Consider the following 72,089-nt stretch of genomic DNA (forward strand, 5'->3'; position numbering starts at 1 on the left):
ACTCTTTCTGTGGTTCTTTAATTTATTTGAATCTTAAAGCCTGCTTTTCACCGTCAATTAGTATTTTTATTCATTAAGACTGTTTATTTATTTCACTGCTGTTATACCTTGGGCGCAGTTATTGTTTCATGTAATTTCGAGGTGTTATAAATTTGAGGCCATCTGCTGCACACTAGGACACTTTACAAGGTTGCTCACGTAATTTCAGGTTGCTAAACTCACTGTTTTCTTGGATGGTGAAGTACAAAGAACTTTTAACTTTGTTTAAGTCCGAAACAGTTATTGGCAATCCTTTTAAATTCTAAGTGTGAAATAAATATATTGTCACATTTTAATTTACACGAGGTCCAGTCCTTCCACTCAACAGCATTTGATGGCGCCGTAGTGTTAACTTACATTTGGATTGATTGATACTATTCCGTGTCCTCTAGTGGTTTGTTATTCGAACTATTTTCTATGTACTAGTGATTGTGCCAGAGAGAGATTAGATAACATGCAAGAAAGGTTACGTAGACTGCACGCAAATCAGGCGGGACGCAATAAAGCGTTTAGAATACTTTTGAGTATGATAGTAAATTACTTAACAGCTAATACTCATATAGTTCCTTGAAGTACATAGCGAAGAAAATTAGCTGTATTCGATAGAGGAGAACTATTCAAACAATCTGCTGAAGATATTAACGGAAATGGAACACGAACAATGTTCAAGTGAAAAAATGTGGATACCATTAAAGGTTTCCCAATGCGAATGCGGTGTCGTAATGACGTTTTAGTTCTTAATCTTAAGAGAACTAGAAGGATACATCTGTTTAATTAGTCGTTCATGGAACTTATAATTTCTTACGAAATACTTCCTATTTCAATTGTACATAGCTCTAGTTCTTGAACTAAGATGTGAGGAAAAGTTCACGAATATGCCATGATGAACACCGTTGTTGACGAATTATATTACAAATGAATTAATGATTATGAATAAATTTCGAAAATTCATCGTCTTAAGAACCTACACAAAGCGTCATGCTCCAATAAAGGCACAAGTGGCAATTATTTATACAGTAATGAATGTGATCGGACCGAGTGAATAAATGAAATATTAGGGTACAGAAGTTATGAAATAAAACAACTTCATGGATGGTGTGTTATACTGAGTAGTTACTGGCTTCAGTTTTCATGTAGCTCTCAGTAATGTCAAATGTAATATAAAAGATCAAAAACCCCAAAGTGATAATTTAAAAAATCGTAATTATACTACTTCAAGATCACTTGTTAATGAGAGCGCGGGATAAGCCATTGCAAATGTGAAATGCTGGTACATTAAAAAGCGGTACTACTGCCAGAATGTAGAATACAATAATGGAAATGCGCATCCATTGTGTTGTACAGACATCAAATGTCGATAGGTGGGATGGAGTTCCATGCCCGTTGCACTTGGTCGGTCAACACAGGACGGTTAATGTTGGATGTAGACGACGCTGCAGTTGTCTTCCAGTGATGTCCGGCATATGTTCGGCTAGAGACACATCTCGTGATCTAGCAGACCAAGGCACTCGTCACTTTGTGGATCACACTAACTTATAACAGCGGTATGTTAGAGAGCGTTATCCTGTTGGAAGACATCCCTTGGAGTGCTGCTCATGAATGTCAGCGCAACAGGTCGAATCACCGGATTGACGTACAAATTTGAAGTCTGGGTGCGTGGGAAAACCACGACAGAGCTCCTGCCGTCATACAAAATCACACCCCTGTTCGTAACTTGAGGTGTAGTTCCAGTGAGTCTAGTTCGCAGACAAGTTGTTCGTAGGCCCTCAACTGACCTCCTACTAACCAACACTCGGCCATCACTGGTACCGAGGCAAAACCAGCTTTCATCAGAAAACACAACAGACCTCCACCATGTCCTTTAACGAGCTCTCGCTTGACACCAATGAAGACGGAAAAGGCGGTGGTTTGGGGTCAATGCAATGCATCCTGAAGGGGGTGTGACCAGGAACTGTCCTGTAAGTAACCGATTTGCAACACTTAGTCGTGTCACTGTAGTGTGTAGTATCAACTGCTGCTTAAATTGCTGCTGCAGATGGAGTACAATGCGCCAGAGACTTGCGCCGAACACTATGGTCTTCCGTCTTGGTAGTACCACCTGTCTTCTTGCTAACGGACTTTCTCGTGACCACCGCAGCCAGCAGTCAGATACAACGGCTGTATTCCTGCCATGTCTGCCTGCAGTATCGCAGAAAGAACATCTAGCTTTTCCTAGTCCTATTACATCGTACAAAGTCAGTGAGGTGCTGAGAGTGGTATGTTTGTGGCCTTAATGACTAACATCAACTGACAACGTCCAATCTCAAAGTTAAATAGCGCCCACAACCGTCGCAGTGTCTATTTGAAGCAAACCTGATTTGCGTCCTTCTAGCGGCGCTACCAGCGTCGCTCTTAGGCGACTGGCGCCAGATTCATCTCTCAGATGTAGAAACACACCTACCAACTTCCGTTTATGCTACCATCTCGTTCTTGGTGTAGCAATTTTTTTCTTCAGTGCATTATTTTACGATTTTGGCTACAATTTTCAGTTGCTGCTGAGAACATTCTTTTGTTCTAGTAACAGCTTAAAATCATGTTTCCGCCAGGACTGGACACTTTTGTGCAAATTTTAAATATATTAGTACGTTATGAAAATGAAACTAGCCTCTAATACTGAAACTATGTTGTCATTACGTAGGAACCCCTGTTGACTTTAAGCGAATGCTTACACTTCTGTCGGAATCACGATATAATCTCTTCAGAGCAGTTATATATCGTAATTATGTTGGTAATTTTTCGTGCCTGCAGAGAAGAAATACCGTGAAGACGGAGTCATGAAACGTCTATGCAACTATTCAAATGCTACGTCACTAAAGAAGAAAAAAGAAAACACATCTCGCGGAAGTTGTGTGTTTCATATACACTCCTGGAAATGGAAAAAAGAACACATTGACACCGGTGTGTCAGACCCACCATACTTGCTCCGGACACTGCGAGAGGGCTGTACAAGCAATGATCACACGCACGGCACAGCGGACACACCAGGGACCGCGGTGTTGGCCGTCGAATGGCGCTAGCTGCGCAGCATTTGTGCACCGCCGCCGTCAGTGTCAGCCAGTTTGCCGTGGCATACGGAGCTCCATCGCAGTCTTTAACACTGGTAGCATGCCGCGACAGCGTGGACGTGAACCGTATGTGCAGTTGACGGACTTTGAGCGAGGGCGTATAGTGGGCATGCGGGAGGCCGGGTGGACGTACCGCCGAATTGCTCAACACGTGGGGCGTGAGGTCTCCACAGTACATCGATGTTGTCGCCAGTGGTCGGCGGAAGGTGCACGTGCCCGTCGACCTGGGACCGGACCGCAGCGACGCACGGATGCACGCCAAGACCGTAGGATCCTACGCAGTGCCGTAGGGGACCGCACCGCCACTTCCCAGCAAATTAGGGACACTGTTGCTCCTGGGGTATCGGCGAGGACCATTCGCAACCGTCTCCATGAAGCTGGGCTACGGTCCCGCACACCGTTAGGCCGTCTTCCGCTCACGCCCCAACATCGTGCAGCCCGCCTCCAGTGGTGTCGCGACAGGCGTGAATGGAGGGACGAATGGAGACGTGTCGTCTTCAGCGCTGAGAGTCGCTTCTGCCTTGGTGCCAATGATGGTCGTATGCGTGTTTGGCGCCGTGCAGGTGAGCGCCACAATCAGGACTGCATACGACCGAGGCACACAGGGCCAACACCCGGCATCATGGTGTGGGGAGCGATCTCCTACACTGGCCGTACACCACTGGTGATCGTCGAGGGGACACTGAATAGTGCACGGTACATCCAAACCGTCATCGAACCCATCCTTCTACCATTCCTAGACCGGCAAGGGAACATGCTGTTCCAACAGGACAATGCACGTCCGCATGTATCCCGTGCCACAAAACGTGCTCTAGAAGGTGTAAGTCAACTACCCTGGCCAGCAAGATCTCCGGATCTGTCCCCCATTGAGCATGCTTGGGACTGGATGAAGCGTCGTCTCACGCGGTCTGCACGTCCAGCACGAACGCTGGTCCAACTGAGGCGCCAGGTGGAAATGGCATGGCAAGCCGTTCCACAGGACTACATCCAGCATCTCTACGATCGTCTCCATGGGAGAATAGCAGCCTGCATTGCTGCGAAAGGTGGATATACACTGTACTAGTGCCGACATTGTGCATGCTCTGTTGCCTGTGTCTATGTGCCTGTGGTTCTGTCAGTGTGATCATGTGATGTATCTGACCCCAGGAATGTGTCAATAAAGTTTCCCCTTCCTGGGACAATGAATTCACGGTGTTCTTATTTCAATTTCCAGGAGTGTATTTGACTAGTGCAATACAGTGTTCTCATTCGAGTTTACGGTGCCAGTATTACCCAGGTGTATAGGTACAGTTAATGTTATAACTGATAGCGTAATACATAACCACTTCAGAGTGTTACTTGTTTTTTCGGCGTATAACAGTTTTACCGCATACAGAAAATTTACTAAGTGATGTTTTCTGCATGGTCGTAACATCGGCCCAGGGCGGACTGCGCTTGTCGGTATAGACTATCCTTTTTACGTCTACGTGTCCACAATTGAATACCTGACCTGCTGCTCAAAAGAAAACAAATATTGTTAGCTTGCTAGGGCCACTTGTACTTGGAGGTGCTAACCATACTAAAAACGCACTGTTCCTTTTAGTTACAGTATAATTAATAATCTGCAGGTGAAGTAAATACTGATGTAATGTTCAGTACACTGTCCTCAGTCGTCAATACAAACATTAGCGCCGGCCGGAGTGGCCAAGCGGTTCTAGGCACTACAGTCTGGAACCGCGCGACCGCTACCGTCGCAGGGTCGAATCCTGCCTCGGGCATGGATGTGTGTGATGTCCTTAGGTTAGTTATGTTTAAGTAGTTCTAAGTTTTAGGGGAGTGATGACCTCTGCAGTTAAGTCCCGTAGTGCTCAGAGCCATTTGAGCCAAACATCAGCACTTATACCCGGAACACCCCGTTTACGAACGTGAGACATAGCCACCGTGTACACCCATATAGGCTGACTTTGTCATATATGAGGATACAGCAGCACACGATGCAAATTACCTGAGTAAGTACGAGAAAAATGTAAGTTATTAAAATTGAGAGCCGGAATGAGTCCTCTAGCAGATGATGCAAGCGTAGTTGTAAAGATGAGTAAAGAACTATCAATAAATAAAATAGTAAATGATGTTTTCTTGGAAGTTGCTGAGTGGTTTTAAACAAATTTGCTACCGTTAACTTTTGAAAAAAAGAAAAAATTACACGCACACGCACAGCTCATCCAGTTCTGTTCTTTCACAAATATACCACCTCCTGTTCACTTAGAAAATTTACCTTACCCAGACTCGTCATGAATTACGCAAGAGCGAGAAAAGCAGCGCCAACATTTTCTGAATATCTTCACACTTCTAAAAACATTATTTACAAAACCAAATTTCAAACAATCTACATCCTCTGCGTTTGCATTTCCGTCTTCTGCTAGTTTTCCCAGACCGATCAACAGCGTCATCAACAGCCCTCATACTCCTCAACTACCGGTTAATTATCTCTTCTCGAAGTGCTTGTGAAGTGACAACACTGTCTCGAATGTTGGCTACACGTTCGTGCGTCAGTTGCCGCGAGACTCGCACTGTTGACTTGTAACAGAAATTGGACAGTTTGCATTAGAACAGTGGATTGATATTGTGAAGTCTTACGTAAGGACAGGCTCCATCAAGAAATTTAAAGACATATTTCAAGCTAAATATCCTAGTAGGAATCTCCGCACGGCTAGCACTATTCAAGATCTGTGTCAGAAATGGAGGCTGTAGGATCCGTTCAGTAAGTGCAACGGAATAGGCGACCGACAGTCAGTATCCCTGAACTACATAGATAATTGGCATGGATATTATGAGAAGTCGTTACAAGTTGGTAAGGAGGTTATCACAGCAGATTGGTGTATCTCGTGCATCGTATCATCGTGTACTAAAAGATATGCAATTAAAAGCCTGTCATGTGAGCGTGATGCAAGAGTTGAAATTTGAGGGTCATGAAAAAATTGTTCATAATTATAACTGGCTGTTGACATCAATTGCTAACGGCTGCTTGGACCTCTTTTTTTTTACTTTTGTCCCGTGAGGCCTGGTTTCATTTGTAAGCATATGTAAACCCCAAGAATTGCACATACTGGTACCAGGAGAAACCACATGAAGAGCCTCCCTACTCTGAGAAGATAAGTATTTGGTGTGCATCGACCGACATGTGCATTATTGGCTCCATATTTTTTGGTTACATATTAAAGAGCGCCAGATATCTAGAGTTCTTTGATCCTTTCTACTCACAATTAACAGATGCAGAAAAGCTACATGTAGTATTCCAACAAAATGGAGCAACAGCTCACACGTCCAACCGAAGCATGGCAGACATCACCACCGTGCTCCTTGTAGACTGACTTGTCAGTAGAGGCCTCTGTCATCCAAGGTCCCCGGAACTGACAGAGTGATTCTTACCTATGGGACACCCGTAAAAGCAAAGTGTATGCTATTAACGCTCACACAAGAGACGCTCTTAAACGGAATATTACTAAAGAAATTACCAACATCACGCCTGCAGAGTTACAGCGTGCTGCTGTTAACGTCATCATACTGTTTCAGCGATGCCTGTACCCCAAGGCCGCCACTTCCAGTACCTCTTATAAACAGTTAATCTCGAGTTTTTAACGGCATTACTATTATCTATTTTCTTATAAGCCGGTAACCTCGTGTTTTTTACGCTATTACAATTTTTAGGCAGTTCCATTGCCACTTGAACGTCGGGCGTGGGACGTACCGATTTTATGTGGCATACCATGTACTTTCGAATGCTACACAGGCAGGGACAGTACTACTGACAGCAAAGATCATATTGCTCAGATCACCTGAGGCGTAACATATCGATTACGTCTCAAAAATATCCAGTGTAAAATATTTAGTGTATAAGTATATGGTAGGGCTCATCATATATAAAGAGAACTCACATCACTCTTATCTAATACCAAAAATGAGCTAGTAACCTTACACATTTTTCAGAAGCAACCCCCGGTCAACAAACATCATTAAAAACGGTTCCTTGAGCTTTTACGCGTGTGATGTATTGCAACAGAGGCATTTAATGTCCTACTACAGAGCTCGTTAATGGTCGAAGAGACAATTTGCTCAGCCAACAAACCAGAAAGAATCTCCGGTATCTGGTTGCGGGGGCTGTTCAAACATCTGCTCCTGGGAACGCCGTCGAGGGCAGAGTCTGGAGGGGAGGGAGGAAGCAGCAGGGCTAATTGCCTTTTGCTGGATGCATCTGCGGGCGCACCAGCAAGGGGCAAAGGCACTGGCAATTTTCGACACGAAGTTATTGGGCGGAAATTAAACCTGTTCCCCTCCTGTTTCAACACTCTCCATACCCATGGCTTGGACACAATAAACGGCGAGCTTTTAGACCCATCACGCGGAACGGAGTAGGCCTGCTAAATGTCATCTCGTCACTTAATTGCGCCTCGCGCCAATCTCGTCTGCTTTCCTGCCCCCTAGGATGGCACCGTAGCCATCTTTATTAATGTCGTAGCCGGTACAGACAGTTACATAGGAATTTTTTCATTTCACATATCTGTTACCCCTCCCTCCCCCCAGGAAGCTCTGAGATTTAGTGACTACTTTTTGTGTTGTTATTGCTGTTGCCGTTGTGTCAGACATCTGTTTCTAATGGTTGGAAAGCAGCAAAAAAGCCCGCTACGAGATTACACTAATGTTTCCAAGAACACCCAGAAGATGTGACACTAATGATTTCATATTTTGAGTGCTTGTAGAACAGAGTACCAACATCGACTGTGATTGGAAAAAAAGTAGTGTACAAACAGGAGCCTCAGCGGAGAAATAACACAGCCAACCTGTTGCTAACATTGTTTGATACATTTGCCTAGGTTTCAACACCTCTAAGAACATCGTCATAAGAATGAAAATTAGATGCCGTAAAGCTACATTGCGAGAAGACAATACTCGACGTTTAGAGCAGACAAGCTGAAGTTTTGAGCAGACTAGCTCCAGTCAAAAATTGAAAACGTGCCAGGCTTTGTTACATTTCTAATTTGTAATTTTTCGACTTGTGCATATCTGCTCTAAACTCCGACTGCGTCGTCTCGCAATGTAGCTTTACCGCTTTCAAATTTTCATTTTGATGAAGACGTCCTTAGAGGCGTCTAAACCTAAATCACTGCTTTAAAGAATGATTTTCAACCGGCTGGCTGTGTTATTTCCCTTTGAAACTTATATACGCTTGCTGAAAGACAGTCATGTTCAAAACTGTAACAAAAACGAGCTCACCATTCTGATGCACAGTTTCATTTACGAAGGGCCCTCTATAAGTAATGCAACACGTTTATTCTCTGCCAGTTTCGGATGAAAAAGTTCCGAACTTGTGCGAAATAGTGGAATATAGCAGCTTCCGACTGGCGGCGGCGCTATACACAGCCTTCAAAATGGCGTCTGTTACAGAGGAAATAGACCCGTGGTCTAGGGGCCGCCGGCACGGTAGCTCAGCGTGTTCGGTCAGAGGGTTAACAGCCCTCTGTAATAAAAAAAAACTGAGCTAATCGATCAACAACGAACTTGAACAGATGTCTTACGACGTCCGCCCCGAACAGATGCAACGAACAAAAGTGAACTAAATGAAAATTAAAAAAAAGGGTAGCGTCTTTGATTCATAACCAAAACGTCTTCGGTCCCGGGTTCGATCCCCGCCACTGCCTAAATTTTGATAAAAAATCAGCATTGGCGGCCGAAGACTTCCGGCATAAGAAGTCAGCCTCATTCTGCCAACGGCCTTGTCAAAGAGGGCGGAGGAGTGGATAGAGGTTCAGGGCACTCTCTTGTCCTAAAGGCAGAAGAATCAGCAATGATCAACGACATGAGGATGCAGAAGGCAATGGAAACCACTGCATTAAAGACACGTAACGTGTATCCACAGGACATGTGGCCTATAATAGAAGAAGTATCATGATGATTTCTCCATTGGCAAAAGATTCCGGAATAGTCCCCCATTCGGATCCCCGGGAGGGGACTGCCAAGGGGAAGGTTACCATGAGAAAAAGATTGAATAATCAACGAAAGGATAACGTTCTACGAGTCGAGGCGTGGAATGTCAGAAGCTTGAACGTGGTAGGGAAACTAGAAAATCTGAAAAGGGAAATGCAAAGGCTCATTCTAGATATAGTAAGGGTCAGTGAAGTGAAGTGGAAGGAAGACAAGGATTTCTCATCAGATGAGTATCGGGTAATATCAACAGCAGCAGAAAATGGTGTAACAGGTGTAGGATTCATTATGAATAGGAAGGTAGGGCTGAGGGTGTGTTACTGTGAACAGTTCAGTGACCGGGTTGTTCTAATCAGAATCGACAGCAGACCAACACCGACAACGATAGTTCAGGTATACATGCCGACGTCGCAAGCTGAAGATGAACAGATAGAGAAAGTGTATGAGGATATTGAAAGGGTAATGCTGTATGTAAAGGGGGACGAAAATCTAATAGTCATGGGCGACTGGAATGCAGTTGTAGGAGAAGGAGTAGAAGAAAAGGTTACAGGAGAATATGGGCTTGGGATAAGGAATGAAAGAAAAGAAAGACTAATTGAGTTCTGTAACAAGTTTCAGCTAGTAATAGCGAATACCCTGTTCAAGAATGACAAGAGGAGGAGGTATACTTGGAAAAGGCCGGGAGATACGGGAAGATTTCAGTTAGATTACATCATGGTCAAACAGAGATTCCGAAATCAGATACTGGACTGTAAGGCGTACCCAGGAGCAGATATAGACTCAGATCACAATATAGTAGTGATGAAGAGTAGGCTGAAGTTCAAGACATTAGTCAGGAAGAATCAGTACGCAAACAGGTGGGATACGGAAGTACTAAGGAATGACGAGATACGTTTGAAGTTCTCTAACGCTATAGACACAGCAATAAGGAATAGCTCAGTAGGCAATACAGTTGAAGAGGAATGGACATCTCTAAAAATGGCCATCACAGAAGTTGGGAAGGAAAACATAGGTACAAAGAAGGTAGCTGCGAGGAAACCATGGGTAACAGAAGAAATACTTCAGTTGATTGATGAAAGGAGGAAGTACAAACATGTTCAGGGAAAATCAGGAATAAAGAAAAACAAGTCGCTGAGGAATGAAACAAATAGGAAGTGCAGGGAATAAGACGAAATGGCTGCAGGAAAAATGTGAAGACATCGAAGGACGGACTCAGCATACAGAAAAGTCAAAACAAACCTTTGGTGACATTAAAACGAACGGTGGTAACATTAAGAGTGCAACGGGAATTCCACTGTTAAATGCAGAGGAGAGAGCAGATTGGTGGAAAGAATACATTGAATGCCTCTACGAGGGTGAAGATTTGTCTGATGTGATAGAAGAAGAAACAGGAGTCGATTTAGAAGAGATAGGCGATCCAGTATTAGAATCGGAATTTAAAAGAGCTTTGGAGGACTTACGGTCAAATAAGGTAGAAGGGATAGATAACATTCTATTAGAATTTCTTAAATCATTGGGGGAAGTGGCAACAAAACGACTATTCACGTTGGTGTGTAGAATATATGAGTCTGGCGACATACCATCTGACTTTCGGAAAAGCATCATCCACACAATTCAGAAGACGGCAAGAGCTGACAAGTGCGAGAATTATCGCACAATCAGCTTAACAGCTCATGCATCGAAGCTGCTTACAAGAATAATATACAGAAGAATGGAAAAGAAAATTGAGAATGCGCTAGGTGACGATCAGTTTGGCTTTAGGACAAGTAAAGGGACGAGAGAGGCAATTCTGACTTTACGGTTAATGATGGAAGCAAGGCTAAAGAAAAATCAAAACACTTTCATAGGATTTGTCGACCTGGAAAAAGCCTTCGACAATATAAAATGGTGCAAGCTGTTCGAGATTCTGAAAAAAGTAGGGGTAAGCTATAGGGAGAGACGGGTCATATACAATATGTACCACAATTAAGTGGGAATAATAAGAGTGGACGATCAAGAACGAAGTGCTCATACTAAGAATGGTGTAAGACAAGGCTGTAGCCTTTCGCCCCTACGCTTCAATCTGTACATCGAGGAAGCAATGATGGAAATAAAAGAAAGGTTCAGGAGTGTAATTAAAATACAAGGTGAAAGGATATCAATGATACGATTCGCTGATGACATTGCTATCCTGAGTGAAAGTGAAGAAGAATTAAATGACCTGCTGAACGGAATGAACAGTCTAATGAGTACACAGTATGGTTTGAGAGTAAATCGGAGAAAGACGAAGGTAATGAGAAGTAGTAGAAATGAGAACAGCGAGAAACTTAACATCAGGATTGATGGTCACGAAGTCAATGAAGTTAAGGAATTCTGCTACCTAGGCAGTATAATAACCAATGACGGGCGGAGCAAGGAGGACATCAAAAGCAGACTCGCTATGGCAAAAAAGGAATTTCTGGCCAAGAGAAGTCTACTAATATCAAATACCGGCCTTAATTTGAGGAAGAAGTTTCTGAGGACGTACGTCTGGAGTACACCATTGCATGGTAGTGAAACATGGACTGTGGGAAAACCGGAACAGGAGAGAATCGAAGCATTTGAGATGTGGTGCTATAGACGAATGTTGAAAATTAGGTGGACTGAGAAGGTAAGGAATGAGGAGGTTCTACGTAGAATCGGAGAGGAAAGGAATATGTGGAAAACACTGATAAGGAGAAGGGACAGGATGATAGGACATCTGCTAATACATGAGGGAATGACTTCCATGGTACTAGAGGGAGCTGTAGAGGGCAAAAACTGTAGAGGAAGACAGACATTGGAATACGTCAAGCAAATAATTGAGGACGTAGGTTGCAAGTGCTACTCTGGGATGAAGAGGTTAGCACAGGACAGGAATTAGTGGCGGGCCGCATCAAACCAGTCAGTAGACTGATGAAAAAAAAACAGAGGTGTGTCCCCAGTAGGGATCTGTCACTGAGTTTCCTTCGGCGGAAAACCAGAGCATCGCATTCATAGGAGTGGCCGAATGTCTAACGAGACCTGGCAGTGAACAAAGTCACGACTAGTCGTTGAGCGATGCGTCCGTCATTATTGCAACAAGGTCGTACAGATCTTTCCGATCTCTCTCGTGCCGGCGGACAGCACACAGCTAGCTGTCAGCCTATGATGTCGAAACATGTGGAGAGTCCCATTCGAATTGCTCGACGAATAACAATGAGACACCTCCCTGTCCAACTCGACGTTTGTGTTGCAAATGCTGACACATTCGTCTGCCAGCTGGGATACACAGTGTGTGCACGCTGGGTCCCTCGCCGCCTAATACAAGACCATAAAGGGCAACGAAAGTCCACCTGTGCGGAATTGCTTGCGCTTTACCTGGCAGCTCGTTAAAATAGTTCCTCGGATATCGTCACAGGCCACGAAACATTTGTTCATCGCTTCTTACCGGAAATAAACGGAACCCATGGATTGGAGCCTCACCACCTCACCTCCCAAGTTCAAAACCACATCTTCAGCCGGAAAAGGCACAGTAACAGTCTTCTGGGACTCTGAAGAAGTTATTTTGTTTGATGCAGTCCCTCATGATGCCACTTCAGCGTGTTCTTCGCCATGAAAATGCAAGGAAACGTCTCGCCTTCCATGACTACGCAAGGTGTCACAAAACTCTGCGCGTATGAGAGGAGCGAACTAAACTTCCTTAGATGGTTTTCCCTCATACATCCTACAGCCTGGATCTCGAAACTTCCCACTTCCGTCTGTTTGGACATTGAAGGATTTACTCTGCGGGAAGCGGTACCTGGATCGTAGCCAAAAGAGTGGGTAACAGTATGATGTTAAATATTTTCAACATTTCTCTGCCCTGTCAGCAACTGTATAAATATTAATTTTAATTTTAAAAACCAACACCCTCAGGTTGCAAGGTTTACCGAAATTTACCCAGGTTTCAGTCGGGATAACACAACCTTCTTCAGAATAAAAGTAACTACCGTTTGTCCATAGTCGACATCGTCAAGCTGAAAGTACAAATCCATAAATTATCGTCAGGCTGTAAAAGCTTATCTGAAACTGCCTCGGCCCCACTTCGCGACCGCGGTGCGGCAGCCACGAGTGCTGTACTGGAACTGACCGTACCGTCATGAGGCCCGCCTAGGCGGACACAATACCTTGCGCCTGCGCATAAACTGTGTGATGGGTACTTGTTGGGACAAGACGCGAACCTAACTCCTGACCTTGAATTTACTAGTAAAGGTACAGCTGAGGAAAATGGCGTATATGTGCAGATCGTACTTAGATCGACTATCTTAACATTTGTGAAGTATTCGTTGCTCATGATATGAGGAAGACAGCACGTGCTTACAACGTATGGCCAGTCTAGGAAAATTTTGTGCTTAAGCACGAAGTTTAATCACCTAAAAAGAACTTAGGAGTGGGAAGGATAATATAAAGCCAATATCGTCATTATTATGACTAGGTCTATTTTTTTTCCTAGACTGACCATACGTTGTAAACACGTGATGTCTTGGTTGTGTTATCCCGACTGAAACCTACTTAAATCTAGGTAAACTTTGCAACTGAGGCTGTTGGTTTTTAAAATTAAATAGTATGATGTATTTGGATCCGGAAAAAGTGCTGCATTGCTTGTTGAACGTCCCTTATAGTTTAGACTTGTAGGAACCATCAAATGAAGTAGAGAAGCGAGAAGGAAGTGCCGGTTTGTCTCGACGACATTAAGGATTACAAAATCAGTATGGGATGGAGTTTGAATAGAACGCAATGCTATACCTCAGGGAAACTGTTTTACCATATTGCCATCTTTTGGCACAGACATGCCCTAATATAGTGACACATACGCTGAGGCGCCAGAAATTTTGGAACAGCGATATTCACAAATACAAATGGCGATATTAACGTGTACACGAGGTATAAAAGGGCAGCAGAATGGTGGAGCTGTCATTAATTCTCAGATAATTCATGTGAAATAGTTTTCGACGTGATTATCGCTGCACAACGGGAATTAATAGCGTGGAGTGGTAGATAGTGTCAAACACATTTGACGTTGCATTTCGCAACTCGTTACGGAATTCACTGTTCAGAGATCACAGTGACAAGAGTTTGACGATATTATCAAATTTCAGACATTACCTCTCACCACTGACAAGGCATTGGCCGACGGCCTCCGCGTAACAGTCTAGTGCAGCGACGTTTGCGTAGAGTTGTCAGTGCTAACACACAAGCAGCACTGCGTGAAATAATCCTAGTAATCAATGTGTGACGTACGACGAACATATCCGTTAGGACAGCGCGGAGAAATATGGCGTTAATGGGCTATGGAAACAGACCGATGGGAGTGCTTTTGGTAACAGCACATCGCCTACAGCGCCTCTCCAGAGCTATTGATCACAATGGTTGAACCATAGATAATTTTAAAACCTTGGACTGGTCAGATGAGTCCCGATACCTGGTCAGATGTGTCCCGATTTCGGTTGGTAACAGCTGATGGTAGGGTTCGAGTGTGGCGCAGGCTCCAATAAGTCATGTACAGGAGTTTTGGACAGAGTGCGGTGCAAGCTGGTGGTGGCACGATAATGGTGTGAAATGGTCTGAGTCCTCCGGTCCAACTGAACCGATCACTGACTCCAAATTGTTATGTTCGTCTACTTGGAGACCATTTGTAGCCTTTCATGGACTTCGTGTTTTATGGATGACAATGCACCATGCACTGGGCCGCTGTTAGCAATTGGTCATGGACAATTCGAGCGAAATATCTGTCTGCCCAGAACTCTAGACATGAATCCCATCGAACATTATCGAGACCTCAGATCCTGCACAATTTTCTAGCCCTTGAAGCACTTTAGCAGTTATACACGGATGTAGAGGCACTATGGCTCAACATTTCTGCAGGGGTCTCCCAACGACTTGTTGAGTCCAATCCACGTCGAATTGCTGCGCTATGCCGAGCAAAAGGAGGTCCGGCACGATATTAGGAGGTATCCCATAACTTTATTCACCTTAGTGAGAGAAACGTCATGCTCTAAAACGAATCAGTAGATACTTGAAACACTTGCTCCATTTAAGTTTTCAGTGGCAATCGTCTGAATCAGTGGACGAACAGTATCACTGTTGACAGATGCAGAGAGAGCTTACTACAAACGTAACCGCAATGTCTGTTTTATCCGTACTAGTCACCTGTGAAACAGTATTAGTGATTCTGCGTCCACATAACGGACTCTGGTCGTGAAAGTCTGCTCACAGTGTACAACGACGTGCTTGTGATACGCGTAATCGGTGAAAGACGATATTAACCTGTTGTGTCATAAAAAGTAAGCTGCGATGGTTATGCTATCCTGCTACGGTCAATAAAAGAGCTATTTTGTACGTATTGATTTCTTGTAGTAACTTTTCTGCATGATTTTCACAGAGCGATGTGGCATGGGAGCGACGTCCATTTGAAGCGATCGGCAGCCACGCCACAGAACTGACTGTTTCCGACCGTGCTGCGCAATTCCGCGATCGCAAGAATATGGACTTCAGGCGACTACGTCATCGACGAAAGTCGTTACGACAGTGATAAAACTGGCCATGTGCGAGAGTAGAATTCGGGTACTCGGGTTTCCGTACAGACTTCGCTATGTACACACATGAAAAGAAATTTTGCGTTACCCTGGTTCCCAGGACTCTTGAAGATAGACGTTGACTGTGGATACTGTATCACAGACACAGTCCGTTTGACTGTTCAAAGATGTCACTAAACCCACCCAAATATATTTAGACCCACCAGTATAAGAAATATCATCTACACTACTGGCGATTAAAATTACTACACCAAGAAGAAATGCAGATTATAAAAGGATATTGATTGGACAAATATATCATACTACAACTGATATGTGAATAAATTTTCACGCAATTTGGGTGCATACATCCTGAGATATCTGTATCCACAACAACCACCTCTGGCCGTAATAACGCCCTTCATACACCTGGGCATTGAGTCAAACGGAGCTTGTATGGCGTGTACAGGTACAGCTGCCCATGCAGATTCAACACGATACCACAGTTCTTCAAGACTGGCGTATTGTGACGAGCCAGTTGCTCGGCCACCATTGACCACACTTTTCAATTGGTAAGAGATCTGGAGAATGTGCTGACCAGGGCAGCAGTCGAACATTTTCTGTATCCAGAAAGGCCCGTACAGGACCTGCAACATGCGGTAGTGCATTAACCTTTTCCAGTCAGTGATCTCAATTGAACTCTTCCATGTAATCACAGCCCAACCCATTACCAAGCCGCCACTAACTTGCACAGTGCCTTGTTGACAACTTGTGTCCATAGCTAGGTGGGGTTTGCACCACACTCGAACCCCAAATGGCTCTAATCACTATGGAACTTAACATCTGAGGTCATCAGCCCCTAGAACTTACAACTACTTAAACGTAACTAACCTAAGGACATCACACACAGCCAAACCTGCGACCGTAGCAGCAGCGCGGTTACGGACTGAAGAGCCTATAACCTCTCGGCCACAGCGGCTGGCGCTCGAACTCTAGCATCATCTCTTACCAAATGAAATAGGGACTCATCCAACGATACCACGGTTTTATAGTCGTCTAGCGTATAACTGATGTGGTCACAAGCACAGGAGAGATGATGCTGGCGATGTCGTGCTGTCAGCAAAGGCATTCGCGTCGGTCGCCCGCTACCTTAGCCCATTAACGCCAAATTTCGCTGCACTGTCCAAGCGGATACGTTCGTGGACATCACACATTCATTTTCGCGGGTACTTCCCGCAGTGTTGCCCATCTATTAGCGCTGACAAAACTACGCAACCGCAGTTACTTTCGGTCTTTAAGTAAATTCCGCCGGTCACTGCGTTGCCCCTGGTGGAAGATAATGCCTGAATTTTGCTATTGTCAGCTCTCTCTTGAGAAAATGAATGTCCCATGCTTCTAGCTCCAACTACTATTCCACGTTCAAATTCTGTTAGTTCCCGTCGCGCAGCCACAATCACGTCAGAAACTTTCTCGCTTGAATCACCTGAGTACGAATGATAGCTCCGACAATGTACAACCGTTTTATACCTCGTGTTCCCGCTGCTATCGCCATATGTATATGTGCATATCGCTGTCCTACGACTTTTGTCACCTCAGTGTACGCTGACACTAATTATTGTATCTGGAGGGGCGGCTTGAATTTGAATGCGCAGCGTTCTCAGTGACTAACGTTAATGCTAATTAACTCGGAAACTATTCAAAGTATCCCTTTCTAGTAACAATTATTTCTCACCACAATCTGCACTGCAACATTCTTACAAGCTTTTCGGATTGTCAAATGGTTCAAATGGCTCTGAGCACTATGGGACGTAACTTCTGAGGTCATCAGTCCCCTAGAACTTAGAACTACTTAAACCTAAGTAACCTAAGGACATCACACAAATCCATGTCCGAGGCAGGATTCGAACCTGCTACCATAGTGGTCGCGCGGTTCCAGACTGAAGCGCCTAGAACCGCTCGGCCACTCCGGCCGGATTCAGATCGTTGCTGACCACCCCGTATAAAATTAGTACCCCACATTCAGTATAACAGAATGTGTATCATTTCCACTCATCTCTCATATTATTCCTCCTTTCCGTCCACTTATATCACCACCATTGCATTCTGCTAGAAAAACGTAAAACTTCCTTTTCTTTTAATTCCGCGACGAAAATCGTAAAATATCGTTGACTCGGAGGTTTTGTTTTCTATAGCTCTGGTGACAGATACATTCGTCTCGTTTGTGTCTGCAATTTTAAGAGATCGCAGTTCTCTGGACGAGTAAAATAATTCACAAGCCTTCGGTCATGGAGTGTAATACGAAAGAGAAAAATATTTCTTATTCCAGTCTTAATAAAATCATTTCAGTTTTTCTTAAATTTTTTCATATATAATATTTTATTGTGTACATACATCATTTACCCGCAACAATCGCTCGGCAACTGAAATTACTTAGAAAATAACCTCGTAGAATTTCAGGGCGAAAAGTACGCTTACAGCGTGCCATTGCGTCAGCCTGCACTATCTTCATAACACTAAGGCTCAGACCTCAATAGCACACGATCACCACAATTGGCGCGTGATGGCAAAATGTGTTGTCAAATGAAGAGATAAAGTTGTAGACGCCATGTTATGGCACTTTATTTATCAAGTTCCGCCTTGATAATATTAATTGTACGTTTCAGAATTACCTGTTTCGACCACTGCCGTCTTCAGACTGTTAGAAATAGAAAAACAATGAAGTAACTAACTAAATTCAATTACTCGAAGCAAAATCTACAGTAGACCAAGTATACATAAAAATATAAATTTTAATATTATTAACACCCGTGCATTCTATCCGTACATACCATCGAAATATTCTGACGTAGATATCAACGTCAAAATCTATAATCTAGATGCATAGTAAGTGCCAGTGATCACCTGGATACGTTTTTATTTATACGAGTAATTGAGGCCAGTGGAAGACACTGATGCTAGGGTGCATGGGTAAGCAGTATCGTATATTCAGTACTTAAAATGTAGTGTGTGAAGCAGTTTCATAAATTGCCTCATATGGCAAAATGAGCGTATGCCAATAAAACATCGACTGACATAAGGCGTGTGAAGGTAAAAACCATACTTAAAAAGCACATGCAACACGTATAGAGTAATAATAGACAGTTATTAGCCTGGCAGATTAAATAACACATAATTACGTAAAGTGCAGAGTAAAAAGTGTGAAATTAACAACACATCCATGAATCGAAGCCATCCAGCATGACAAACAATTAAACGTAACCGTAAGTCTAAGATAATTAATAAGACAATGACTCTAAATTAAGATATTCCTAGTCGATGACACATTAGGAATAGTATCACAGTGGTGCCCTCTCGTGGCTTTCCTGTAAGAGATTTTTGTTTTGCTGTGGTTAAGTTTGCGGAAGAAGGCCCAGTCTCTTCACCGCTGGTGGCCGGCGCACACAACCACACTTCAAGCTGCTGCGGCGCTCGACGCTTCTCAGACTAGCAGGTTTCTGAATACACCGAAACAAGCATTCAAGCTAAACTCAATATCTTCATGAAGCAGTAACACGGATGACGCTTTCTTTGTCCGTAAACTACCATTTCTTCCAGTAGGTTCAATAACTGTTCTTTTGATGCCTTCTGCTTCACTTCCACATTATCCTCCATTCTTCTTGCCATATGTTTTTATTTATCCAAATGTATACCGAATGTGCTCATGTTTTGGCTATATGTACTTGTTTGTTCACTGAAACGAGTCCAGAAACTTCTTCCTGTCTGACCAATATAAACAAAACTTGTCACTATCTTTGAAGTAGAACTCGTAGACACCAGTTTCTCAATATTCGTTGCTGTTGCCCCAAGCTTTGTGTCGTAGCTTAGAACCAGATGTATCCTTAGTTTGAAAACTTAACCATGCCCGAGATTGTTTTTCTAGGAATATGAAAGCATTTTTCGTTGACAGAAATTTATTACAGCATCCTTCGCCTGAAACGCCCCATATTGCGAGCAGGCTTGATGTTTGCAGCCTCGCATACCTAGTACGGTATATACATGTAGGTACTTTAGACCATTAGTGATATGACATAACACCTATGGTGGGTTTCGGAGGAGTTGCATACTGCACAGAACTCAAAAAGCTGTACAGCTCGCTATTGCTCAATTTTCTTGTATTCAATCGGTAGTGCTACGATCTTTTGAGTCACTGGCTTCCTATGTGAGTAACATTTTCAACCAACGATAGTGTTGTTGGAGTGTAGTTCAGGTGGTGTATGAGAGAGTCAGTTGTATGAAATCAGGGCATTCAGATGGGTCGACGTGGAGGTATGACTCAATAGCCGAGACGAGTTACGGTGTTAGGATGCGCGCATACCCCAAACCCTCACTGAAGTAGTTAGAACTCTTGGTGTATCGATCTCGATTGTCCAGCGTGATTACATGGAATGGTGTAACACTCGCGTCATGAGACCACTGATCATAAAAGACAGTCCTGACCTATAGAGGCTACATCGTTAGGTGAGGTACAAACAGTTGTCTGTAGTATTTACTTTCAATGACAGTGGTGTTGGTAGCACTATAATGTAATTAGAACTAAATTACGACTAAATCTAAACCGCCTTCGGTTGACTGGCAACCACCGTCATTACGTTACAGATGGTATCTAACGCACAGTGTTAACCACAACAACATATTAAACGACACTTATCGATATTAGAAGGCTGTGATATATATCATTAAACCAGTAGGACCTCCTATACTTACTACGTTGTTGTGGTTCACACTACACTTAGGTAATATTTATAGTAGAAGCTTGATCAGAGGAAGGTCAGCAGTCAATCGAAACCTTTTACTGTAAGCTTTACTTACACTATAGTGCGACTAACACTATTAAAATTCATAATTCGCAGAGATCTCTGATCTTTTGGAAGTCTATGCTAGTTGTGTTGAATCTAGTTACAATTTAGTGACTTCACCTGAATGTGGCATACCTGAAGAAACTTACGGCGTGCCCTTCTTCATCAAATTAAAGCCCTCATCAAGGCCAGAAACGACGTTGTACGGTATTATTGTCGCATGAACTGAGGGTCCAATACGCATATTTAAGAATCATTGTTTTGATCATGAGAGAGGGTCAAGGTGCCACTGCTCGAAACACCACAATCACACAAATTTAAAGGCTATCAACCATATACCTAGGAATTGAAATTACGAACAGCTCTAATTGGAAAGATGACATAGATACTGTTGTGGGGAAGGCAAACCAAAGACAGCGTTTTATTGGCAGAACACATACAATACAGAACAGGTCTAGGAAGGAGACTGCCTATGTTCGTTTCCTATTATCGCGAAATAGGGGAGAGAGCACCACGGGTTGGTTGAGTTGGAGTTGCACTCATTCAAACGAAGACTTTTTCGTTGGGCCAAGGTTTTCTCACGAAACTTCAGTAACGAACTTCCTCCTCTAAATGTGAAAATATTACATTGTCACCAATCTACATAGGGAGAAATGATTATCCTAATAAAATAAGAGAAATCAAAGCTCGTACGGAGAGATATAACTGTTCACTTCCCCACGTGCTGTTAGAGAGTGGAATGGCACAAAAATAGTCTGAAGGTGGTTCAAAGAGCCCTCTGGCTTTCATTTAAGTGTGAATTGCAGAGTGGTCATGTAGATGCTGTTTTTTACTGCATGGTTATTGAAATCAAACGCTCCTGTTTAGAGACATGTTGTACTATTTTTCGACGGCTGGTTCTGATACGTGTATTTTTTCAGGTGTGTTACGCCTTTAAACCGAGGACAGGAACGCCATATAATAAAATATTTAAGTTTGGATGACAAGCTTAGTTGTCAACCGGAATAAAAATTTTACCCCCTTTGGTAATGCAGGATTGAATGCCTAATTATACTCTTACTTTATGACCGTGCCGTATTCGGCATAAAATTTTAATACCATATACAAGAAAATATTTCGCATTTGAGTCGAAACTGATTGTGTGAATAAAAGAACAACATACCTGGTGTGCTAAATTTCAGTAAATACGCAGTATTTAATAGGTTGAAAATGCAGTCGCTAATGTCCTAATAATATGCAAAAGTAGCAAACTATCACTGGATGATCACTGTTTTCCGTACTGATTTATACAAGTAGTTGGTGGATTCAAGCCCCTCCAAAGTATGATTACATAATTATGGCCATTTGCTTACTGCATAACTTTATTAAAAAGGACGATGGAGCTACATATAATTAGGTCAGTCAGCAAGTTGATGTGAGCATTGCACTCGTCAGACATTATAAAATTTACATTTACAAGGTTTAAGGTGGCAGAGTAAATGAAGGTCAATTACGCATCTTACATACGAGTTACAGACATTGTAACGGAAAGGTGAATATGTCACCTAACTTACTTCGGCAGTAGTGGGCAGCTTTGCCTGTAAGTATGTAAAGCAAAAGGGATGACACTCAATCGATGGTATTAACACAATACTCCTATATAACGCATGTCAGTGAGCAGAAGGTGAAGCAAGCAGTGAGAGGAAACGTTTTCTGTGCAAGCCAGCGTGGGAAGACGCAGAGGCCACACCCCGGCAGGCACTACGGAAAGCTCTTACGTGGGGCTTCCTGCGGTGGGGGTCAGCAACCAGACAGGTGACGCATACTGCAGACCAAGTAATGGACCACCCGTAGTAGGACAGAAAGAAGCTTTAGAAAACTGTGTTTCGAAATTCCAAATGGATAACAACAAAAAAAGTGATTCAGTTGATCATGTGAACAGCGAATGGTACACATGTGAGCGGGCACGAAAGGTCTGATTGGCAGAAACGGGCTAGGAAAGAGTAAAGTGCCGAAATATCGGAGCAGTTCAATGGTAGGGCCCTTGCGATTGGTAGAGTTAGTATACACAAAATAAGAGCAACGCTCCTATTGGTTGAAAAAAGCCGTGACGTGGAGAATGAAAGAACCCATGTGGGGAGAGAAGAGAGTTCGGCTACGAGAAAGACAAGAGAGAAATTTTCAGAGACTCTTCTCTGAACTGGCATCAAGTGCAGAATGGAGTGCATTATGCTCTGTACGACACAGAGGAGAAATTTGAGTGAACACTGCGTTCACTGCGGCTGACATTCAGCTAGATATTAGCTGTTGCGTCGTTGAGCTCCACCTGTGGAGAAACGAACCAGCCACTTAGTTAATTGTCCTTGTGAGGACTGGGAGGGCATTTTAATATGCACACTGCTTCAGCCATACACGTGCATTTCGCCATATTCAAAAACTAGGGGTGAGTGCATCTTTTCTCATATCACGAGAAACATAGGGAGAATTTCTGCTGAGAAAGTCAGCAAAGGATTAATTAGCTTTTATAGGAATTCAGTGGGCGAGAGCAGCCATGCAGACGACAGCCCATCGCCGCTACGGTAAATACCGCGCTCAGAGGTGTAATCTTATTAGTTCACCAGCTTGCGTCCAGTGTAAACTCGAGCGACCTTGGGTAACCTTTTGCTCAGCTTTTCACAAAACTCTGTAGACTAGATTGTCATCCTAAATAGTACCAAACTTTGAACCATAATCGGATGATTTATCATAGTACTGGCCAACAACATGACATAGTCCTAAGAATAATTTTGTAACGAAACTTCTAGTTAAAATTCTTTCACTTTTTGAGAACGAGCTGCATTCGTTTGACAGATGATGTAACATGGTCACATTGTAAACTGTGTAAATGCTTGTATTTCTGTGATAAGTTTGCAACATTAAACCAAAGTTATTTACAGCTTACACAGTTGTTGTTGATCAGCCATGAACCTTACAAAGGAATCACATTTTATGTGAGAGTAATCATCACTGAACACTTCTGGGTCTCTGCCTTGGCTACCAAACCCCTAGATACGAGCGTTGTTCCGGAAGTAAGGTCCGATCAGTCCCGAAATGGAAACCACAGCAGAAACCAAAAACTTTTTATTAGCAACAGTTACACACACCTTGCAGATACCTCTACAAATAGTCGCTGCTATGACTTAGACATTTGTTGTAGTGTTGTACAAACTTCTCTGTATCCTCATCACAAAAAGCAGCCGCCTGTCCTTTCCGCCAATTCTGTACGCTGTTCTGCCTTTCGTTGTTTGTGCCAAAATGATGTCTTCGTAGCCAGCACTTCATGTGAGCAGAGATGAAGATCGGAGGGAGAGAACCATTGACTGTATTGTGAGTAATGAAACACTTCCCATCGAAAACGCTGCAGAACATCTTCGTTGTCCCTGCAGAATGTGGCTGAAAATTGTCGTGGACAAAGAAACGCATGACGTTTATGTTATGTGCACTACATAGCTTCAGGTGAAATCTCTCACCACATATTCATACTTGGCGGGAGACACTACTTTTTTAGGAATTTATACGTGATGACTTTGCGCTCTGAACTGAAAAGAGCGACGTGAAGCGATCGACAGGTACACTAAAGACACATATGTTCAAAGTTCCGTAGGATTTTCACAGTGGTCTCCATTTCGCACCAAATCGGACCTTACCTTGCGAATACACCTCGTATAAGGAATTGTTATGTGTAGTGTCCTTAGGTTAGTTAGGCTTAAGTAGTTCTAAGTCCTAGGGGACTGATGACCATAGATGTTAAGTCCCATAGTGCTCAGAGCCATTTGAACCATTTTGAAGGAATTGTTATAGCTATAGCCAACACTATCAAAATACTAATACAAATCTTTTGTTTATCTTGCTTGTATTCATTGATGTAAATTCAGAAATACACAAGTTTTTAAGTTCCAGTTTTTTTATGTTCCTATTTTACTCCAGAGTGTATTCTTCAGCTCTGTGTCCATGTATTTGGGGCTGGAGGGATCATACAACACAGGATTTTTGCGCACTGATTCACGTCGCTGATGATCAACTACTGTACCACAACACAACAACCTGACGCTGCCACTGCAGCGAAGTGAGGAAATATCGGCCGTAAGAAATACAGCGATCAGGATACGGCGTCGACTGATAACCACAGCAGTTGAGTTCCATAGTGCTCAGAGCCATTTGATACGGCGTCGGCGGGAGCGCGGTTTGCAATGTCAGGGTCACGCCACGAGCGAGCGAGAACACTGTGCTTTAACCTCCTAGCCGAATACCGTCAATCACCTCGGCAGCGTAACGGGCTGGTCACGACACTGTCACAACACTGATGTGTATAAAGCAACCTTTATAAATTCTAGTACCACATTACGCTGTGTCTTCATTAGCGGGTTTTCGTTCTAATCGTCTATGTGTGGGTATGACTTTGGCTGATCATTGTCGATCCCACTGGTGTCGAACTTTACCACAAGCAGCAACTTCGAGCTGCACCTGATCGAATTTCGCCGGCTGCCATATTAATATCGGCTGCGACCCCTGAGCCGCGACAGCGCAGTCGGCGCCAATAACCGATCGCCGCGCAGCAATACCTCAGCACAGCGCCGCGCGCCGCACGCAGCACGCAGCATCTTTCCTGATATACGGCCCCTCGCAGCCCTGCCCTCTCCTGCCTCCGCGGCTTCTACAAATTTATTGCTCCCAGGTTGTCCCTATATGCGGGGGAACACAACGGGACGTGGAGGAGTGAAAGAGACGACGAATTCTTCTCCGCCCACCCCCTTCTCCCTCTCAGCCTCACCGCCCCCTCCACGATCACGCCTTCTCACATTCTCAAGTCAAGACTCATTTTCACTTTCATAGGGGTCTTTTTACTTTTTTATTTCATGTTTTCTTTATTAATTTGTTTTTCTTTTTTCATCCCGTTTATTCAGCGAATTTTGACTAGAAATATGTCAAAAACATCTTGTTGGAATAAATATAATATCTTTTCTTCCTTTTTCGAACAGTTGCTAGAAAGTTTCTTCACTCTTTCATTGGTTTCAATACGCTGTCATCAGTTTATCTTCCCACTGGTATTCTAGTAACTAGCATCTCCGCGGACACTCTTCCGTCGCTAATAAGCGCATTCAGTCAACAGTGTCCGGTTTTGATAGTCTTACACCAACACTTTGGAGGTAAATATGGTGACGAATTTCTATAATTTACTTTCAGTATCAAACAATTTTCGTTGTCATGGAAATTACATTTTGATGTTGAAAGTTTCTTTAAAAAATGTACTAGGTTTACTGGTAGTTTCTACACTCCTGGAAATGGAAAAAAGAAAACATTGACACCGGTGTGTCAGACCCACCATACTTGCTCCGGACACTGCGAGAGGGCTGTACAAGCAACGATCACACGCACGGTACAGCGGACACACCAGGAACCGCGGTGTTGGCCGTCGAATGGCGCTAGCTGCGCAGCATTTGTGCACCGCCGCCGTCAGTGTCAGCCAGTTTGCCGTGGCATACGGAGCTCCATCGCAGTCTTTAACACTGGTAGCATGCCGCGACAGCGTGGACGTGAACCGTATGTGCAGTTGACGGACTTTGAGCGAGGGCGTATAGTGGGCATGCGGGAGGCCGGGTGGACGTACCGCCGAATTGCTCAACACGTGGGGCGTGAGGTCTCCACAGTACATCGATGTTGTCGCCAGTGGTCGGCGGAAGGTGCACGTGCCCGTCGACCTGGGACCGGACCGCAGCGACGCACGGATGCACGCCAAGACCGTAGGATCCTACGCAGTGCCGTAGGGGACCGCACCGCCACTTCCCAGCAAATTAGGGACACTGTTGCTCCTGGGGTATCGGCGAGGACCATTCGCAACCGTCTCCATGAAGCTGGGCTACGGTCCCGCACACCGTTAGGCCGTCTTCCGCTCACGCCCCAACATCGTGCAGCCCGCCTCCAGTGGTGTCGCGACTGGCGTGAATGGAGGGACGAATGGAGACGTGTCGTCTTCAGCGTTGAGAGTCGCTTCTGCCTTGGTGCCATTGATGGTCGTATGCGTGTTTGGCGCCGTGCAGGTGAGCGCCACAATCACGACTGCATACGACCGAGGCACACAGGGCCAACACCCGGCATCATGGTGTGGGGAGCAATCTCCTACACTGGCCGTACACCACTGGTGATCGTCGAGGGGACACTGAATAGTGCACGGTACATCCAAACCGTCATCGAACCCATCGTTCTACCATTCCTAGACCGGCAAGGGAACTTGCTGTTCCAACAGGACAATGCACGTCCGCATGTATCCCGTGTCACCCAACGTGCTCTAGAAGGTGTACGTCAACTACCCTGGCCAGCAAGATCTCCGGATCTGTCCGCCATTGAGCATGTTTGGGACTGGATGAAGCGTCGTCTCACGCGGTCTGCACGTCCAGCACGAACGCTGGTCCAACTGAGGCGCCAGGTGGAAATGGCATGGCAAGCCGTTCCACAGGACTACATCCAGCATCTCTACGATCGTCTCCATGGGAGAATAGCAGCCTGCATTGCTGCGAAAGGTGGATATACATTGTACTAGTGCCGAGATTGTGCATGTTCTGTTGCCTGTGTCTATGTGCCTGTGGTTCTGTCAGTGTGATCATGTGATGTATCTGACCCCAGGAATGTGTCAATAAAGTTTCCCCTTCCTGGGACAATGAATTCACGGTGTTCATATTTCAATTTCCAGGAGTGTATTTATTGCCTTTGCATTGGCAATTTCTTTGCTTTGATTGAAAGGGTGTTTGAGAAGATGCATCTACTTTAGACAATGCATCTGAAGATAAGTTAATCAGACCCCGTGATTTACAAGAAAGTTCACTGAGTTACCTAATAAAGGAAACCAGATTCTACGTAAGTTCCCTTCAAAAACCGTAACACTGTTTCATACTTCTTCACTTCTCTGACATGAAATTTGATGAAACCTTAACTGATTTCTTGCATTTTGAAAGGAAGCCCCTTGAAATCTGAAATACAATTTTTTTTCCCCTTAAGGGTCACCTATGGCAATGAATAACGTTCGGGCAACCTCTCTCTGGAAAATACTGCTGCTGCTATTGAAAGCTACTAAAAAGTCGAGTCTCATTTATTGAGTTGAAAACTAACTACAGGTTAACTCCGTGTGCAACGAGATCAGGCAATGTGTCTGAAATTTAAAGTTCAATTGTGAAAGTTTATCTAGTGATTGACGAAGATGGAGAAATTGATGATGACATGTTAAGTTAATGTTGATGCGTTTCATATGTGTACAGGCAAATTTAGGAAAGTCACTTTACAAAAGTTTTAGTCGTTATTATCAATAGCAGCTAAGAAATGATACTAAGAATATATTATATGTTCATCGTAGATTACGAAAGGTTGCGCCGACTAAGTTAATCTTTCCCAAATGGTTGCTAATGTTACCGAATTAAGAAAAGGGGAGATCTCTGTGTTGGACACCAAATTGTTATAATGGTGTGCAGGCAGCAGTTAGTGGGCAATTAAAGCAAAGAACATTATGCATTTCCTTATTATTATGAAGTATTCACCAAATCAGTCAAAAAATCTTTCTTTCTCGCAGTAAAGGTTTCAAAAAAGTTTAATAAAATCATTTTTCTCAATGATGAAAATCTATTATTCATGCAATGCCGCTACCTCTGTCGTGTCTCACTTCACCATTACCCAATGCGAAATGACTGTCTCTGTGACCATCATCAGAGCTGAGCAGCCGAGGCAGAGAGTTGTATCAGATGCAGGGAGTACCGGATGACGTACACTGACTGAGAAACAAGGTAAGCGCGACTGCCATCTGCGTGTCAGAATCAGAGGGGAAGCTAAATGGCTCTGAGCACTATGCGACTTAACTTCTGAGGTCATCAGTCGCCTAGAACTTAGAACTAATTAAACCTAACTAACCTAAGGACATCACACACATCCATGACCGAGGCAGGATTCGAACCTGCGACCGTAGCGGTCACGCGGTTCCAGACTGAAGTGCCTTTAACCGCACGGCCACACCGGCCGGCCAGAGGGGAAGCTGATATTAAATCAACATCCCTTTCAGTGGTTGACGTCTCTCCTCAATTTCTAGGCAGCTTTTGTTTCCATTTTTATGTGCCTGAATAAAAAAAGTCAATTAATTTTATTTTATTTCTTTTAGTTAACGTGTTAGATGTTAAGGTAATAAGTGTTTTGCTTTACCTTATAATGTTGAGGTACAACTTCTTTAAAAGTTTATAGCATGCTCACCATGGACAGTGTCTAATGCAAATAGAATTCAACTAAATCAGATTTGTTTTTACATTGAACATCTTCATAGCTCCTTCAATGAAGAGGTTAAACAAATGAGACAACGAGCCCCATCGTTTTACACTTGCTTTAATTTTAGCTTTACGTTGTTCTTCATTAATACCTTACATCAAACTTGGTGATTATTGTGTCTCATATTGTTCTTCTGTCTTTCCAGTCTAAAAGGATATTTTTTTAGATTCTTTCAGATAAGTCACTCAAGTATTTTTTTTTTGTAAATAAATACAGCCTTCAGATCCCCCTTTCGGTCTATAATTATTGTGATTTAGTTCATTGTGCAATCTAACTTGTCGTTTAATGTCGATATAGGTATTTTAGGTGCGTATGAACTTAGGCCTTTCGCTCTATATTTGTATTAATCTTTCTATGTGACTTTCCTCGTTTCAGTGAAAGCTCTACATAGCACGGATAATGAATACTCACTTAACATTACGATATCAAACGAAATACAAATCACAAATGCACCGTACAAGAATTGCGAATATGCATAAAAATTTTAATGTTGCGTCCTCATTATGAAACTGTTACATTTAACAACGACTATAAATTAGCCTGAATGTGATGCATCAAGAAATCTCAATCTAGTAATGTACTTACAATAATGCATTAAACTTGCATTAACAAAATTTATCAGTTGCACATACTGCACTTCGTTAAGGAAACCTGTCAGAAAAGTTGATTCAAACCATCAAAATAACAGATATGGACAACAGCATGATGTATAAAATCATACAAGTACTCTGCGCCAATTACAGACACCTAACATACTTACCGTAATGACTGAGATAATTCCGCCCACCATTTAAATCACACATGGACAAACAGTTGTAGATTGGCTGGATGCAGCCTTAATCTAATGCGACGAAATTTGCCTATTACATAACTGCAGATAACATTATTCTTACGTCTTACGAAATGCCAAAAAGGTTGGTTTTCTTCAGATCTTTTATTTATCGATTGTCGTTTTGTGTAACCATTTTACATTTCAGCTAGTGTTTGCGTTAAAGTTGTGTATTAACGTGAAAGTTTTATGGGTGTGATGAGTCGTACGGTCTTCATAGACGAGTAGCCAGCGAGGCAGAATATGACGTGAAACGCACAGGTTCGATTCCCGACCACGTCCGAGGCTTTCTCCTCTAGGAGAGCCAATGTTTTCTTCAACGTCATTTCATCTCCAGCAACACCCAACTCGCTGAACTGGGTCAACTAAAAAAAACTTTTACCAGGCAACCGCTGAACCCGACGGATCCCTAGCCACAGGCACATTTCATTTAATTTCTCTGATGAAACCAACGTTTTGGACAGAGGGACTACCGATTTGTTCTGTGTATGCCTTTTGTATTCCATTCAGAGACTGTGGGCTTCAGAACTTGGAAGTTTCGCATAATTTCGCGTTAATCTTGTTCGAAAAACTGCTAAACATTTAGTGTAGATGACTGCGATGAGAGGGTATAATGTTGGCGATGTTGAGAGATGTTGGAGCTGCAGTAACCATACCAGCACATAGTTCACTGACAGCACCAAGGGAGCATTTGAGTTTTACGTTCCCATCCTACGGATGAATCACCATCAACTGTTCCACCTGTTCCCACTGAATGAGACTCAGTGGAGCGGTTTCTAGTTTAGTCGACAGTAGTTACCACAATATGTGGTGATCAAAGTCGCAACGTTTCCATTTCTCCCTTCCTTGTTGGTCATTTCAGGGAGATGAAATTTTCTTCCACTTCTTACTAAAGCTCCACCTCCATGCCATGTGATAACGACTTCGGCTACGCAATAGATGCTTCACGATTTCCTCCGATCGTTCTGGCTAACATTCAAATATCTTTACACTATTAAAATATACAGCAAAAGAAGAAAATGCAGAAAATCGTCAATTTGGAACAAAAAATGTAAAATAAAAAATGGTTCAAATGGCTGTAAGCACTATGGGACGTAACTTCTGAGGTCATCAGTCCCCTAAAACTTAAACCTAACTAACCTAAGGACATCACACACATCAACGCCCGAGGCACGATTCGAACCTGCGACCGTAGCGGTCGCGCGGTTCCAGACTGTAGCGCCTAGAACCGCTCGACCACTCCGGCCGGCCCTAAAATAAAAGTTGGCTCTAGGTTTTCGGTGCCTTTAATGGAGATCTAGGAAACTTACAACACAACTTCTTTAGTGGCTGTACTTCAAAATACACAGATTGTGAAAAAAAAAATGATGAGAATCACAACTGCACCTGCAAACTGTGCAGCATAAGCCAGCGTACGCTAGTACGAAATGTACTGGTAGAGTCCTAAGCTACTGCCGGCAAACATCTGTTTCCCTTTCCTTTATTGCTGAGAGGGAGAGGGGGTGATTCTTTTCATGCCGTCCGCCACAACTACCTCTCTTGCGCTGGTCTCTCTTTCCAGGAGTAGCACTTACACTCAACATCCCGAAAGTCTGATTTCTCCAACAGCTTCCTGCACAAACTTTCCCCTCTACAACTCCCTATACTATTAGCATGAAGATAATCCCTGATGACTTAGGACATGTCCAACCACAATGTCCCTTTTAGTTAATGTCTTGCTTCAAGTTATCACCAGTGATGCTGAGAACCACATAACTTTCAGCATCCTTGTGAAACACCTAATTTTCTTCCATTTTCTTGTTTCATTCATCACCCGTTACGCATTGTTCACTAGCATGCGAGATAGTGCTCCAAAACTACACGTACCGAAATCTTACTTTAAAATTAAGACCTGTGTTTGATTCTTGTGGACTTCTTTTGTCAAGTATTACTCTTTAATCTTCTGTATTTTACTTCCATGTTCTTTTTCGTTTGAGACACGTAGGAGGAAGCAATTTATCGGAAGACTGTCCTCGGAATGGAAGCTCACTTCGTTGTAACAGTACGCCTAAACCACGTTGTGTTGGGCAACGATTGTGCGTACTGTCTGCCAGTACAGTTGGATGAGCTCTCCTTGACGCTTTCGCTCTTACTAAATGAATATGTCACGAAACACTCTGCTCTTCTTTGGATCTTCTCTATTCACTCTGTCAGTCCTCCCTGGCTGGTGTCACAGATTGGCGAGCTGTGTTCAAATATTGCGTGCATCCAGATATTTAACGGGTGAGACTACTTCGAGTGCTTAATACATATTAATTATTACGCGCAGTATTTTCATTTAGGCTGAGGGTCAATTGCTACTCCCTGCACCTAGCGTAGAGACTCCGCAGTTCTTCCTGCGTTTCGTTGTAGTCTTCCAGGGTTGCGACTTCCCTAAATGCAACCGCATCCTCTGCGAACACCCTCATGAAGTTTCTAATGCTGTTCACACACTCATACACGTATACACGGAAAAATAATTGTCCTAAAACAACACCTTGGACAACGCCCGAAGCTAAACCTATGAATGACGTGCTGTGCTTCATTTGCTAGGAACTCTTCAGTCACAAAGCTGATTTAATATTCTGTACGCATATGCATCTTCACTAGGGAACAAACAGCACGGGGCTTTCTCGCACATCATCGAGGAGTCAAAGATCACGGCATCAACATTTGCGCCGATACGATTATTTCCAGACTTTCATATCCTCGCTGATTTCCTCTATCCAAACTACTTGTTTCATGTCCCAGAGTTTCTCTATAATTTCTCCTCGTGGTGCCCTCTTAATGTGGCCAAAAAAATCCATTTTTTCGTACAGTATATGTAATGTGCTCCAGTTCACTGTACACCACTACATTTGGCACTATCCACCATTGGCTGTCTTTTGCTATTTTTTATTTGTGTATGTTGTAGCTATATTTATTTCTGTTTTAAGGATTTTGTTGATTCTGTTTCTCTGGGTGATTTTGAGAACAGTTTCACTTTCGCATATCATCTCTTGTCCAATTACCGTCTTGTAATGTTTTAATTTAGTTTTGAGCCATAGACATTTCTAGTGTATGTAGACCATGTTAAATTTTGAGTTCTTATCGTTTTTTTAATTGTTTCTTGCTATGCAAGTTGTATATTATAATGTCTCCTAAGTATTTAAACTGTTTCGGTATTTTTCCTTCCTTGTTATTCACTATTATTTGGTTGACTACTAGTGGATCTGCTACCATTACCTCAGTCTTTTCGGATGATATCTTCAGACCAATATCATGTGCTATATTTTGTAGGCTTGTTATTTAATTTCTGGTTTCTATCTTGTCAGCCGGCCGGTGTGGCCGAGTGGTTCTAAGCGCTTCAGTCTGTAACGGCGCGACCGCTACGGTTGCAGGTTCGACTCCTGCCTCGGACATGGATGTGTGTGATGTCCTTAGGTTAGTTAGGTTTAAGTAGTTCTAAGATCTAGGTGACTAATGACTTCGGATGTTAAGTCTCATAGTGTTCATAGCCATTTGAATCACTTTTGCATGTCGTTAATTAGCAACGGTAAACATATCTGAATCCAAAGCAATTTGTTTGACCTTTCTTGGCTGTATTTCACATTGTGCTAGTACGGTACCATTCCCTTGATGCGTACTTCAGAGACCAGTTGAAAATTAATGGTGATAAACCTTCTACAAGTCTTAGGCTTCCTGGCCTTATTTAAAAAGCTTATAGAGTTTTCACATAAAAAATTCGGAGACATTCCTTTTTCAACTCACCGTCATGATCTGTGTGCATTTGACGTTCCTCTAGGTTTCAACAAAATTTCTCCTATTACTTCAGAATACTGCGACACCGCCGGCCACTCATAACGACCAGAAAGTCATCAGTTCAAGCGTTAATAAATGACTGAGTCGCTAGTACTTCTTTCATTCCCAAGGTTTATGATCGCCTTCACTCTGTACCACTCTATAGACACTTCTAGCAACTGAACTCGAAGCCAAGGGAATTTTTGGAAAGGGGCACCTCACGGTTAGAGGTAACATTCATTAGCATATAACATCTCACAGCTGGCAGCTTTTTTCAAGAGATGAAAATCTATAGGTGGCCATTCGCTTGTCCCCTGCCCGGCACATCCGACCCGGACCGGACCGCACGTTAAAACGAGAAGTTTTTAATAACATTGCAATATATGAATTTTCATGACGCGCCGCCTGTCGTTTGCCATTCCAAATTGCCGCTCCGATGATGTGTGGCGCCGCGGCGACATAATGGGACGTATGATAATGGTGGGCGTATCAGTCTGCGCGGCCGGCTCGTGTCCCCATTTGTATGCAGCGAGATTAATTACTACAATTAATTCAGCGGAACGATTGCTATCAAATTGGCGGATCTTATCAGACCGCGGTTCCATCCAAAGTTAAAAACAGCCTCCATGAATCACAACCGACACGCATGTACCAGCTTAGCCTTTTTTTCCTTTCCTCTTTTTTCCTCTAAGTTCAGATTTGTCCGACCCGTGTGTCGCACGTTAGGGAAACCCTAATTTACCAAGCAGTCATTTGACAAATGCGACGTAAACACGTAACTACGTAATATGCGTATGCTCGTTAAGTTATGAAAATGTGAGAAATACACTTGTTAAATACGTTTATAATGCGACCAAAATTTCCTATTGCTAGTGATTTATGTACAGACAAAGATCATCATTAAAAACAAGAGTTTTCTAATTAGCAGATAATTGGGGTGGTTTTTCGTAGCCAAATAAGTGAGGAAGGCTGGATCTACTCCAATATCCGTCTTCTTCTACAGTTTTTACCTTGTACCTCCCTCTAATGCCATGGAGGGTACTCTCTGATGTCTTATCACATGTTCTATCATGCTACCTCTTTCTCTCGTCAATGTTTTCCATATATTCCTTTTCTAGCCGATCCTGCGGAGAGCGTCGTCATTCCTAACTTAATCAGACTACCTAATTTTCAACATTCTTCCGTGGGAAGTGTATGGACCACCTTATTTGTTATTTTTAAGGAGGCACAGGTTAATGATGGAATATCAGCTACGGAATCCTGGTGTAGTTAACAACGCGCTAAGAGGGGAAGATGGACCATGGTATCTGTTGGGAAGGGTGGGGGGGGGGGGGGGAGAAATGTGTTGTATGAGAGCAGAACAAGATTATGGAGAACCAGATGAAAGATCATTTTGGGTGTAGTTGTAACGTATGGACGAAAATGTTAGTACGACAATGTAAAGGACAAAGGGCAGCATCGAACCAGTGAAGAGACAAGCTACTTTAAAGATAAAAAAACCAAAAAGTCTAAAAAGCTTTTTGGAGACAGTCAAGATGTCACTTTATGTCGTGTGCAGAGTGAAATGACCACCAATTGGACGGTGCAGATGTGTTTCCTGTGGTCATGAAACACTGTACCTGATGTATTCTCATTTAAGATTCTGACCCTAAAAATTTTTGGCCATAGATATCTACAAATATCCTTAATGGTACAGGAGTGGGGACATTGAGTTTTGAAGATTTACCACACTGTTTTCTTTTTCTTTTTTTTTTTTTCTTGTGGCTAAGATACAAAGATATTCCAATTGCTAGCTTGTTCTGTAACTCCCTACAAAATGTATAAGTAAGCAGAATGAATAAGCATGAGACGATGTAACGTCCAGTATTAATTTGGAAGGGTAAACATATTTGCAAAACTTTCCGCATTTGTTAATCTGTTCATAGGAACAAAATTAATTATAATTTCGGGCGTATCTGTTTAACTTTGATAACGTAGTGTGTCGTTCCAAGTCTTTTACGCATTATATTAAATTTTCTTACGTAATTCTAATACTGTTAATAATTAACTATTAATACTACTGCTACTTTTTTCTCCATATACTGCAGGGGTATCAAACCTTTTCGCCAGGAGGACAAAATTTTTGAGAGGAGATATCCCCACGGACCATATTACTAATTTTTGTTTTGTGAACCAAAACAAGAGAGAAATATAAATTTATTTCTTACAGAAAATAAAAAATCTCAGGAAAGAACATTTATTGCATAATTTAATGAAATGCAATATTAGTGTGATGTCTGGCGTTATTTGACTGAACTGAGTCAGTGTGGACATCTGTTGAAACTGTTTCTACACCCAAAGAGCTTTCCAAATGAACATCAGTAATTGGTGTTGGCAGTTAAGTTTTGATGTAATTCACCTGACTAAAACGCAGTTCACACACGTGTTTCCAAATAATGAAATCATTTTTAAAGCAGGTTTGTAAAACCATTGATAAATGTCCCGGTAGTGAACTCATGTCTACGGAGAATGGCGTAGCAAATGCAGACAGGAAAAAGCAGAAGACGTTTCTTAAAATCTTGAAATCGCTTTTCAAATTCGTATTTCAAGTCCAAAGAAGCGTATTTAATCGCTCCGCATCTGTGTCGTCCGATTGCCTTGACAGTGTAGTAACATGTGAAGTTTTTTGTTCGTAACTATTGTTCCAAAAGCCCATGTTTCATTTGGAATGCGGAAATAAGATGATGCATATCATTAATCAGCTTACAATCCGCCTCCCGTAGCTGAATGGTCAGCGTGATAGATTGTCAATCCTCTGGGCCTGGGTTCGATTCCCGGCTAGGTCGGGGAATTTTCTCCGCCCAGTGACTGGGTGTTGTGCTGTCCTCATCATCATCCTATTATCCACATCGACTGCAGGTCGCCGAATTGGCTTCAATTTGAAAGAACGGCCTGCCCGACGGGGCGCCCCAGCCACACGGTTAAATAAATAAAATCAGCTTATTTTTTCCTTGGAATCGAGAATCAATCATTTAGTAGTTAGTTATATCGAACAAGAACGCAAAGTCGGAAAACCATTCTTTATCTTCGAACTCCAGGAGTTTCTTTGATTTGCTTCCAAAGAATGACTGTATTTCTTGCTTCAAGTCAAACACTCTGTTAAACATTTTTGCACGTGTTAGTCATCTTACTACTGTATAATACGAAATGTTATCATACTGCGAATCCTAAAACTTTAGAAATTATTCGAACTCACGGTGATTCAATTCCTTGACAGTTGTGACAGCTACCTTCATGAAATAGTCCATTTTTGAGGGATTTAATGGATAATGCAATGACATTTTAGCAACGACGTATTGCCTACTTTGCGGGCCTCGTTTTCAGTCAATTGAACTGCACCTTCGTGTTTCACAGACATTGCTGAAGCACCATACGTTGTTAGCTCCAATAGGTTGTTAAGTTTTACTGAAAAGTGATACAATGCCAATATAACTGATTCCCTTAAGTGGATACAATGCCGCTGATTGTTCTGTTTTATTAAAATGGAAACCAAACCACAGACATAAATCGCAACTTGGGTCATATCCGCCATATCTGTACATTCATCCAAATGTAGAGAATAAAATATAAACTCAGCTACATGATATTTTAAATTAGGTTCAGTTTGTCTCCCACTGTCATCCACACGTCTAGCAGTAGTCTGAAGAGACATACATATTTTTGGGAAATCCTTTTTCTTTTACGGACGCAAAATTTCGACGAGGGTGTCTAAGCATTCTTCAGCCATTTCGCCTTCTGAATGTGGCTTTGATTTCTTTGCAAGTAGAAAGGTACTACATAACTCTCTTTCGTATAGCATGTTGACTCTGAATTCGCTCTTGTAAATATCTGCTGCCCAGCAGAAAGTTTACGTGTTCTTGTCTAAATTGTCCTTCGTACTTATAAAACGTAACTTCACGTTTAGTCTCGTAACGCCGTTTGATATTATATTCATCTGGAACCGAGATAGATTCACTGCTTATCAGACATGCGGGTTTTGTATTATATTCAACAAAAAAATTGTTTACAGTTCACTTGTCTTGAAAACTTCTCAACCCTATGTAACCTTCCTCTTCTTAGGTCCTATAACTAGTTGACCCTGCTGACCGCGATACCAATTTTCGTCTTGAACTGAAACATACTTTTTTTACCATAAGTCGGCAATGACAAAGAGACTCAAAATTTTTCAATTATATAGCGTAAGTATTCGAACTAACCGGAAAGAAACTGAAGGAGTAATGACCGAAACTAGACTCTAACCAGAAATCCAGCAATTACGCCTCGACTAATATTTGTTTTAAACTTTATGTCTTCATCAATTCACGGTAATGCTTGCAGAGCATGCGACTATGTTTAATAACAATTTTGTTAGTTGTTGTTCGTTGTATTTGTTCGGGACGGACGTCCCGTGACACCCGTTCAAGTTCATCGTTGATCCGTTCACCCAGTTTTTTATTACAGAGGGTAGCTAATTCTCTGACCAAACACCTTGAGCTACCGGCCCGGCATACATGATAGTCTAGCATCGTGCCACATAGCTACTACGTTGCTCGTCGAGGCAGCGGGGTTCCTTTTGAGTATTACACATACTTCATAGTCTGTTCTCTCGAAAATTTCTTACAGCAGTGTTCAACTGCTTTAGCGCCTTGATATTTTAGTTCTAAACGTCATGTATCATAAATATAAAAAATTACGTATGCTTTACTTAATCTAGCAGCCTTCCTTTCAAATTTTGACCACCATTTGGACTTCTTTCTTTATTATTATTTCTTAAAACTATTTTACATTTCAAATCGTTAACATTATTAGTTGCTGAAAAGACGAAAGAAAGACAGGGGGTGAAGTGGCAGTTTTTTTTTCTTTTTGTAAAGCAGAATCCTTAAACGTCATCAATAAGATCAAATTATTACAATTAAGTGTTTATTTATTTTGTACTACTAAAATTACAAGAAGGTAATGATGCCGAAACTATTGCAAATGTCGATTGGTGTACCTATTCACCATAACTGAATACATGAGATGAATGCATGCCTACTAAAATTAAATAGTCCCTAAGTTTAGATGTATAATTGTGTTGATCCATTGTGATTTCCAGAATGACGAAGATACTCAGGAAATCCCACGAAAACACTCCAAAGATGATAACGCTCCCTCCTCTGCCAATGACCCTCCCGAGGATTGTTGCAGTATGTTTTCTTTCAGACATTTCGCGTGGTACACGCTGGCTGCCATCTGTCCGAAGGACCACAAAACGCGATTCATCTAAAAAGGCTGTCTGTAGCCACTCAGTGCACGTCCAGATGCGGTATTGTCCTGAAGATTCCAGTCTTCGTCACCGATGAGCAGCAGTTAGCAAGAGTGTATGAACCAGGCGCCAGCTGTCTAGGTACATTCACTGCAACGTTCCTGAACACTCGTTCAAGAGACACTGTTGGTTCGTCTGGGTTGTCAGCTGCTCAACAACTGCACGTCTATTCGCTCGTACGTAACTCAGCAGCCGTCATTCACAACTGGTGCACCACAGTGCCTCAGCACCGGTTTTGGATACCGTCAGTTTTCTTGCTCAGTATACTTTAATCACGGCGGCTTAACTATTTCAAAAATGCTTTCACCCCCTAGCCGGAAAGCCAATGGTCAACTCTTTTAGATGTAAAATAAACTGCTCCTTTACACGTTACGAAAACTGCATTTTTCCCACGATCCCCCGACACGCTTTATGAGAAAACTCTGCCTAGGTTTTGAAAAATCGGAGACTGAGCAGTGCCAAGCGACCATAAATCAAGACATCTAACTATTCACTAGTCCTTTCACCTACTGTCTGTGAGTGGTTACTGCTCGCTCGGACGCTAAACATAGGCAGTGGTCGCATTAACCTGACTGCGCCCCGTATATCAGCGCATCTGGAATTAAAAACGACGACACGTTAATGAATTTCTATTCTTATTGGGTGGTCATATTTTTCTTTAGCGTTTGTCCCTCCTGGCAGCAGAGTCCTCTAATTCGACTCGCTGTCTGCATGTTGTTCTATCGTGGACAATGTCTGAAGATTTAAGGTTATCATACCTGGGAAGAGGAATTCCGTCTTATGAAAGACACCTATTTCCTGTTTTGTTTCACCGAGACATGTTTCAGCATATTTTGTGGTATCTTCAGTGGGTTTTTTTTCACAGTGGAGATATTTATTAACGACCAGATGCCCTATATTTCGTTTATAGCATTATGTCAAAGTTATATTCATAGCTAATTGTCAAAAGGGTGGATGTATGCATTAGTTTACGTTCCCTACATGATACTATTGGACATTTCTTTTGGTAGTTATTCTGCTACACAACCTACAACTTCTCATTTTCAAACAGCAAAACATAATTTTTATTTTTGTTTATTATGCATTTACAAACGAAAATGAGTATATATCACGTTTTTCGCGCGTAACTTACGGTTCTGGTATTGTGGTGCTTTCTCATTTGTTGTTGGCGAAGTGAATAAGTAGATTTCTTGATCTATGATCGCTTGGCACTGGTCTGTCTCCGATTTTTCAAAACATAGGCTGAGTTTCCGCCGCCACTATTTGCTGTTGTGGCTGTGTAGTATTCATTTGTTTCGTAGCGCGTTTGGGCTAGTGAGGCACGCTAGTTTGAAGTGTATTTGGCATGTGTGGTATTTGGTTTGTTTGTTTGTGAGTGTGTTTAGGTGTGTGTGAGTATGTGTGTGCGTGTGTGTGCTTGTGCTTATGTGTGTGTCTGTCTGTGTGTGTGAATGTGTGTGTGTGTGTGTTCAGGACTGGGTCAGAGAGAGAGAGAGAGAAAGAGAGAGAGAGAGAGAGAGAGAGACGGGGGGAGGGGGAGGGAGGAGGGGTGGTAGGGGGTGAGGGAGAAGGAATTCTTTTTCTCATGCCTAGTTTTGGTGTGGGTGTTATTTGTATAGTTTTTGTGGCTAAGAGGGTAGTAGATTGTGTAGCAGAATACCTACCAAAATAAATGTCCAATAGTATCACGTAAGGTATGTAAACTAATGCATACATCCGCCCCTTTACCAATTAGCTATAAACAGAAATTTCACATAATGCTATAAACAACACATATTGCATCAGGTCCTTAATAAATATCTCAACTGGGGAAAAAAACTGAAGATAGCAAAAAATGCGCTGAAACACGTCTGGGTTAAACAAAACATAAAAAAGGTGTCTTGCACAAGGTGGAAGCCCTCTTCCCATTTCGTAGCAAGCACAGACATAATAAGAAGAACACCAAAATGTGATTATTTCTATGCCAACCCAGGTATTTCCTTCGCAGCTCTTCAAAAAATTCCGGAACCTAGCCATAGAACTTCAAAAAACCATACTCAAATTAAATTCAACAAACTATGTTTGGCTTCTAAAATAGTACCTGACTATGTAATCATAACTGTAATGCCATCAGAAGCACAACTGACAAAAGGTAAGGCTGAAATCAGGTGGATAGAGCAATAAATCCGGTGTTTGTATTCCAAAAATAAAAAGGCTCTCAATATTGAACTACACAGATCGCATATAGAACTAGCAGGTCACATAAATTAACCACCATTCTTTAATGAATTAATGTACAGAATTAGAACATACACAGATACCATGATAGGCAGAAAACAGAAAATCCAAAAAAAAAAACTCACCAAAATGATAAACCGCACAAACACTACCAATCCAGCACCAATACAACAAACACACACCTTTCACAAATGAGTGATTAATCCAAAAGACATAACAGCAGCTTACTTGAAAATTGTCCCAAACACAATGGTGTCACACAGGACGGTAGAAAACATCAAACAGAAACTGAACACACTATAAAGCAACAAGAAAAACTAAACACACCTGAATTCAATGCAAATCAAACCAGGGAACTAGTTTATGAGGAAATAAGAAACATAATCAAAGAGAACAAAATCAACATAAAATAAAACGTTATGGACTGCTGAAGTAAAAAGCATCCAGAATACTACACAGCAAATTAACGCAATAAAATACCATCATCACAAAATGTAACAAGGGTAATTCATTAATAGTCATAAACATTGACGAAACATTAGAATTCATCCAAAACAACATTACGAAATTGAGAAGTGATCCAACAAACCGATACCAAAGTAAGTTACAGAGAACGCTGAAAAACATAGAAACAATTTTCACATAAGCACAGATTAAAGTAATGAAACAGAAAAATCCCAAGGTCCCCACCCTAAAATCATTGTCTAAGGTTCACAAACCCAGAATACCTATACATCCATTGATAAATTTTACCAAAACACCGACGTACTACTTAGCCAAACACACACATACTCTGCTGCAGACAATATACAAAAACATTGAGAACAGAAGTCTAAAGAACTCAAGTGGCTTAATAGAAAAAATAAGAAATTAAAACCTACCAAACACAGCAACATTGATTTCATTTGACATAATTTCCATGTACACACACATCCCAGCAGAAGAAACCATCATCATTGAAAGAAACCTCCAACTGCAAAGAAATATACCCATAAAAACATACAAGAATTATCAGACATTCTCAGGCTCATCACAGAGCAAAAGTATATCACATTCAACAACAGATTTTACTCTCAACTAGATTAACACCCATGGATACCCAATCAGTGGCCTACTAGCCGACATTATCCTCAGTCAGATATAAAAACAAACCTTTGACAAAAAAGTAATACCAAACCAGTAGAAACTAATAAGAAGAGATATGTAGCTGACATAATTTGCTTAATACATGAACTACTGCCTTGCATGAAAGAACTTCATGACAACATGAACTCCATCCACCCACAATTACAGTTCACCATTGAAACACAAAGAGATGAAAAACTTAATCTTAGATCTCACCATGCATGAAAGAAACAACAAACATGAATTCACAATCTACAGAAAACCCAAAATAACCAACACCATTATTCACAACCAGTCCTATCACCCCATAACTCACACAGAAGGCAGCTTCAGATATTTACTACACAAACTTAATGCCCATGAAGAAACACGATTACACACAAGAACTTAACAATAAAACAAATTACACAGGAGAATGGATATGATGCAAAGAGAGTAGACAAAATAAACCACAAAATACAAAAACCAACAACACATAACCAAGAAACACACACAAAAACAAACGCAACGCAACACACAACAAATCAACGGACAGTAAGAAACAAATGGCACATAATGACTTACAACAACAAAGTCACTTACAGGATGGGTAATACAGGGTGGTCCATTGTGACTGGGCCAAATATCTCACGAAATAAGCGTCAAACGAAAAAACTACAAAGGACGAAACTTGTCTAGCTTGAAGGGGGAAACCAGATGGCGCTATGGTTGGCCCGCTAGATGGCGCTGTCAAAGGTGAAACGAATATCAACTGCGTTTCTTTAAAATAGGAACTCCCATTTTTTGTTACATATTCGTTTAGTACGTAAAGAAATATGAATGGTTTAGATGGATCACTTACTGCGCATTATGATAGATGGCAGTAACAGGTAGGTTTTTTTAAATTAAAATACAGAACTTGGTACGTTTGAACATTTTATTTCTGTTGTTATAATGTGATAAACGTACCTTTGTGAACTCATCATTTCTGAGAACGCATGCTGTTACAGCGTGGTTACCTGTAAATACCACATTAATGCAATAAATGCTCAAAATGATGTCCGTCAACTTCAATGCATTTGACGAAACGTCTAACGACATTTCTCTCAACAGCGAGTATTTCGCCTTCCTTAATGTTCGAACATGCATTGACAATTCGCTGACGCATATTGTCAGGCGTTGTCGGTGGATCACGATAGCAAACATCCTTCAAGTTTCCCCACAGAAAGAAATCCGGGGACGTCAGATCCGGTGAACGTGCGGGCCGTGGTATGGTGCTTCGACGACCAATACACCTGTCATGAAATATGCTATTCAATACCGCTTCAACCGCACGCAAGCTATGTGCCGGGCATCCATCATGTTGGAAGTTCTTTGACATTCTGTCATGCAGTAAAACATCTTGTAGTAACAGCGGTAGAACATTACGTAGGAAATCAGCATACACTGCACCATTTAGATTGCTATCGATAAAATGGGGGCCAATTATCCTTCCTCCCATAATGCCGCACCATACATTAACTCGCCAAGGTCGCTGATGTTCCACTTGTCGCAGCCATTGTGGATTTCCCGTTGCCCAATAGTGCATATCATGACGGTTTACGTTACCGCTGTTGGCGAAAGACGCTTCGTCGCTAAATAGAACGCGTGCAAAAAATCTGTCATCGTCCCGTAATTTCTCTTGTGCCCAGTGGCAAAACTGTACACGACGTTCAAAGTCGTCGCCAAGCAATTCCTGGTGGATAGAAGTATCGTACGGGTGCAATCGATGTTGATGTAGCATTCTCAACACCGACGTTTTTGAGATTCCCGATTCTCGCGCAATTTGTCTGCTACTGATGCCGCGACAACAGCTAAAACACCTACTTGGCCACCATCATTTGTTGCAGGTCGTGGTTGACGATTCACATGTGGATGAACACTTCCTGTTTCCTTAAATAACGAAACTATCCGGCGAAAGGTCCGGGCACTTGGATGATGTCCAGGATACCGAGCAGCATACATAGCACACGCCCGTTGGGCATTTTGATCACAATAGCCATACATCAACATGATATCGACCTTTTCCGTAAACGGTCCATTTTAACACGGGTAATGTATAACGAAGCAAATACCGTCCGCACTGGCGGAATGTTACGTGATACCACGTACGTAAACGTTTGTGACTATTACAGTGCCATCTATCACAAAGCGAAAAAAGTGGTCCAACTAAAACATTCATATTTCTTTACGTACTACACGAATATGTAATAAAAAATGGGGGTTCCTATTTTTAAAAAACGCAGGTTATATCCGTCTGACCTATGGCAGCGCCATCTAGCCGGCCACCCATAGCGCCATCTGGTTTCCCTCTTCAAGCTAGACGAGTTTCGTTCTTTGTAGTTTTTTTCGTTTGATGCCTATTTCTTGAGATATTTGGCCCAGTCACTATCAATGGACCACCCGGTATACTAAAGAAACGAGGATTCAACATAGCATCAGAATCAACAACACAATACAAAACAGACATGGAAGAAATACCACCAACACTGGCAAATACAGCCAGTCCAGTATATACCAACGTACTTGCAACTGCAGTCAGTCTGTATATGTGGGCCAAACATGCAGGAATTTCAGAATCAGGTACACAGAACACCTCAGAGCACCGAAAAGCAGTGGCACACACTCAACATTTGCAGACCACCTGATATCACACAATCAACATCCAAAAACATTGAAACTGACTTACCCGTCCCTAAAACTAGTAGCAGTTTATACCAAAAATTAACTACAGAAGAAAACTATCACATCCAAAAGTCAATAGCCCAAGGAAAGAAAATACTCAATGAATACACATCACTGTGCAATAAAACCGTCTTCGCCACAATAGAAGAACTATACAAATAACACCCACTCCAAAACTATTGATGAGAAAAAGAAAAAAATTCCTTCTCCCTCCCTCTCTCTCTCTCTCTCCCTCTCTCTCTCTTTGCCCAAGTCGTGAACACACACACACACACACACACACACACACACAAACAAACCAAACACCACACATGCCAGATACACTTCAAACACGTGCGCGTCACCCAACCAAACATGTTAAAAAACAAATGAATACTACATAGCCGCAACAATACGTAATGGAGGCGAAAACTCTGCCTATCTTTTGAAAAATTGGAGGTAGACGAGTGTAAGCGACAATCGGTCACGAAATCTACCTATTCATACGTATGTTTTTGGATAGGGTCCGCCTTTAGCAAAACACAATTTTGTTTTTTAACCTAAACATGTTTCACTGCAGTTGCAGCATCTTCAGTGGGATTTTATTTTTCATTGTACGTAGTGACTTCGAAATCCAATTTTCCTGTGTTCACAGTATCATGGAGATTCTATTCTGCACTTACAGGTCGAAAGACTCCAACCTCAACATCTACCTATTCACTTCGCCAACAACATATAAGACAGCACCACAATACCAGAACTGTAAGTTACACGTGAAAAACGTGATATATACTCATGATAAATACACAATAAACAAGTTAAATTACGTTTTGCTGTTTGCAGATGAGTTGTTGTAGATTGTGTAGCAGAATAGCTACCAAAAGAAATGTCCAATAGTATCATGTAAGGTACGTAAACTACGTACGTAAACTAATCCACCCTTTTGACAATTAGCTATGAAAATAACTTTGGCATAATGTTATAAACAACACATAGGGCTTCAGGTCGTTAATAAATATCTCGACTGTGAAAAAACGACCCACTGAAGATAGCACAAAATTTGTTGAAACATGTCTGGGTGAAACAAAACAGAAAAAAGGTGTCTTGCATAAGGCGGAATTCCTGTTTCCATTACGTAGCAAGCACAGACATAATAAGAAGAGCTGCAACACCACAAGATCATCAGTTTTCAGAGCGTTTTGCCCAGTGTCTGTAAATCGCTATCTTGGTCGACCCTTTGGTATCTTTCCCATAACTTCCACCGTGTAGGCTGCATTTTCATGATGTCCTCTGTACCCACCACATGTCGAAACAATCGCACATGGCTTCCTCGCATTTTTTTCTGGATCGGTTCCACCTCGAAAAGTTTCCTGATTGTGTCGTACCCATCGTGATCCAATTGAGCGATTCCACCTGTCCATCTGACCCGCAATCGTAGTTTTGCATCTGTCGTAGCTGACCAACAAAATGGTTCAAATGGCTCTGAGCACTATGGGACTCAACATCTTAGGTCATAAGTCCCCTAGAACTTAGAACTACTTAAACCTAAATAACCTAAGGACATCACACACACCCATGCCCGAGGCAGGATTCGAACCTGCGACCGTAGCAGTCCCGCGGTTCCGGACTGCAGCGCCAGAACCGCTAGACCACCGCGGCCGGCAGCTGGCCAACACTCGGTGCCGTAGAGAACATGGATGACAGTTCAGTAGATCTATGACTTAAGCTTATCCTTAATCCGACGATCACAGGTGAGCCTGCTGTCGTTCACCACTTGATCCAGGTTACTTGTGTCCTTTCGTTGACCTCGTCTGTAAGATGGCCATCGCTAGAGATTTTAGAAACGAGATATTTGAATTCTGATACTCTCTGTGAACGTTGCTGATCCGAACTTCTTGCCGATCTAATGTCATGTAGTTAGTTTTCTTCTTGTTGAGCCGCAGGCCATTCTTCGCGAATCGGGAGTTCCACTCACGGTTTGCTGCTGTAGATCAAACTTGTTCTCCACAGCCAACATTACATCATCAGAATAGACAATTGTCCAAGGTAGTGGCACGTGCAGCTCTGCTCTGACATTGTCCTTCAAAAGAATTAATAGCACTAGTGATAAGGCCCAACGCTAGTGGACTCCCACTGTGGTGCGAAAGTCATTTGACGCTCCTGCAGCAGCTTGTACATAGCTCCTTGACTCTACATACATTGTTAACGAAAGGAATTTCAAAAATTTGATGTAGAAAGACTTTCATCTAATATGACATTACATTTTGATCCTGTGTGTTCATCCTTATTACAGTATTATTAAGAGATGCTGATCGCGTTTCACGTCCAGAGTCTATACCACATAATTTTTTCTTCTGTCTTCAATAAAAGTGGTAAGGTAGAACATTGGTAAGCAGGGCACATGGGCTGCTGAAGTGGAATGCTGACCCCATATCAGGATAAAAAAAAATTATTTTCACCACGTTAATTAAAACAGAACACTGGTAACAACACAATGATTAACCCTTATGGCCCAAACTTTAAGTTAATAAAAAGTTACTTTATACAAATATAACTTTAACATAAATGCAGATCTGAGCTCACTAATTATGAAATTAAGTCAATTATCAGACCTTGTGAATTTTAAAAATAACAATTTGTAAAGGCTATTAGGTTTCAAAAATATTCAGATAGCAAGATCTCATAAATACGTGAATTATCTATTATGTAATGATAGCCAGAAAGATCTACACATAAATCAGCACAGTCTAGACCAGGGCTTCACAACATACGTGCTCGCGGAGCAAGCTGTGAGCAGCAAGGCGCGAGCACGGAGCAGCGCGAGCACGCTACCCCCACTACCGGACCAGAGTGGAGAGTGGGGAGAGTCACGTGGGGTACACAACAGCTGCCGCCAGTCGATGTAAATCCGCGGCCCCCTGCAGGGATATCACTCACGAATTATTACTGCGACAAATGAAACAAATAAAGGAGAATGTACACATGCCTCATAATTTTATTAGCTTAGTGTATGCCTCTACCATCTGTAGACACTGAAACTAAAGAATTCCACGACAATCCTATATTTTCAACACTTTCTTCAACACTACTTAAAATATCACCTCCGGTTGTAGTGTTCTTCATGGCTACTACATCGAGGAGCTCCTCCCTCACCTGAAGATCTCTATTAACACCTCTAATAAATATGGCAAGCTGCGCTGTTCCAGTGATATCAACACTTTCGTCCAGAGCTAGAGAATACGCCATAAAATCTTTACAGATATTTGCAAACAGGCTCTGGACGTCGTCTGCCATGTCCTGCATGCGACGCATAATGGTCATGTTAGATAATGGCACAATCAGAAACTGTTCAACTTGAGATGGACACAAATGTTCCGCTGCAGCTACCAAACATTCTTTTATTAAATCGCCATCAGTTAAGGGGCGCAGGGATTTTGCTAAAAGCAAAGCAATTTTGTAACCCACTCTGAGAGCTGCCTCAGTTGATTTTTCTTCGTCGTCCAGATCTTCTTCGGATAGCTTCCTCTTAAGTTTAATAACTTCCTGTGCACGATCTGGTCAATCACATTTTCCACGTCCGTAGTCTTTCGCGTGGTACGACATATAATGTCGCTGCAAATTAAATGTCGTAAAAGAATTCAGCGTTTTGTGACATACTAATCATTTTGCAACACCATCTTTTTCAGTAAACAGATACAATTCCTCCCAATGGGGTTGAAATGCGAAAGCATGGTTGGGGTTACACAACGGCGACTTCACATGATTCTTAACCAGCGAAGTGACTGTTAAGAGCTGATCGTAGTACTTTAAACGTTACACAGTCGGCGCGAATTCAATAGGCACGCTGCGGCCGTATTCAAACGTGCGCGCGCATTTCCCCTCCCTCCCCTCCCACCCCACTCCGCGACCGTGCAGCTGCTCGCGAGCAGGTGCCTGAGCAGACGCGAGTACTCGCGCTCAAAACCGGCCAGTTGTTAAGCCCTTGTCTGGACGTTTGGCGCTCACATCGGCTGCGCATCAGAATTGCGTGCTCGAGAGGTCAAGTGATAGCAATAGGCAATAGGGTATGCACACAGCAATAACGACTTCCACAACACACAAACACAGTATTAACACAAAGGTCACTAATATACTAAAACCAACAGCCAAGCACTGGCTAGCACCAAATACAGGAAGAGATGATAAACGTTATAGTGTGACAACCGCAGTTACTATTAAAGTAGTAGTTTATTACACAGTCTCCAATGACTTGAAATTTCACTTGATACATTTATAAACCACAACTAGCTCAAAGTGATAATGACCAGACAATCCGCACACAACCTTAAATACCAAAGCACCGTTTGACGGCGCAGAATAGTTACAATCATGGTTGGTAACAAGTAAGAAGTTTGAAATTCCAGATTAAATTAGCGGCTGAAGTTTTGTACAGAGAATAAACTTTGATTCATAAAATCGACCACCTAACATATTAACAATAATAATAAAAAAGAATCCCCGAATATCGGCCGCACTTGTCATTCAAGATAAATGCAACGGAACCAGGGCACAACGTAGTTACATGGACTTGCAATACTAAGTATTCCGCACCTACGTCCAAGTGGCTTAAGGAATGACTAGCGAAAATCGAAGTGGCTACATGGAGCAATCACATCCATAAGTTCCACCACAAAATTGCCCACCATTTAAAGTTAGTCCGGGAACTCGATGTTAACATGCACGCCAGGGTATACTCCCGTGCTCTCCTAGGGATTCGAGATAGACATCATTCTTAAACAGAGCCTATGTTGACCGGTGACTGCTTCCGCACTCCAGTTCCGTTCGCCGCCAGACCCAGGGGCCGGAATGTCATCACCATGCGTCCTCGCAGTATACCGACTGACTACTCGCGATGCGCCATGCGCTGTCTTCCATCTGTCACTGCCACCGACCGAGTCTCCTTCACTGTTCCCAACCGAGTCTCCTTCACTGTTCCCAACCGAGTTCCACCTCACGATCGGTGGCCGTCCTAAATAGAGGGCGCTAGCTCTCGTAACTTCGACAGAGAAACTATCCTGCCAAGAGCATCGCAGGAAGTCACGGCTCAAAAAGCATCATGAGAGCAGGACTGCGTCCTTTTATTGCGCAACGTTTGTGCTCCTGTCGATTTAAAGTCGTTTGTTTGAACTTTTCACTGTCGATTTCAGCGCAGTATTAATGTCCTACACAGATTTACTGTTGTAATACGCATAAGGTAACTACTGAATATACTAGTAATACGCATAAGGTAACTACTGAATATACTAGAATCTGTGTACGCTACTATTTAAATGGCCGTGGTTGCTGACAATCCTCGCATTGGCATGTGCATGGAGAGTTACAGCTAGAGGCTACTCATTGTATCGAACGCGGTAAGCTGAAGCAGAAATGTTTGCTGTAATCGAACGAACACAGTGACATAATAGCCGCGCGGGATTAGCCGAGCGGTCTTGGGCGCTGCAAAATGGTTCAAATGGCTCTAAGCACTATGGGACTCAACTTCTGAGGTCATCAGTCCCCTAGAACTTAGAAATACTTAAACCTAACTAACCTAAGGACATCACACACATCCATGCCCGAGGCGGGATTCGAACCTGCGACCGTAGCGGTCTCGCGGTTCCAGACTGCAGCGCCTAGAAACGCACGGCCACTTCGGCCGGCTGGGCGCTGCAGTCATGGACTGTGCGGCTGTTCCCGGCGGAGGTCCGAGTCCTCCCTCGGGCATGAGTGTGTGTGTTTGTCCTTAGGCTGATTTAGGTTAAGTAGTGTGTAAGCCTAGGGACTGATGACCTTAACAGTTAAGTCCCATAAGATTTCACACAAATTTGAACATTTTGAATGACATAATGAACAGGTAAACACACGCCGTAAAACAATGCAACGCAGAATGGACATGTTATCAGCTGCAAGGGAAGGCGACGCAGCCTAGCAGTTCGTTCTTAAGTACATAAAATGTATTCACAGTTGCAAATGTGAACAACCACCTTCTGTTCAAGGGAATGATGACGTGACAATTGGTGCCGGACGGCATTCGAACCCAGATTTTCCGCTTCACGCGAACGGTTACCTTAAGCAATTTGGTTATCCGTGCCTGACCCAAGATGGACCCAAATTCCATATGTCGTCGTTCCTGCGTCCCAACCTGTACTCACACACACACACACACACACACACACACATTATTGCCGTACAAGGGACGAGAACTTTAACTGAAATTCGCTGCCTGATATCGGCGAATAGATACGGTGTTCCAGTGCCTGTTTTATCAAGACGAAAGATGCAATGTTCCTTCGGTCACGCGTGTAGGTGCGCAGGAACATCACATCGTTCTTCTTAACAGCGCAGGCACTGCAATATCGTAATTCGTTCTGAGATTTATGTTGCATCAATTAGGAATTGACAAGGACCGTAGAAACGCCATCAGTTACTAATACTTGGTAAGTAACCAACCTCTGTACCTGATAAGAATGTTGATACTGGAATACATTTCCATTGGCAGTAATTGGACTACAATGAGAGGAAGTGGTGACACAGACTTCCTGATCGCTAGACATAACAGCTTCATGTCTGGACTAAATTCGAAAGGCCTCTGCTGTACCTCACGGAGTGCAGGCATGTAACACTGTTGACGGAGATACGCTCGTAGAGTGGTAACTATAAATTTGGTGAAAACCTGACTGTTTTTATAGAACCATGCGCTATACCCGGCAACAGGATTCATGTTCTTGCTTCTGGTTCCTGTCTGCAATCATGTCTCTATAATAAACGCGTGCACGTCACAGTTACGTTTGAGAGCCTTAATTCACACTTAGCAAAGAGGAGGTGCCATTGTGCCCAAGGGAGAAAAGCCTATTCCCATTTGGCGGACAAGAAAAACCTCGATTATCTCCAAGTCAACGATGTCAAGCCATTTACATTCGTTCACAGTAAGAAGATACGTCTATAATTATTGCTGCACAAACTCTTTGCAGCTGGAGGTAACACGAGTAGCAATGTCTGCGGTTTCGAAAACACTGGAGGCCGAGATCCATATCTTCCGTCAATTGTGTGGTCAGCTGTCCATCTCACATTTCCGTGGGCACCCAAACATGTATGGCATCAGAGCCCTTATTAACTCCAAAAGAAGAATTCTCCCACACTGTTCGTGGGCAGTAAAAACCTTTCTCAAAGTTATCAGGTCCAAATGCGGTTTTTCAAAAGACAAAAGGTATTTTACTTCTCATGTAGTTGTCATGATACTACTAGCTGAATATCGGGCGTTGCCCGGGTATGTGTTTATTCCAACTCTGTTAGTCCATTTCTTTCTTCCCCTCTCTGTCCATCTCCTCCACACCGCTATCTCCTTCTTACCCTCTCTGTGACCACATACTACACACCCTTCCCTCTGTCAATGTCCTCTTGCCCCTCTTTGTCCATTCGTTACTCTCCACTGCTTCTCTCAATCTGTTCCTCCCCACTTTCTCTGTCCATCCCTACCTACCCTGTTTAAATCCTTCTCCTCCTGCCCCTCTATTCCTCCTAACCTCCTGTATCACCTCCTCCACCGGCTCACTGTGCATCTCTCTCTCACTCCATCTCCTCTTCCCTTTCTCTGTCCATTTTTCCCTCCCCATGTCTTTGTCTCCTCCTCCCTCTTCCAGTCCATCTACTTTCCCCCCTTTATCTCCTACTCTTTCCTTCCTTTGTCCATCTCCTCCTTCACCCTCTCTACCTCCATTTCCTCCTCTTTCCTTTCTCTGCCCATATTCCCCAATCCCTCTGTCCATCTCCTTCCCCGCAATATCTGTGTGCATCACCTCCTTCCCCCTTTGTCAGTCCATTCTCCTCCCTTTCGCTCCCTACGTTATCATCCCCAAACCGAATAGGAGGTTACTGTTTATTATCTCCTCAGTATTTCTTTCCAGATAGTAATAAATATGTGTATCAGGTTTGACTGAGATAGATCTATGAATTTAGGATGAGTTCCTTGTCCGTAGCTTGTCTCATACACGCACATGTCACATACATTTCACACATGTTTAATACATTTCACCGGTATCTCTAACGAATTTCGCCCTGCAGGTTCGTTTCTACGCAGCTCAATGTTTATGGCATCATGTAGCCTAAAATAATTGCTGTACAATGATACACTCCTGGAAATGGAAAAAAGAACACATTGACACCGGTGTGTCAGACCCACCATACTTGCTCCGGACACTGCGAGAGGGCTGTACAAGCAATGATCACACGCACGGCACAGCGGACACACCAGGAACCGCGGTGTTGGCCGTCGAATGGCGCTAGCTGCGCAGCATTTGTGCACCGCCGCCGTCAGTGTCAGCCAGTTTGCCGTGGCATACGGAGCTCCATCGCAGTCTTTAACACTGGTAGCATGCCGCGACAGCGTGGACGTGAACCGTATGTGCAGTTGACGGACTTTGAGCGAGGGCGTATAGTGGGCATGTGGGAGGCCGGGTGGACGTACCGCCGAATTGCTCAACACGTGGGGCGTGAGGTCTCCACAGTACATCGATGTTGTCGCCAGTGGTCGGCGGAAGGTGCACGTGCCCGTCGACCTGGGACCGGACCGCAGCGACGCACGGATGCACGCCAAGACCGTAGGATCCTACGCAGTGCCGTAGGGGACCGCACCGCCACTTCCCAGCAAATTAGGGACACTGTTGCTCCTGGGGTATCGGCGAGGACCATTCGCAACCGTCTCCATGAAGCTGCGCTACGGTCCCGCACACCGTTAGGCCGTCTTCCGCTCACGCCCCAACATCGTGCAGCCCACCTCCAGTGGTGTCGCGACAGGCGTGAATGGAGGGACGAATGGAGACGTGTCGTCTTCAGCGATGAGAGTCGCTTCTGCCTTGGTGCCAATGATGGTCGTATGCGTGTTTGGCGCCGTGCAGGTGAGCGCCACAATCAGGACTGCATACGACCGAGGCACACAGGGCCAACACCCGGCATCATGGTGTGGGGAGCGATCTCCTACACTGGCCGTACACCACTGGTGATCGTCGAGGGGACACTGAATAGTGCACGGTACATCCAAACCGTCATCGAAGCCATCGTTCTACCATTCCTAGACCGGCATGGGAACTTGCTGTTCCAACAGGACAATGCACGTCCGCATGTATCCCGTGCCACCCAACGTGCTCTAGAAGGTGTAAGTCAACTACCCTGGCCAGCAAGATCTCCGGATCTGTCCCCCATTGAGCATGTTTGGGACTGGATGAAGCGTCGTCTCACGCGGTCTGCACGTCCAGCACGAACGCTGGTCCAACTGAGGCGCCAGGTGGAAATGGCATGGCAAGCCGTTCCACAGGACTACATCCAGCATCTCTACGATCGTCTCCATGGGAGAATAGCAGCCTGCATTGCTGCGAAAGGTGGATATACACTGTACTAGTGCCGACATTGTGCATGCTCTGTTGCCGGTGTCTATGTGCCTGTGGTTCTGTCAGTGTGATCATGTGATGTATCTGACCCCAGGAATGTGTCAATAAAGTTTCCCCTTCCTGGGACAATGAATTCACGGTGTTCTTATTTCAATTTCCAGGAGTGTATAATTTTGTAGGTACATTCACCGGCATATGTGAATACTGTCTGCGAAATATGTTGCCAATAGAGTTAGTAGCAAAGAAGCAATAAATTAAAATTTTGCCTGATGCGGTAGTCTTTCTGCATGAACAGCGAAAATGTAGTATTCCATAAACTTTTTTCCTTTCATCATTTTGTAGGGATCGTCAGCGAAGAAATGTTTCGCAAGGGTTTGAAATTGTGTAAGTTTGTTGCAAATCACTAAATGCTCTCATTCTCAAATACTAGATGGTCAAATTCTCACCCCCACTACTTTGATAAGTAGGTGTTTCTTAACCCCACAGTGACTATTTCCAGACACCTGTGTGATATGTGTACCAACGTTCGTTGTAATCGGTCCCTTGGAGGAGGAGGAATGGAACATACAAACATACATATATTTTTATAATGTGTATGAATTTCTTTACATTTTAGACGGATGTAGCAGCTTGTCCCTTAGTGCTGAATTGCAATGTAAACCAAATGTTTTTGTGACCAGAAAGTTTGAGTAAAAATTTGGCCTTGTATCAGATTTTATCCTCGCCAATATTAAAAGAAATAAATTATACAAGAGGACAAGTTGACGCATATGCGTTCCCTGTGCGGAACCACAGCGTCGACGCAGCAGATTCGGGTCCACGGCTGTGGCTCCCTGGGCTTTCTTAGCGTGAAATATGGGCCGGTGGCCTTCGGACAGTTCAGATTTATTGCCTGTCCTTGACAGTTCCGCGAAACGTCTTCGCATACAAGCAGGCTGAACGCCATGTGCGTCTCAGTCCCATTCCGTTCTGACCAGACGTTTCCTCCGGTTGTAACATTGTGCCACGCACGTGGTCTCACATTCGAATGTAAGCGAATCTGTAACAATGAATTCACATTGTCCTATCATTCACGCCTTCAAGCTCTGTTTGTGCTACATTATTTTCGTCTTTGTGGTTTGAATACTAATATAACGTAGGGTACGTAATAAATAACAGTAATATTTTAAATTACATTTCTTCAAACTTTTTGCTACAGCATCCAAAAGGGACAAATAAACAGTAAACAGCTTTGGAAACTTTTTAAAAGAAAGTGATACAAGTATAGTCTACATGACCACTGGGTCAGAATATGTTTCTAGTGATGTAAATTTGTGCATCATTATTAAAATGGGAAGAACATACGTAATTAATTTATTATTCCTTATGTTACTTTGACGATAGATTACGGTACCACATCTTGTTAGTCAGAATATGATAGTAACTGTTCTACAAAATTTGACTTAATAAACAGTCCTCGGACTTGTGATCAACTAAGACACACAAAATATTGTGAAAAAATTTCACTCAGAGCAAATGATACTTAATACAGAACACAAATGAAGTGTCCAGAATCGAATTAACAAGATCCAGATTCACGACAGTACTCTTCGCACTTTAGATATTAAACGTAAGATTTTGTTGTTGGATTGTTGTACCATTAAAGTTGGCCATTGGAATGTTGGTTTGTTCTATCAGAATCAAAAATTACCAATCGGGTTTCTTTGTTTCCTGTTCTCTTAAATTGCACATGGAGATGATTCTGAAATGGGATCGCGAATATTTGTTTTGATTTCTTCCCTTTGGCGATATCTTCTTTTCGGCAAAGCAGTTATATCTTTAGAGGAAACAAAGGTATTTTCTCCTGGTTATGGTTCATTTGTAAATGCCTGTTAACGTCGATCAAGGACAGATTCACCCTCACTTTGCACCGATGCACCGTGCAGCTGTGCGCAACTTGCAACGCGTGAAATTGTGCCGTTCTAAGCAAGTGCACCATTCGTTAGCATATGAGAATCCTGTCTATGCATTACGATTGTTAACGTATCACAAGAATGGCGAAACATCGTAGTACATGATAGTACAAACTTCCAAAGATTTCGTGATCCTACGTGACAGAAGAAGTAATATTTAGTTTTATGTGCTCCGGTCATGCCCTGTCAGTACAGCCTGCTGAAACTGTGTTTCTTACCTACAAGGAGCTAAGGCACAGTTCTATAATTTCTTGCCTCTTCACAAGAAACTATTCCAATTCTTTTCTTTTGTATTTGAGGTTTATTGCTTGATTTCCAATAGGCGTTTTTTAGTATTTAGTTGTTCTCAGCTGCTTATTTATTTCAGTAACGTCACAGAGCTCTAAATTTGCCCTCAACGGACACCCTTTTCCACTACTGAGATGCAATGAAAATGAGCGCCTCCCCAGCTTGAGGACATGTTCCTCTCAGTATAAGGTAAGCTTTTCGACATATCACCATGGCTGGATGCCTGTAAGAAACGGAATGCGCAGCTTTTTTTAAAAACATAACAAAACACTTATCAGATCGGCATTATCACATTCCAGCTCTAGAAGAAATCATGTCAAGTTTTCGAGTAGACAGTACTTTTCTAAAATACACTCCTGGAAATTGAAATAAGAACACCGTGAATTCATTGTCCCAGGAAAGGGAAACTTTATTGACACATTCCTGGGGTCAGATACATGATCACACTGACAGAACCACAGGCACATAGACACCGGCAACAGAGCATGCACAATGTCGGCACTAGTACAGTGTATATCCACCTTTCGCAGCAATGCAGGCTGCTATTCTCCCATGGAGACGATCGTAGAGATGCTGGATGTAGTCCTGTGGAACGGCTTGCCATGCCATTTCCACCTGGCGCCTCAGTTGGACCAGCGTTCGTGCTGGACGTGCAGACCGCGTGAGACGACGCTTCATCCAGTCCCAAACATGCTCAATGGGGGACAGATCCGGAGATCTTGCTGGCCAGGGTAGTTGACTTACACCTTCTAGAGCACGTTGGGTGGCACGGGATACATGCGGACGTGCATTGTCCTGTTGGAACAGCAAGTTCCCTTGCCGGTCTAGGAATGGTAGAACGATGGCTTCGATGACGGTTTGGATGTACCGTGCACTATTCAGTGTCCCCTCGACGATCACCAGTGGTGTACGGCCAGTGTAGGAGATCGCTCCCCACACCATGATGCCGGGTGTTGGCCCTGTGTGCCTCGGTCGTATGCAGTCCTGATTGTGGCGCTCACCTGCACGGCGCCAAACACGCATACGACCATCATTGGCACCAAGGCAGAAGCGACTCTCATCGCTGAAGACGACACGTCTCCATTCGTCCCTCCATTCACGCCTGTCGCGACACCACTGGAGGCGGGCTGCACGATGTTGGGGCGTGAGCGGAAGACGGCCTAACGGTGTGCGGGACCGTAGCCCAGCTTCATGGGGACGGTTGCGAATGGTCCTCGCCGATACCCCAGGAGCAACAGTGTCCCTAATGTGCTGGGAAGTGGCGGTGCGGTCCCCTACGGCACTGCGTAGGATCCTACGGTCTTGGCGTGCATCCGTGCGTCGCTGCGGTCCGGTCCCAGGTCGACGGGCACGTGTACCTTCCGCCGACCACTGGCGACAACATCGATGTACTGTGGAGACCTCACGCCCCACGTGTTGAGCAATTCGGCGGTACGTCCACCCGGCCTCCCACATGCCCACTATACGCCCTCGCTCAAAGTCCGTCAACTGCACATACGGTTCACGTCCACGCTGTCGCGGCATGCTACCAGTGTTAAAGACTGCGATGGAGCTCCGTATGCCACGGCAAACTGGCTGACACTGACGGCGGCGGTGCACAAATGCTGCGCAGCTAGCGCCATTCGACGGCCAACACCGCGGTTCCTGGTGTGTCCGCTGTGCCGTGCGTGTGATCATTGCTTGTACAGCCCTCTCGCAGTGTCCGGAGCAAGTATGGTGGGTCTGACACACCGGTGTCAATGTGTTCTTTTTTCCATTTCCAGGAGTGTAGATGTACCCCAGACTTCTTTACAATTACGGGGTAGAATTAAAATCCATGGAGAATAAATAAAAACTTTGAGGTTCGCCGATGACATTGTAATTCTGTCAGAGACAGCAAAGGACGTGGAAGAGCAGCTGAACTGAATGGATAGTGTCTTGAAAGGAGGATAGAAGATGAACATCACCAAAAGCAAAACGAGGACAATGGAATGTAGTCGAATTAAGTCGGGTGATGTTGAGGCAATTAGATTAGGAAATGAGACACTTAAAGTAGCAAAGGAGTTTGGCTATTTGGGGAGCGAAATAACTGATGATGGTCGAAGTAGAGAGGATATAAAATGTAGACTTGCAATGGCAAGGAAAGCGTTTCTGAAGAGGAAAAATTTGTTAATATCGAGTATAGATTTAAATGTCAGGAAGTCGTTTCTTAAAGTATTTGTATGGAGTGTAGCCATGTATGGAAGTGAAACGTGGACGATAAATAGTTTAGACAAGAAGGGAATAGAAGCTTTCGAAATTTGGTGCTACAGAGAATGCTGAAGATTAGATTGGTAGATCACATAATTAATAAGGAGGTATTTAATAGAATTGGAAAGAAGAGAAACTTGTGGCACAACTTGACTAGAAGATGGGATCGATTGGTAGGGCATATTCTGAGGCATCAAGGGATCACCAATTTAGTATTTAGTATTTGAGGGCAGCGTGGAGGGTAAAAATCGTAGAGATTCAGAAGGATGTAGGTTGCAGTAGGTGCTGGGAGATAAAGAACCTTGCAGAGGATAGAGTAGCATGGAGAGCTGCATCAAACCAGTCTCAGGACTGAAGGCGACAACAACAACAACGTAACTTGACATTGAATGGAGAGGTTGGAAAAGGAAGAGGAAGAATTAATAATATCATCTGCTTCAGGACTTATGCAGAATCAGCTGTGACGAGTGAAAATGCGAGCTAGAGCAGGACTCAAACCCGGAATCGCCTGCTTACTAGGCAGTTGCATTAATCACTACGCCACCCGGAAACAGCGTTTATTGCAAATCTCGGCACGCTCCCCAGCCAACCCACATTCCCGTCTAGTGCCACCTATCCGCAGTATCCGTCCATGTCCGTGCTCGCTAAGTTTAGATTCCGGCTGGAGGTTGAACGTAAATGTGCATCTGCACTAAAGATTACAGATTCGTAGCCCATCGAGGGTAATCAATTATATGAATGCATGGTGTCTGTTCTTTTAGGCACATCCGAAAGAACAGACGCTACGCATTCGTATAATATTACTCGCAGTTGACGATATACGAAGAGTCCCGTCAATTTTTGGTCATCTACATGTCATTTCAATTGCACAGGTTCAACAACCTGTCTTTCGGAGTAGCTAGAACATTAGCACTTTCCCGACGTTTCTTGGCGCAGCTGATTCGAAACAATCCGAACACAGAAAGTTATCTGGACATTTTATTAGCAACTATCATTACAAGAGAAGATCTTGCACTGTTACTCCTACTGCTCCAGACACTGCAACGGAGTGGATTAAAGTGCCAACATCCAAAATCGTTAAATCTTTCAAGAGCAAGCGCAATAGTTAGGAAATATAGTGGTTCAAATGGTTCAAATGGCTCTGAGCACTATGGGACCTAGCAAAAAAATGGTTCAAATGGCTCTGAGCACTATGGGACTTAACTTCTGTGGTCATCAGTCCCCTAGAACTTAGAACTACTTAAACCTAACTAACCTAAGGACATCACACACATCCATGCCAGAGGCAGGGTTCGAACCTGCGACCGTAGCAGTCACGCGATTCCTGACTGAAACGCCTACAACCGCTCGGCCACAGCGGCCGGCAGGACATATAATGTGTTAATATAACTTGAACCAGCTCATCAACATGAAGAATCAACAACGTAAAGGACCTTCAATCTTTTCTCAAAAGAAACAATTTATTATGCAAAATCTGTACCAAATATGTCCAGATTGCCAAATCCCTCAATAATCTATGTAAGGAAGGTGCAATAAATGATTGAACACAGCAGTACCAAGAGACTTCTCAGAAGCTCAAACGTTATCTAATGCCCACTCCTCGTCTGGCGATCAATGATCCATCTAGTGCCTCCACCTGGCCATCGACGAGTTTAATCATGGAGTCAGAGCCGTTACTTCTCATAAAAGCGGTGATGGACGTGGATAAACCATGTGTACATTTCTGTAACTTCGGCTCAGATCAATTACTCATAAATCGAAAAAGTAGCACTAGCTAAAATTCTACGTATTTCATTTCGACACAAAACTACACCCTACAACGCATCACACACCTCTAATTTCCTCATTCGTTCTTAAGAACCGCCGTACAGAAAAAGTGGCGCAACTTATACGACGGCACTTCTTTCTCAGACATTACAGTTATTCAATCCACTGTCGGCAAAGAGAACGACATGCTAACGCCGATGCCCTATCAGGACTACTAGTGGGTACCAATATCACATTTGACTGGCGGGAAACACTGTGCTTCCGAAGCGACGACTCCTTATAAAATCACCTACAAGAGTTTACTGTCACTATATTCTTAAATGAGTTGTATACAGCTGAGGATCTTGTCTCGAAACAATTTCATTCGTAAAGACAGACTTGAAAGTCCGATGACACAAAATTTACTTTTTTCTTTGAGTTGGTTTGATGCGACCTGCGACGAATTCCTCTTCTGTGCTATTCTTTTATCTCAGAGAAGCACTTGCAACCAACGCCCTCAATTATTTGCTGGATGTATCCAAATATCTGTCTTCCTGTACACTTTTTATCCTTTACAAATCCCTCTAGCACCATGGAACTGATTCTCTGATGTCTTAACAAGTGCCCTATCATCCTATTCCTTCTTCTTGTTAGTGTTTTCTATACATTCCTTTCCTAGCCGATTCTCCAGAGAACTTCCTGATTCCTTACCTTTTCAGTCCAACTAATTTGTACGTTCATCTGTAGCACCACAGCTGATGTACTACGACTCTCTTCTCTTCCCGTTTCTCACAATTCATGTTTCGCTGCCGTACAATGCTGTGCTCGAAACGTACATACTTAGAAATTTCTTCCCCCAATTAAGGCTTATGTCAAATAACATTAAACTTCACTTTCCAAAATTGTCCTTTTTGCCTGTACTATTCTGCTCTTTATGTCATCCCTCTTCCGTTTATCATTTTTGCTGCCTAGGTAGGAGAAGTCCTTCACTTTCTCTGCTTCCTGATTCCCAATTCTATTGTTAAGTTCTCGCTGTTTTCATTTGTGCTATTTCTCATTATTTTCGTCTGTCTTCGATTTATTCCTAATCCACATTCTTCACTCATTAGATTATTCTTTCCATTCAACATCTCCCGTAGTTCAGGCTACCTTCCATTAGGAAAGTTGGTGCACTCAGCAATCAGTCATCCTTTTTTGTAGGTTATATTGGGCAAATCGAAATTTCGTCTAGTGCCTAGCTGTTATCAATGTAACTGACGCCCGAACAACGGGGAACTGACATGTATCGAGACTAGAAAATAGTGCGTTGATAATGGCTAGGCACATTCAATTATGATTGATATCTTTTCACCTTCAATTTTAATCCCAGTGTTCAACCTCTCTCTTATTCCGTCATAGCTCCTTCGATGTATAGATTGAACAATAGGTGTGAAAGCCTACATCACTGTCTTATAACTTTTTTAATCCGAGCACTGCGTTCTTTGTGTTCCATTCTTATTGTTCCCTCTTAGTCTTTTTACGTACTGGGCATTAACTGTCTTTCCCTATAGCTTACCCCTATTTATCTTAGAACATCGAACACCTTGCACCATTTTACACTACCTTTCTGGTGCCTTTACCTTTCCTAAAGCCAAACTGATCGTCATCTAGCGCATCCTCAATTTCATTTTCTATTCTTGTGTATATTAGTCTTGTCAGCAACTTGGATGCATGAGTTGTTTAGCTGATTCTGCGATAATCTTCGTTCTTGTGAGCTGTTCCAGTCTTCGGAGCTATGTGAATGATGTTATTCCTAAAGTCTGATTGTTGCCGTCAGATCACTGAAGTTAAAGCGCTGTCGGGCTTGGCTAGCACTTAGTTGGATGACCGTCTGGGCGTATCACGAATGCTTTTGGAACTGTTGGAAAGCGAGGTGCACCCAGCCCTTGTGAAGCCAGTTGAGAAGCTACTTCAGTGAGAAGTAGTGGCTTCCGGTCTCGAAACCGACAAAGGCCGGGAGAGAAGTATGCTGACCAAATGCCCCTCGATATCTGCATCCAGTGACGCCTGTCGGTTAAGAATGACACCGCGGTTGGTCGGTACCGTTTGGCCTCCCGAGGCCTATTCGGACGGAGCTATTCACTATCGAAGCATCTATAGCCTCAGTCTCCGCACATATTTTCTCCTAAATCATGATCCAGATGGTGCAAGAAGTATTGATGCTAAAATCAGATGACGATGACTTTTAGGTGGTCATCCTCATCGCACAGCGTCGGTACAAATCTTGTCCGGTGACGACTGGGCTATGGTACAATATGAACATATACAAGGCGGCATGCCTATTAGCCCGTAATTACGAAGGACATCGAAAGTACATCCTGCTCCTATGACACCTGTATGTCAATCCAGTCAGCTTCCCCGGAGCTGTTCGAAAGCGTAGGCCACGGGGGCCCATCCATGAAGATTCCGTCAAGCTGTTAATAGGTGTGGCTCATTGCGATGCACTCATTTTCCTGGCTACCTTCTGTACTTTAAATCTCAAATACAACAGCAAGGGAGATAGAAGGTGACTCGAAGAAAATATTGGCCACTGAAGGCGCCGCCTAAACAATCGTTTCGTTCAATGGCCCTCGTTTTTCATTCAGGCTGTCTCCCGAATTTTGTTCTGGAATCGGCATAAAGCACTCGACAACTGGTTGCTCCATTCGGCTTTATGTGGTGTGCACAACCAGTTCGTTCGCGCTTTTAAGGTGCAGTTGGAGACGTTTCTGTCAATCGAACAGAAGGTCGACGCGCTGACAGTTCCTGGCCTCCCATAGGACTAGTCCGGTGCAGGGATGCTCTCTGGTGAGACTGCTACAAGGCTAACTACAGCAGTTACGTACATGATAGTCCCAGGACTTGTAACAGGTATCGCCAGAGCCCTCCATGGACGACAAATGTTCTCAGTGGACGCAAATTGCGCAGTTCTGGTATGACGCACCAACCAGCTGCGTGCCAAGCTTAGTGGTTTCCACCTAAAGACGACAACCACTGTTCCTTGGAGCTGGCTAGATTCTGCTTCAGACCTCTGGAAAACTCACATTCTCGACTTCAACGTCTATGCAGGTGGTCTGCCATGGAATGGGACCCTCTTGCAATACACTGAATCTTTAGCTCGCTCGTTCAACGATACCTTCCCTTCACTGGTCGGTACCGATCATTTTGCACGCTAACGTCCACCCAGGGATAAACGCTGTCCATCAGGTACTTCAAGGCAGTTCGAATTGGCCCCTGCTTAAGTCTCTACCTCACTAACACCATGCTGTTAGCTGATGGTTTACTGTACTTCAATCGGACTATGTTTGTGATTGCTGTTCTGCGGGCTACTGGTGGATTTCTTTGACCCTGGACCGTCCGAATAAGTATTCTTTACGGTGTTCTACAATTAACGAGGACCCAGCGTAGACTTCAACTGTGAACTGTCACGTGATTATACTGTAACAACACTTTCTTTGTGACAAAGAAAGTGTTGCACCAGAGCAAGTGTAGCAGGTTCAATTTTCTGTCCAAGTGATGTTCCAAGCTCTATTTCTTGTGATGACTGTTCAGCTCACTACATTTGCTGCTATGAAATCACTACGCCTCTCACTCTAAAGTGGCCATACTTACGACTGGAGATGACATCTATGTCCCGTAATGGCTTTTTTTCCATAGGCTTCATAGAGGTGTCTCGCCTGGAATTACTTCTATAGTACCAGTAAGTCAATTAAAGGAATTTAATCTTTACCATACGTTCCATAACACTTCTTTACTGAGTGAACCATGTTGTGTGGGCAATTAAACCACATTAAGACGGTCACGTCCTCTACAGTCACCACAAGATACTTGAAACATGTTAAGGTTCTTCCTAAGAAGTCTTTCAGAAGGCGATAGTGCGTCCCTCGTATTTGTACTCTCTCTTATGAAGTTTTAGGTTAAATACATTTTTATGCAAGGAGTTAGACGCGTTCACAATATCGTGGCAGTCAAACATTTAACAGCAGGCATATTACCCGTAATTTGGCTGGTCAGAGAAAACGCTCACAATCTACGTCATAGTAGATATAACGATCCCTAAAGACGCTCCCGTATTTACTGCATCCGTCTCTGTTCTGCGTCACGAGATAGTGCCGCTTCCCGTAGTTTAAAGTGGTTGCCATTTCAGGTGTTCATTAATATGCTCTGTGTATAATGAGCACCATAAAGACTGTGACTCTCCAGTAACTTTGCACTGTTATCTAGGGCGCCATTCTTCTTTCTATTCATGTTCCCCTTGATAATGTCTTATCTGCCCACCACTGCAGTTGAGTCTTTATTACGTAACCCTCTTTTCTTACGGTCGCCTTCAGTCCTTACGGCGCGGTATGTTGTCACAACATTTGTCTTCTGGAACGGCGTATATTCTCTCTCTGATCTTGCCTGGATAGCCTCGAGAAACTGTTGTGGGTTCCTGCGCTCCATAGCTGTGTAACAAGACCTTCATTTCTTATAACAATTTAATGATTCTCCTGCCGAAAGTTTGGATGCCCAGCTGCGGAGACATGTAGAGGTTCGTTCTGAAAGTTAAATAACACCATTTCTATAGTACAATGTTAAAGCTTGAAGTATAATCGTATCTTTCACCAAACTAATTTACATCTATTACTAGCTCGATTATATTGGTAGGTATTTCGTCCCTGAAGAATAGCATCACTGATTTTTCAACAACCGGTTAATTCTTTCAGTGATCCCCATTTGATCGGTTTTATTATACAACCTATTTCTACGTATGAATATAATTTAACTTGTGTATTCAGAATGTATTTTCAACACATTGTACATTCGATTTTTCTGTTTAGCTACATACCTTAATTTATCGATGAAACACGCCGGCCGCGGTGGTCTCGCGGTTCCAGGCGCGCAGTCCGGAACCGTGGGACTGCTACGGTCGCAGGTTCGAATCCTGCCTCGGGCATGGATGTGTGTGATGTCCTTAGGTTAGTTCGGTTTACGTAGTTCTAAGTTCTAGGGGACTGATGACCACAGCAGTTGAGTCCCATAGTGCTCAGAGCTATTTTTTATCGAAGAAACCACTTCTGATATTTCAAAATGAAAATTCCCCGCGCCCGCTTTTTTCCAATCCTTCCATTCGCAAAAACTTAAGCTCATGCTAGGCACCATTAGTCTAATTTAAATATTATTTTATGAAACCTTTCAGCATTCCAGAATGTTTACACGTGTCTAAAAGCCGTTAGAATTTTTAATCTGCTATTTTGTTAATTACATTTCGCTTTAATAGACGTCTGTCTTTAATCAGTCTCCTGTTGTGCTTCTTGAGAGTCAAGCTTGTATGCTCTATGCCTAAAGCCACTATATTGTCAGTAGATGGGATCGAGCCAAAACCAGAAAGTCTTCAATGTCAAAGTAGTATCTCTTAAGGACGGTAATTAGGAAGCGCTGCCAATGTACATTCACTGTAGTCTTACTCACTAACGGACAGAACTATACTACAAAGATATCATGGCTCCAGCTGCTTAGTGTTTTTTTACAGCGACCAGTTTAACAGTTAAAAGCACTCAAGTATAAATAATGTAGCTGCCTGTCCAAGTACACCGTTTAAAAGAATTAAAACCTAAAACTTACACGACTGTGCTATGGTGTGAATTTTTCTTGGGGCACGAAATGAGAAAAGTAACTGCTTCTAAACTGATGACATATACAAATAATTAGTAGAATCTGAATAAGATGATTATGTAGAACATGGCAGTAAATAATGATATTAACTAACAACAGCCTACGTACAATTTTTTTCCCGCGTGTTGCCAACTACTGTATGTGTTCACACGGCCGGCGGATCCATTTCAGTTGTGGCACACTAATAATTATGTTGAGCTTCATATGAGCAGTATTGTCCAACATGTGGATCTCTCTCATCAAAATATCAAAAGGAATATGAATGAATTGTTACCGCTTGCTGGTAATTTTTATATTTGGACCGTCTAATTACAACTGAATGAAACACAGTTTTCGTGCCACACTCGTTTCGCTTTTATTATTTGCAAGAAATCTTCGGTGGCCTGCAATATGAACATATTTTTGTTTATATTGTTTATTTTCGTTTTTGGGACGACACACACATATATATATATATATATATATATATATATATATATATATATATATATATATATATTCGACATTTATCAATACAGTCGTCGGTTTTTTTTTTTTTTTTTTTTTTTTTTAGTGCAGGAACATATCACCTGGTGGTGTGAAGTCTCACCAACAAAATTTCAAATGGCAGTTATACGAAGGACAGCGCCAAAATGGAACAAAAACACAACGTGTAGAATAACATGCACGGAACCTGTAAGTAGAATTTCAAATTATTAATGCATCATATAAAAACCAAGAACCACGAGTGTTTGTAACCTATATATATATATATATATATATATATATATATATATATATATATATATAGGTTACAAACAAAAACAAAAACTGCCGACTGTATTGCCAAATGTCGAATTTTGTGATATTTGTGATCTTTGTGTGTGTGTGTGTGTGTGTGTGTGTGTGTGTGTGTGTGTGTGTGTGTGTGTGTGTGGACTCCTTTGGTATGATTATGTGATGGTATATGATATGTACAATTTTTTCAAGAAGAAGACTGCACAAGAAATGGAACAAAAACACAACACGTAGAACATCTACGGAGCCTGCAAATAGAATTTCAAATTATTACTACACCATAGAAAAGCCAACTACCAAAACTGTCTCTAACCTGTACACGTGTGGTCTCAAAACGTAGACTAAATAGTATTAACAAAACTATGTACATATTCCAGGCCACTGAAGATGCCTTGACGAAATGAAGGCGAAACATGTGTGGCACGAAAACTGGGTCTAAAAGTAAAAAAATTATCAACATATCGTAATATTACATGCAACAGAGGACGAAACGACTGCAATAGTTAAAGATGTATGAACTTATCTGAAAAGCTCAGAGACATCAAATGCCTTTAGATGTTTGCGAGCCATCTATATAACGAATTTAGTGAGGGAAATTCAATTCTTTCCACACATCCATTGCAATGTCTTCTAGCTTTACTGTGAAACTGGCAAGGACAGCTGGTAGCAGGTAGATTACACATTTTTACCTCTAGAAAAGAACTGTTCACACAAACCGACTGTTCCATGTGTCACTGAATGACGGGGGTCGATGATGTGAATCAAATACGAGGAACTGATAGCTTTTACATTAGTTTGCTATTACAGTAAATTCCCAAAACGAACATGCTCTGCGATAAGCCAGACGATGCTTGTATTCTTTTCAGGTCAGACAGAGACGGTAGGATGACTGATGGGAGGCCCGAGTGGTAGAGGTCGGAAGGTGAGATAGGTGGGATGGAGCAAGAGGGTAAGACGTGGGGGGGGGGAGAGAGAAGGGGTGGAGGGGGGAATGCAGTGCCATCCACTTCTTATGTCCCTCATTGCTATACACAATTTGATGTGTATATGAACAGGCATCATGAAGTTTACTCATCAAAAATCAGTCAAAAGAGTATAACAGCTTATTCTATGGATGCCACAGATAACAACAGGTCGTAATTTTGGCATTAGATACCTCATGTTTTCCAAAAGTTTAAAGAATGTAGGTGTACTCTAGAAGTCTAATTTAATTATAAGTAAACCAGAGCGTTTTGGCGCTGAGTTGTCATGAAGTTACTAAAATGAATAAATAAAGTACCTTAAAATAACAATTTCATTCTAGCATATAATCTCGAAGCACAAGTTTTACTTTAATTTGACGCACTTGGAAAAGGTATGTCGTATAACAATTACAAGAGAGTCACTAAGATTATCGCATGAATAAAAATAAATCGCATTTCAATTACGCAAAGAAACAAATTGGAATCAGGGCTGGATGTAGCGGGAATGGCCATTTGTATGTCGTGAATGAAACATTAATGTGGAGCAATGAGAATATATTAGCACATTCTTTGGGGTACATGGTACTAACAATTCTTCAAACACAAGACGTTGATGTACCTTGAATTTGTATATTGCGTGACAGTACAGTTCCCATTTCATATATAAAGGACACCAAGAAATTCAAAAGTGGAAGAGCATCGAGCAAAACAATGGTTGACAGTCCTATAAAAACTTATACTAGGTTAGCGAAGAAAGGTTGAACAAATATTTAGTCAATTCAAAGTGATACTAAGATTGGCAGTATCCTTTATATGTCCAGAGATGTAAAATTATGGCGTTCACAAAACGAGGAAACATATAACATGACTACATCATCTATTATTCAAAATTATAATCTGTCAATTTACGCAAATATGTCTGTGGTACAGTTCGCAGGAATATGAAATAGAGTGATCACAAAGGCTCACTCGTAGGTAAGATAGGTGGCAGATTTGAGTTCATTGCAGGAAACAGAGAAAATGCAGTCAGTTTACAGGGTATTGCCCCTGCTATGGTGCAACACACAGAGATGCAGTGCACTGAATACTGAGTGTATACGCAGAAGGGCAGCACAGATGGCCATGTATTTGTTTGACTCTCGAGAGAAAGTCACGGATGTGTGGAAGAAAGTGAATTAGGGGACAATGCTAGACGCAAATCATACCGCTAAAGTCTACTTACAAAATTTTCTTCTTCTTCAGCCTACTTCTTAGGTCTCGTCACGAAGTTCTACTGTTGTCTTTCCACTGGTCGACATAGAGATTGAATACCACTAGTGTTGTAATGTAGAATGGAGTGTCTGCTCATCTTTGAGTTCATTCGTTGCAGATGATTTCTGCAGTTGTCTTAGTAGTTCCGCATATGTGTCACAGATCCCTCTTAAACTTCCACCAGTCTATCTTCACTAATAACCCCATTTTGTAACCAGATGTTGGTATCACGAATCTTATTTCGCAACCTGTAAGGCTCTTCTCATGTTTACTGTCCAGAATCTCTTGCCTTAGGACAGGACAGGACTTATAAAGGCGTAGTCTCCTACGATCCATGACTAGGGAGAGTTTCGTTACATAATTTACTCCCTTAGTTTTTGTATACCTGATACTTTTGCAGTTAGGTCTGTTTTTCCAGAAAGCATAGTATTAGCCAGACATGTGAATGTATTCACTCATACCAGAATTTTATTTTTAAGGAACTCATACCTTGTATTGGATTTTTCCACGCAAGGACAGCTTTTTTGATTTTTCGACATTCACGCTGTATTTCTTGGATACAGTCCTCACAAGAGAACTGTTATTAATTAATCTCTCTTCACTGCCATTTCTAAAATAGCCTAAAGTCAAAAGGTTTAAATAAATATCTGAATCTTTCCTGCTCCTGGTTTCTTTCCTCTCAGCAGTTTCTATATAAAATGCAGCGCGCACAGGTATAAACAGAAATAACAGATCTCTCTGTTAGTCCTGAGTAATATTCTGGAATTTGTCTTCCGGAATTCATCCACTTTAAACTTCATTTGTGCAGTGAGAATTTAGTATGTTGCCGGAACGTTAAACTTCATCATTCGCTGTGCACGCAATGCGTAACACAGGAAACAGTGCAGATAATATTCTACTTGGACTAAAGTTTTTTACCGACACCTAATAGCTTTTGATCACGCCTTCTTTTGAAATGTAATTATCCTTACTTCACAGATAAGTCGAAGGATTGAAATTATTATTTCTCGGTGACGAAACTTTCTAGCAATATTTGTTGTTATATACGACTCATCTTCCTGCCGGTCGCTTAGGTTGATCATTGTGACGTCTCGTTTCATTCCAACAACGATAACTGGTTCCTTACCCTGCCCTCGTCACAGTATTGTATTTGCTTATGCTCGACCAGGTACCAGGAACATTGTGTCTACAGGCTGTGCTGCGTTGCGCTTACTTTGTCTACCACAGACTTGCATTCGTAGCTTGTTCGTGAACTCATCTCGTGAACCAGATAGCTTCTTCAACGATATCTTCGTTAACTTGCCTCGTACTTTGGTCAGCTTTCCGCTAATGTTTTATATTTTTATCAGTCGTATATTGATAGATCCCGTTCTGGTGCTGAGGTTTGGATCACATAGATAGGAAATCGGAAGAAGCGCATAATGTTTACGTGACGTATGTTCACCAGTTGTGCAAGGGCAGCTCTTAACTCCAAGAGACGTCCTTTGTGGCCAAGTGGTTCTAGGCGCTTCTGTGTGGAACCGCGCTGCTGCTACGATCGCAAGTTCGAAGCCTGCCTCGGGCATGGATGTGTGTGATGTCCTTAGGTTGGTTAGGATTAAGTAGTTCTACGTGTAGAGGACTAATGACCTCAGATTTTAATTCCCATAGTGCTCAGAGCCATCTGAACCATTTAACTCCAAGAATAAACACTAGTATATAGAATAAAATATACTGATACAGAATTCGATAGGCATCATAGTGTTATTGCAGTGTCTTTATTTTACAGTGTCCTTGTAATACGATGCAAATTTCCTTGAGAATGCGAGTAGCAGCAGTATTAAACACATGAAATGTATTAGCAATTTGCTAATGGGATTATGCATCAGCTGTACCATTTACTAGATACACAGGAAAATCTACATCTACATCTACATTCATACTCCGCAAGCCACCCAACGGTGTGTGGCGGAGGGCACTTTACGTGCCACTGTCATTACCTCCCTTTCCTGTTCCAGTCGCGTATGGTTCGCGGGAAGAACGACTGTCTGAAAGCCTCCGTGCGCGCTCTAATCTCTCTAATTTTACATTCGTGATCTCCTCGGGAGGTATAAGTAGGGGGAAGCAATATACTCGATACCTCATCCAGAAACGCACCCTCTCGAAACCTGGCGAGCAAGCTACACCGCGATGCAGAACGCCTCTCTTGCAGAGTCTGCCACTTGAGTTTATTAAACATCTCCGTAACGCTATCACGGTTACCAAATAACCCTGTGACGAAACGCGCCGCTCTTCTTTGGATCTTCTCTATCTCCTCCGTCAACCCGATCTGGTACGGATCCCACACTGATGAGCAATACTCAAGTATAGGTCGAACGAGTGTTTTGTAAGCCACCTCCTTTGTTGCTGGACTACATTTTCTAAGCACTCTCCCAATGAATCTCAACCTGGTACCCGCCTTACCAACAATTAATTTTATATGATCATTCCACTTCAAATCGTTCCGCACGCATACTCCCAGATATTTTACAGAAGTAACTGCTACCAGTGTTTGTTCCGCTATCATATAATCATACAATAAAGGATCCTTCTTTCTATGTATTCGCAATACATTACATTTGTCTATGTTAAGGGACAGTTGCCACTCCCTGCACCAAGTGCCTATCCGCTGCAGATCTTCCTGCATTTCGCTACAATTTTCTAATGCTGCAACTTCTCTGTATACTACAGCATCATCCGCGAAAAGCCGCATGGAACTTCCGACACTATCTACTAGGTCATTTATATATATTGTGAAAAGCAATGGTCCCATAACACTCCCCTGTGGCACGCCAGAGGTTACCTTAACGTCTGTAGACGTCTCTCCATTGATAACAACATGCTGTGTTCTGTTTGCTAAAAAATCTTCAATCCAGCCACACAGCTGGTCTGATATTCCGTAGGCTCTTACTTTGTTTATCAGGCGACAGTGCGGAACTGTATCGAACGCCTTCCGGAAGTCAAGAAAAATAGCATCTACCTGGGAGCCTGTATCTAATATTTTCTGGGTCTCATGAACAAATAACGCGAGTT

The sequence above is a fragment of the Schistocerca nitens genome, chromosome 6, assembly GCF_023898315.1.
Source record: "Schistocerca nitens isolate TAMUIC-IGC-003100 chromosome 6, iqSchNite1.1, whole genome shotgun sequence".
Lineage (NCBI taxonomy): Eukaryota > Metazoa > Arthropoda > Insecta > Orthoptera > Acrididae > Schistocerca > Schistocerca nitens.